This window comes from Temnothorax americanus, unplaced genomic scaffold (genome assembly GCF_048541705.1).
Source record: "Temnothorax americanus isolate GAGA-0224 unplaced genomic scaffold, ASM4854170v1 Scaffold21, whole genome shotgun sequence".
In the NCBI taxonomy this organism is placed as follows: Eukaryota; Metazoa; Arthropoda; class Insecta; order Hymenoptera; family Formicidae; genus Temnothorax; species Temnothorax americanus.
In genome coordinates, this window is record NW_027509349.1 from 3414223 (window position 1) to 3486311 (window position 72089).

A 72089-nucleotide genomic window follows, 5' to 3' on the forward strand; every position below is an offset into this window, starting at 1 on the left:
CTTTCACGAGTTTAATTATATTATTGTTTATTTCTTACTCCTACTCTTATTTTTACACTTAACGCTCGGCCAATCAGGACGCAACAGGCTATAAGCTACTCCTGCCTACTTTTACTCCTTACTCCACGCTTACTCCGTGTATTGTAGACGACGCTTTAATCATCGTTGACAGATGAGGAAAGTTACGACAAAATATCAGCACTTTCCTCTAAACCTACTACCGTTACCAAGGACGTCGCCCATTGCGTATCTCTTTACATATTTGTTATTCAACTCAACAGAATCTTTAAACGTATCGTCATGATCTATGACCGCAACAAAATGCGAAGATTCGTTTACGAAGTTCTTCGTAATATTGAAAAAGCATTTATTACTGTAAGGCGATTAGTACAATCAATGAGTTAATGATTAATTAATTGGCACATAATTAATAATAATTAATTGACCACTGAGTTTTTAAGAATTACTCTTTTGTAAACCTTGAGGAGGAAATTTTTGATGGTTTGTCGACTTATTTCTCAAAATAATGTGAAAATTTTAAGGTGGTATTTTTGTCTAAGAACGCTGTTTTTGGAGCTGATTTTTAAAATAGAATAAATTTAAAACTATTTAAGTTTTTTTCAGAAATTTTTTACACATACTTATTATGTTGCTTTAAAAACATATGTAAATTTTGTTGGAAAAAAAAGTTATTTATAATATGAGATTTTATACGCTTAGGCACAATGGTGTGCCCTTGATTGGCAACCAGTGTTGCGGATGTTGTATGTATCTGAAAAAAAAAACCAAACATATTCTTAATCTGTATGAGTGTTGTGAGGGTTAGTACCAGAATTGAGTTGAAATAAGTTTTTTTCTTATTTTTATAACTCGCTGAAGAGGAAAAACGTAAGAAAAATTGACAATTAACATTTAGCATGTCGTTATTTTGTAAAAAAAAAATTTTCTGGCCAAATCTGGTACCAATCCTTACAACACTGACATTATAGATGAAGAATATGTTCGATTTTTTTTTTAGATACATACAACGTCCGCAACTCTGGTTGCCAATCAAAAGTGCACTTGTGCCTGGGCGTACAAAACCATATGTCAAATTTCTTTTTTCTTTTCAACAAAATTTATACATGTTTTTGAAGCAACAATAAATACGTGTAAAAAATTTTAATAAAAAAACTCGAATAGTTTTAAATTGATTCTATTCTAAAAATTACCTCCAAAAACAGTACTCTAGACAAAAATAGAAATCTTCAATTCTTCCTCTTAAATTTTCTAGCACAGTCGTCTTTAAATCCGCTTTTTAAAGTTGCTTGACGTAGAGGCGTAGACCACTGTAACGTGCATGTGATGTGATACAACGGCGATGCACAGTGACCCTCGCGCGTTGATAACTCCGAGGGCAAATAAAGATGGCGAATATCGAACGACATATAATCATCGATCACATAATTTTGCAATCCGACAATTTGCGATTTTATGCTACGTTCCTTTTTCTAAAAAAAGGCATGTTAAATCGATACTCGCATTTCTCGAAGTCTTCTCGAAAATCTCGAATTGCTTTGTTGGCTTTTTTCCGCGATGCTGATTGATTCTGTTGCTGCGCTAACTTCGTGAGCGGCTGTCATAGCATATTTTGATAGTTGTGTGCATAGACCTAGGATAAGATAGACGGAGCGTAAACTGCTACTATGGACAAGGGGGGTAAGGATAGCGCGGGAGGGGAAATAGACCCAAGTCTCGACAAAGTTCGGTTAGACTCGGGGACGTTCGGACCACGTTACGCGCGCGTGAATTGAAGTTGTCGCATATGACGATCGCGAACGTCAAATTCTGCAAATAAAAAATAAATATGCAAATTCTGCATAAGTATTTACCGTAATTATAAAAATGAAAATTTGTGTTGTGGCCGGTTGCAAAAACCGGGACGACGCCGCGACCGACGAGCGACAAAATCTGTACACTAAATACCAATTAAGCACTTTTCATTTTCATGATACGCTTCTGTATTCTAGGGCTGCGTTCGGGGAGCGCGCTATTAGCGCTATTGCATCGTTCTATCTTTATCGCTCATCAGGTGTAAAACAAGGATAGAATAACCAAATAGCGCTGATAGCGCGCTCCCCGAACAAAGCCTAGGTTATGGTCCATCGTCCGGAAAAATGTGTCAATTTGACACTGTCAAATGTGTAATCGAACAAACAGCGCATGCCAGCGCATCCCCTCCACATGCTGCCAACGCACACCAAAGCGCGAAGGCACATCCGTGTGCTGTCGAGTCGGTCGAGCGTTCGAATGTTTCCGAGTCTAACCGAACTTTGCCAAAATTTGGGTCTATTTCCCCTCCCGCGCTATCACCTACCCCGCAGGGTTACGCTCCGTCTATCTTATCCTAGGTCTATGGTTGTGTGTAATATTAAAGCTAAATAGCGCGCGCAAAGCGCGCGTCTGTGATGTCTAGTATACTCAAAAGAGGGTGGAATTACCAGGAAATTCGTTTATTTCTTTTTATTAGATAGATAAAAAATGTGCATAAGAAGTATTGGAAATATAATATTTCAATTTATCGATAAATGACACGTACATTTCTATAGAAATATAAATTTTATGTGACAGGCATCAAGGATTTGATTGCATTGATAAAGATAATCGCATTATAAGAACAAGGATAATAATAAGAAAAATAACACATTATAACTATAAAAAAGATAACAAACCTGAAAAGCATTATTTCAAATATAAGGAAATTATTAAAATAATATTAAGGTAATAGAAGAGAAAATAAATGAGCAGAATAAAACGCCGAGAAAAAAAATTATTAATTTAATATATTTAAGAAAGAATTTTCATTTATTTTTATTAGTGTTATTAAAACTTAAAAAATATTTTTTTAAAAACTGTTGTTCTTACATGAATATTCTTTAAGATATTGACTTTTCAATGATCAACCAATATCGTGAATTTTATTTAAAATTTATTGCACTTTGATTAAAACTCGCTAAAAATATCTGTAAATATTACTATAAAAGTAGAACTTCCGGTTCCGGAGAGAACGAGAGTGACAGGTGTGAAAGCGAGTGAGAGCAAAAGGGTCTAGAAGAGAGTGACGAGGGAGGCTGAGGAAGGAGAGGGTGATAGAGCGAGGAGGTGTGGAGGTGAGAGAGTGAGGAGGTAAGAAGGGAAACAGAGGAGGGGCAGGTAAGAGGAGATAAAGGGAGGTAAAGCGGCTAGGCACTGAGAAGGTGTAAGCACGAACGTTAGCTGAGCTAGAGGGGCGCACGGCAGGTGAGCCGAGCCGAGAGCGGCAGCACGAGGCAGAGCGTGAACAATAGCGAAGAGAGAGGGGCGACTCAACACAGGATCCGGGACGCGGACAGCAGCGCGAGGCAGGGCATAGAGTAGGTGGTGGAGCTAGAGGGGGAAGTGAGCCGAGTTAGGAGGAGATGAGTGAAGGGAGAGAAAACGGGAGGGAGGGAAAGAGTGCGATAGGTAAGGTTAAGGAAAAGGAGAAAGTTAGGAGGGGGAGCACGGGAAATTTAGAAGAGTTATGGAAAAGGAAGAGGGAGGAAATGGACAGGAGCGGGGGTGAGGAAAAGGAGGAGATTTTTAAGAGAAGTAACATGACGGCAAGATCTCCTAAAAAAGACTCGGAGTTAGGTGTGAAGGAGTTGGGAAAAAGAATGGGAGAAATGATGGAGGAATTTAGGGCAGTGAGAGAAGAGCTAAGGGAGGGTTTCAGGGAGCAGGGTAGGGAGATGAGAAAGGAGATAGAGGACCTGAGAAGGGAGTTTAGGGAGCGAGAGAAGAGATGGAAAGAGGAGAGGGAAGAGACAAATAAGCAGAAGGAAAAAATGGAAGAAAGAATAAGAAAATTGGAGGAAAAAATGGAAGAGAGGAAGGAGGGGAAGAGGGAGGAGGAAGGAAACGGTAGAGGGGAGGCGGGGGAGAAAATAAGAGAACTGGAGAGAAGGCTGGAAAGGAAAGAAAAGGAGGAGAGAAGAAGAAACATTGTAATAAGAGGGCTGGAAGTAAAAGAAGGAGGGAGGAGAGAAAATGCAGAAAAGTTACTAGAAGGAATAGGAGCGAAAGTAAAGGCAATAGAGGTGAAGAGAATAGGAGGTGATGCAGAAAAAGGAAGGGAAATGGTGCTGTTGAAATTGGAGAACGAAGAACAGAAATGGGAGGTTATGGAAAAAAAGAGGAGCCTAGTGGGGAGAAAGGAAAGAATTACGGAGGACCTATCGTGGGAGGAAAGAAGAATGAATTGGAGGTTGAGAGAGATAGCAAAAGGGGAGGAAAGAGAAGGTAGGAGGGCATGGATTAAGGCAGGCAGAATAAGGCTGGAAAATACTTGGTGGAGATGGGATATGGAAGAGGAGGTGTTAAAGGACGAAAGGGGAAGGAGAAGAAAGGAGAGCAGAGGAGGGAAGGAAGGGAAAGAAGGTAAAGGAGGAGAGGGAGAGGTAGGAACGGAGACGGGGGAATAAGAAGAGAAGAGGATAGAGGGGGTGAGATAGAGAAGGACAACGCGAAAGTCAGAAGAGAAGAAGAGGGGGAAAGTAAGTTAGTTTGGAGGATAGTATTCTGGAACGTAGCGGGGTTGGAAAATAAAGATAAGGATTTTTGGGAAGGGCTGAAGAAAGAAGATGTGTTAGTCATGTCAGAGACCTGGATAGGAGAAAAGGGCTGGGAAAGAATAAGGGGGAGACTTCCAAAAGGGTACGAATGGGGGGTGCAAATGGCGAAGAAAAAGAATAAAAAAGGAAGAGCAATAGGAGGGATGATAATGGGAATAAGAAAAGGATTAAAAGAAAAGGGAACGACAATAGAAGTAGATAGAGAGGGTTGGATTGCGGGAAAGGTCAGAACAGGTGGTGAGAACTGGAGTATTATAGGGGTGTATGCAAAGAAAGAGGGGATGGAGGAAAACGTACAGGAGTTAGGAGATAGAATGGAAAAGAAAGAAGAAGGAAGGTATACGATAATTGGGGGGAGATTTTAATGCGAGGACTGGGCAAGAAGGTGGGAGGATAGAGGAAGAGGAGGGAGGAGGATTGGGAGAAGGAAGAAGGTCGAAGGACAAGAAAGTGGACAGAGAGGGGAGGCTGTTGGTAAATAGCTTAGAGGAGAGAGGATGGGAGATATTCAATGGAAATGTGAGAGGAGACGAAGAGGGGGAGTTTACGTTCACGGGGGGAAGAGATAGTACGGTGATTGATTACATAATAGGGGAAGGAGAAGTAAGAGAGAAGATAGTGAGCATGGTAGTGGGGGAGAGAGTAGACTCGGACCATCACCCATTGGAAGTAGTAGTAAGAAGGGGGGAAGAGGAGGAAGGCAGGAGAGGAGGGTGGAAGAAAAGAAGCAGGGGGGTGTGGAACGAGGAAGGAACAAAGAGGTTTATAGAAAAAATAGGAGAGGTGGAAGTAAAAGAAGTAGAGTTGAATAAGGAATGGGAAGAAATGGAAATAAGAATAACAGAGGCAATAAAAGGGGTAGAGGAGGAGCTCGGAAATAAGAAAGGGAAGGTGGGATGGTGGGATGAGGAATGTCGAGAAGCGAAGAAAGAGGCAAGGAGAAAATTAAGGGACTGGAGGAAGAAGAGAGAAGAGGCCAGTGCGTATAAGGAAAGGAGGAAAGAATTTAAGGAGATATGTAAGAGAAAGAAGGAAGAGGAGAACCAGAGATGGGAGAGAAAAGTGGAGGGAGCAAGGAGGGAAGAGGAGGTATGGGAGATAGTGAATAGGGAGAGAAGGAAAAGGAGGGGAATAGAGGAAGGAATAAAGGAGGAAGAATGGAAAGAGCACTTTATGAAGTTATTAGGAGGAGTAGAGGGGAGGGTGAGGATGGGGAAGGAAGGAGAGAGGGAAGAAAAGGAAGGAGAGGAGGAAGAGGAAATAAGTCTAGAGGAAATGAGGAGAGTTATAAAGAAGCTAAAGGACGGAAAGGCAATGGGAAAGGATGAGATTCCAGGAGAGGCCTGGAAGCGAGGGGGGAAGGGGTTGGAGGTTTGGACATGGAAATTTATCAATAAGATATGGAAGGGGGGAGGATGGCCGGAAATTTGGAAGGAAGGTATAATTGCGCCAATCATAAAGAAAGGGGAAGGAAAGAGGGCAGAGAAATATAGAGGGGTGACAATAATGCCCTCTTTGTATAAGGTGTACACGGCTATTCTGGCGGAGAGGATAAGGGAGGAGATAGAGGGAAAGAGAATGGTACCACACAACCAGACAGGATTTAGAAGAGGAATGGGAACGATAGACAACATTTACGTGTTGAACTACATGGTGAACAGAAGGTTAGAGAAGAAAGGGGGAAAACTGATAGCATGTTTTGTGGACCTTAAGGCGGCGTTCGATTCGGTGGATAGAGGAATACTAATAAAAGCTATGAGAGAAAGGGGAATAAGGGAAGGACTGGTGAGAAGGACGGAAGAGATGTTAAGAGAGACGAAGAGTAGGGTAAGAGGAGGAAACGAATTGGGAGAAGTATTCTGGACGGGGAGGGGAGTAAGGCAGGGATGCCCTTTGAGCCCGATTCTGTTCAATGTGTTGCTAGCAGACCTGGAGGAGGAAATGGATAGAGTTAAATGGGGAGGGATAATGCTAGGAGGCAAGAGGGTGTATACTCTGGCCTACGCGGATGATATCGTGCTAATTGCAGAGGATGAGGACCAAATGAGGAGTCTGATAGAAAAACTAGAGGGTTACCTGGGCAGGAAGAGATTGGAATTGAACGTGGGGAAAACAAAAATAATGAGGTTTAGGAAAGGAGGAGGGAGGGACAGTAAGAGAAAATGGAGATGGGAAGGAAAAGAGTTGGAAGAGGTGAGGGAATTTCGGTATTTGGGATACGTGTTTCAAAGAAATGGAGGGCAGGAAGCACAAATAAGGGAAAGGATAAAAAAGGCGGCCGCAGTGATGGGAAAAGTCTGGGGGATAGGGAAGAGGAGATTCGGGAAAGACTGGGGAAAAAGACTGTGGCTGTTCGATAGACTGGTGTGGACGGTGTTGAGTTATGGAGCGGAAATATGGGGATGGAGAGAAAGGGAAGGAATAGAAAGAATGGAAGAAAGATACATTAGATGGGTATTGGGAGCGGACGGGAGAACACCGTGGTATCTAGTGAGGGAGGAGTTGCAAAGGGAGAAATTAAGAGGGAGAGCAGGAATGAGGGCATGGAGATTTGAGAAAAAGTTAGAGGAAGGTGGAGGAAGTGAACTGGCGAGGTCTGCCTGGGAGGAGTTGAAGGAAAGAGAGATGGAAGGGAAAGCAGGTTCAGATTGGGAAAGAGAGAGAGGAAAGTTCTTCGAAGACAGAGGCGTGGGGTTAAAAGAGGTGGAAAAGATAAGAGGAGATGGAGACGAATGGTTTCTTAAATTGTTTGAGGGGGATAGGGAGACGCAGAGAAAAGAGAGATGGGAGAGGATCGAGAAAGCAGAATACAATAAGTGGTATAAGTGGATAAAGGGAGAGGGTATCCCGGGATATTTGAAGAAGGGATGGGGAGAAAGTAGATGGGGAAGGGTGGCTAGATTCAGGTTAGGGAACGAGATAGGAGAGAGCAGATACTGGGAAGCGGAGGAGAAAAAGAAGTGTAGGTTGTGTGGAAATAAGGAGGAAACGTGGGAGCATGTATGGGAAGAATGTAGAAGATGGAATTCAGGAAAGGGAAGCTGGCAGGAAGCGGTAGGATGGGTTTTGGACGAGGAAGGAGGAGGAGAGGAATGGATGCTGGAATTAGAAGGGGAGAGAATGGGTGGAAAGGGGGATTTGGAGGAGTTAAAGGAGGGTAGTGGGGAAGATGGAAGGGGAGATGGGGGAGAAGGATAAGTGGGAGGGGAAGAAGAGGAATGTAGAGAAAAGGAGAAGTGAGTAATTGGCCTGTTTTAGAGCTGGCAGGATGGAGCGGGAAGGGAGAATGATAGTGGAGGCAGTGGAAGGGATTGTAGAGGAGAAGCTAAGGAAGATGCTGAGGGAAAAGAAGGAGGAAGACAGAAAAAAGGAAGAGAGGATGGAGGAGCTGGAGGAGAAGGTAAGGAGGTTGGAGAGAAAGATAGAAAAGCTGGAGCAAAGTGGAGGCAAAAGGAAGAGGGAGGATAGCGAGGAGAGTATGGCGGGAAAAAAGAAATGGTGGGCAGGTGAGGGTAAAAGGAACGAGGACGATTTCAGAAAGAGGAATATAATTATAAGAGTGGAGAAAGAGAAATGGGAAGGTAAGGAGACCAACTGGGAGAAAGTGAAGGAGCTTTTCGCAGAAGGGCTGAAGGTGAAGGTGAAGGTAAGAGAGGTGATAGTGGTGGGGCAGAGAGGGATTTGGCTAACAATTTTGGTAAAGTTAGGAGACGAGGAGGAGAAGAGGCGGGTTTTGGAGGCGAGGAGAAGGGCAGGGAACTCCATAGGAGTCAAGATACACGAGGATAAGTCGGTGGAAAGGAGGGTTAGGGTGAGAGAAGAAGGGAGAAGGGAGGTGCACAAGTGCACAGGGAGATCGGCGGAGGAAGAAATCGCGAGAGGGATGGAGGAGAAGCTTCTCTTGAGCCCAGAGGAGGAGAAGGAGGAGGGACGAGAGAGGAAGCAGGCCAAATAGGGAGGAGTAGACAGGAAGGATGGAGGTAGAAGGAAGGAAGGAAGATTTGACGGCAGAAGCGGAGGAAGAAGAAGAGGGATGAAGAGGGGAGGGAAGGGGGGGTAAATAGTTTTGTAAGGTCGCATATGGCCAGGCACAGGGGAAAGAGAATGTACGAGGTTTGAGTACGTTCCTCATAATTAAAAACGCCTTGTAAACCCTACGGGGAAAGGCAATAAACTACATACATACATACATACATTACTATAAAAGTATAAAATATGTCATTATAAATGCAGATGAAACAAATGAGCAATTAATGTCACTTAACTATACATCTTTTTTTAGTATTCTAGACATTACAGACGCGCGCTTCGCGCGCGCTATTTAGCTTTAACATTATGCTATTATACTATTACACTATTAAACTATTAACCCTTGATACACACAACTGTCAAAATATACAATGACAGCTGCAAATGAAGTAAGCGCAGCAAGAAAACCAATCGGCATCGCGGAAAAGTGACAACAATACCTACGACATGCCCTTTTTAGAAGAGAGAGAAGGAGTCACTATAATTACCTATCTCCGATCCGCTGATATTTCGCGTGGCACTTCGATCCTTGCGTGACGCGACCGAAATTTAGAATTAAACGATTTTATATTTATAATAATGATGAGAGATCACATTAATAATAATATTAATCTCGCAACTCGCGACACGACGCGAGCTGTCACATCACGACACACACGACGCCACAGAACATCACGACGCACTACACGCACGAAACTCGCCACACTCCGCGATAACACAATGACAGTCCCTCACGGGATGAAGCAAGCTACGGCGCGGCAATCAATCGAGATAACCAATCGGCATCGCGGAAAAGAGGCTTCAATTTTTCGATACAAACGAATTCACTCAGTTAACACGCGTTTTTTAAAAGTGGACTAGAACAACACAAGGGCGCGCGCTACGAGCGCGCCATTTATTCTATTATTTTATTTATAATATATCACTTAAAAGTTTTTGGAAGTATTATAATTATTTAACACATAAAAATATAAAATCCATACTTTATTTAATAAAGCAAATCAATTTCTATGGCTTCCGCCAAGAAATCTGGAGATTCATCTTTGTAGCTGACATAGCACGCACGCACGCACGCACGCACGCACGCACGCACGCACGCACGCACGCACGCACGCACGCACGCACGCACGCACGCACGCACGCACGCACGCACGCACGCACGCACACACACACACAATTTTTGATTATATATATTAGGTGCTGCGTTAAAGCAAGTCTGGCCATGGCAATGTCCACATACTGCTGAACATTTTAAACCCAATAAAATACATAAAAAAAATAAAATACATAAATTTGGAATACTAAAATTTTTGTACGTGCAATGACCTTTAAAGCTCAGACACAATAAAAAAAACTTATTATAAGAATAAGATAAAGGCATAAAAGAATGCATCTCACTTCAGTACCCGTATACATTAAAGAGATCCAACATATGCCTTCTTCCTTATTTCTTTACTTTATTCTTTATTTTTCTTATTGTGTCTGAGTTCTGAAGGCCATTGCACGTACAAAAATTATAGTAGTAATCGCAAGGCCGTAAGAAAACTAACTAAACATAGTCAATAATTTTTCTTGCGGTCAAAGAATAATTGATTGTGATTGGTCAATTTTCTTACGGCCTTGCGATTACTACTAAAATTTTTGTACATGCAAAATGGCCTTTAGAATATTACATATATAATTTTGACATATGCATACTCGCCATGTATGGAATAATAAATATTTAAAAAACATACATGTGACGTTGTAGCACGTAATTAAAATAAAAGTAATAAAAATTTATACATATATATTACAAATATGTTTTGTAATTTTATTATTTTTGTACGAGTAACTACATTTAATGAGCAATAATAATTAATCATTATATATGTGTGTACATAATATAACTTTTAAGGTTTGTGCTGTTCATTATAATGTTGTTGTTCGTACAAAAATCATAAAATTACATAGTAACATATTTGTAATATACGTAATTCGTCACTCGTCAATTTATTACAGTACCAGTATAAATTTCTTATTATCTTATTATATAATTTATCCATACATTTATACATTTTTTTATTTATTTTTATAATACAAGTTTTCTCATTTTGTTACTGTATAATTGTATATTACTTTTATTTTAATTACATGTCACAATGTCATATGTATGTTTATAAAATATTTATTATTTCATATACGACGAGTACGCATATGTCAAAACACGCGCTTATGGAGTTTCGGTTAACCTAGAGATTCTAAAGCGGGGAGCACGCACACTTCTGCACAGCGCATAATGCGTAAGCATAAGAAAACTGATTGGTCTATTTCCTTATGCACATGTATATAAACAAATCAATTTTCATATGCTTATGTTTATGAACTATGCAAATTTGTCTGGATAGATCTTAAGTGCTGGTCTACAACCTTGCTTTAAAGAATATTTAAGCTCTAAGCCCGTAAGAAATTGACCAATCACAATCGAACTTTTGTCTACCGGTACTGCTACTGATTGGTGATCTGAATCTAGCTTACACCTCACCTCCAATCTTATCTCATTTTATCTTTCGATTTTCTTTCAACTCCCTCTTCTTCATTTTTTAGCGCTCCTTTCTCCCCTGTTCTCGCATTGAAATCGCTTCGCACTATCCACTTCTCCTCTCTCCTGACCTCCTTTTTTACCGATTTTATCTTACCCATTACCCTTGTCCAAGTTGCCGCTTACGTAAACTGTTGCTAATCTCCATTTTCCTTCTTTCATCTTACTTCTCTAATCATTAAACTCTCCTCCTCCACCCATTCTTCTTCCTCTTTTAACTCTTTTCTGACTCCCATCATTATTCCACCTATTGTTCTTCATTTTCTTCTAACTCTTTCTTTCTTTACACCCTGTATACTCCAGTTAAACTCCTTTGGCACCTTATTCTTCATCTTCTCCCATTTCTCCTGTTCCAGCCACGTCTCCACTAACCTCACGACATCCCACTCTTTTATCTGTTCCCAAAACCCTTCCTGTTTTCTCTTCATTCCCGCTACATTCCAAAAACCTATCTTTAGGATTTCTTCCTGTTTTTTCCTTCCTTCCTTCTTTATTCTCTTTTTCTCTCTTTTTTTCCTCTTTTTCACTCATTTTTACTTTCCCCACTTTACCCTCTTTGATTTCTTTTTCCCCTCCCACAACCCTCACCACACTCCCTTTTTTCCTACTCTCCCTCTCCTCCCTCTTTTCTCTACCCTCCTTTCCCATCGTATTTCCTCCCTCCTCACTACCTTTACATTTTATTTTTCCGTTTCCCTCTTTTCCACTCTTTCTCTTTTTCTCTGTTTTTATTTCTCCCCCTCCTTTTTTTTGTTCTTCTTTCTCATTTCTCTTTCCATCTGTGAGGACTTTTTTCCTCATCCCAACTCCACCACTTTCCCTCTATCCAAATTTATTCGTACTTTATCCAATCTTCTTCTATTCCTTCTATCCCACCTATTGCTCTTCCTCATCTTTCAAATCTTTCTTTCTTTGCACCCTGTATCCTTCCGTTGAACTCCTTTGGCACGTTATTCTTCATCTTCTCTTGTTCCTCCTGTTTCAGTCACGTTTCTACAAACCCCACGACATCCCACTTTTTTATCCTTTCCCAAACCCTTCCTGTTTTCCCTTCACTCCCGCTACATTCCAAAAGCCTATCTTTAAGCTTCCTTGCTGTCCCTTCCCCTCTCCCTCTCTCCCATATTTATTTCTTCCCCCTCCCCCTCTTTTTCCTCTTTTTCACTATTTTTTACTTTCCACACTTCACTCTGTCTGACACCTTTCCTCCTTCCCCTTAGCCTCACCACACTCTTTTTTTCCCTAACTCTCCCTCTCCTCCCTCTTCTCTCCGCCCTCCCCTCCCATCGTTTCTCCTCCCTCCTCAATACTTTTCTATTTCATTTTTCCGTCTCCCTCTCTTCTACTTTTTCCCTTCTCTTCTGTTTCTCTTTCTCTCCCCCCTTTTTTCTTGCTCCTCTCTCTCTCATTTCCTCTTCCATCTATCAGGACTTCTTTCTCCTCATTCCAACTCCACCACTTCCCCTCTATCCAAATCTTTCCGTACTTTACCCAATCTCTCCTATTCCTTCTCTCCTTCTCAGCTATCCTTTCTAGGCTTCATTGCATTTTTCTTTCCTTCAAGATCATGTCATTCTCTATTCTTTCCATCCTCCCTTTCAACACGTTCTTCTTCTGCATTACCTCTCTTTTCCTTACTTTATATTTTAACCTAACTAAAATTATCTTCTTTTTTTCTGTCTTTCTTCCTATCCCTTTTACCTCCTTTATTCCTCCCTCCTACCCCATCTCTAGCCATAGCTTCTCTACCGTTTACTTTCGCCTTCCCTCTTCTACCTCCACCCCTTTCACTACTACATTGTTCCTTTTTCCGTCTCTCTCTTCTAACTCTCTCCACCTTTCTAGCTCTCTTACCTACGCTTCCATTGCTTTATCTCTTTTTCGTATTTCCCACTTTCCTTCCTCTTTCACTTCTCCCTGCCCTTCGTTCCTTCCATCTGTCTCCCTCTCTATACTCTCCAGTCTTTCTCTCAACTCTCCTATCTCCTTCTTCTTCTTTTCCTCTTCTTTATTTTCTGTAACTTTCGTAACTTAAGCACGAGATATAAAACCCATGAATTTTTGAACGTATACACTACCGCTCATTAATTTCAATATACCCCTATAATTGTTAATTTCTCTGTAAAGGATGAACATGATACGTGTGTTTTTTACAGAAATGAATACATTTGCTGTTATAAACACTTTCAACACTTGCATTGCATTTTTACATATTATTTATATAAAAATGCAATGCATGCAAATGAAATGTTTATAACAGCAAGTGTATTAATTCTGTGCAAAACATGTATCATGATGTTCATCTTTTACAGAGAAATCAACGAATCTGTTATTCACTTAAAATGATACACCCTGTATATTGAAATTAATGTGTGTGAGGGGTAGTGTATATAAAGAAGTTAACTAATATATACATTTAAATATATTTGCAATATAATAAATATTTTTATAATATATTATACATTTCTCTATATAGTTCCTTCTCTTCTCTCCTTCTTTCTTCTTTTTCTATCTTTATATCTTTCTCTCGTCTTAAAATACTTTTTACTTTTTTATAAACAGCTTAAGGTATCGATACAATAAATGATACTATAAAAGCTACATTTGGATGGAACGATAACAATTTACACACTTTACCTATATAATTATGTTAAAATCATCAGATGTACTGTAATATAATCGTCATATTTTTTTACAAAGAAATACTAACGCAAATTATTCGGATATTGTCACTAAAAAATTAAATGAAGATAGTTTGTAATCATACAAAGATACTGTTTGGGCAATGTACACATCATTTTAATTCACATATCTCTCATTTACTACCGATCATAAATTCATAATGATGCATTTTGCAATAAAATAGATACGTTAGCAACATTCAAAACCATCGACTGGAAAAAGCATTCCTCTTGGTCTGTTCGTTGTGACGCATAAAATCGTATAATTTCTACATTCAGCAGTGGATTCACTTCAATTGATGCTATTTTAAGACAGAGTTCAATTCAAAGAATCCTCGTTGTTATTAAATATGCTTACAAAGCTTGTGAATAGCGCTAATTTCCCTGCCATGCGCATATCTTTCTTTTTCGTGGCTGTATCCTGATTAGGCATCATCTTGTCCGCAATATGCTTATAGATTTTTCCATTCAGCATTAACTTAAAAAATAAAATGCCGTCGTACCATCTGAAATCGTTATATGTAATTGTCTTGGTATTATAATCAATTTTATAATAAGTGTTTCCTCTCCGATAGCATAAGCACAATTAATTTTAGAAAATTTAAATTATTTTATCTTTTTAAAAATCTATTTAAAAATTCTAAAAATCAAGTTTTTTTCAAATAATAGACAACTTGAATTAATTATAATTAATGTTTATAAGAACAATTTTATATTACTATTAAACAGAATGTTTATAGCACTAATTACACTTACATTTCCTGATTAGAGCTTATTATGGCATGTTGTATTTTCCAAATTTTACTTCCAAAACATAGAAAATACCTTCCAGCCTGTAACACCACGTATACGCTAACAAACCTGCACGGTATCGTTTTCAGAATGCAGTGTGACCTTTAGGATGTCAAGCTTGACGTGTGCGAACTTCATATGACCAATGAAAATGAACAACGCAACGTAGTTGCTCAGCCACTGTACCGTTAACCAGAGCTTTTTTAGGCTTATATTGCTCTGCTGCATACGAGGAGACGAGACCGATGTTCTCTTTGGCCTTTAGGTCCCTGCGAACTGTTGTTAAACATGAATTCGTTACAGTAATAATGTAGATATTTACATTAATAAGAAAATATTCAATTTTTTAATGTTTTGTTCAATTGTATTATGTATGCACTTAATTATAGACATACGTTATACATCTTTGGTTCCAGCGGGAGAAACCAAACGTATGTTAAATAATTACGACAAAATAATGTAAATATCTATACATTATTACTGTAAGAAATTCATGTTTAACAACAGTTCGCAAGGACCTAAAAGCCAAAGAGAACATCGGTCTCGTCCTCTTCGTATGCAACAGAGCAATAAACCTAAAGAAGGTCTAGTTCACGGTACAGTGGCTGAGCAACTACGTTGCATTGTCGCCAATCGCAAATCGCTACTAACGTTGCTACATTACATCTGATGAAAGCTATTCACTCCCAGCACGTAACATGATACATACCGACAGAAAGTTTCTTCAACACCGCACCAATATTAATTTCTGCGTCCTTAGCGAACATCTTCGGTTTCTCGAAAGGAATAGCCACGTCACTTTTAATGGTTTCCCACTTTCCATTGCCATCATCTTCGTCACGTTTCTTTTCTCGTTCTTTTTCTTTGCGTTCTTTACGTTGCTCTTTCGTCTTCGCTTTATCCTTGTTCTCCTCCTAGGCTAAAGCCCTATGTAAAAAAAACATTATGGTGTTATATAATATATCATGCTTCATGTTATCGGCGTTTTAAATATAAAATATTTCGCGTCTTACCTGTTATCAGAGCGGCGAGACCTTTAGCGTAAAATCGACAATACATCGCCCCCAAGCATCCATACATGGAATTGGCTGTGAGGTTCAACGCCATTTGCTTGATATGATAATCCATTTTCTGTTCCGACAATAGATTCGGCGCTTTCATGACTTGCTTGATCTGCTGTCTATTTTTGACTAATTTGTGACTCTCCGTCGGGATCATACCTGACTCCAGATTTAACTCGAGAATATTTAATTGCTGCACTGTATAAATTATGTTTTAGTCCAGATATTTACACTTCATGAATAAAAAATAAATATATAAAAATATATTCAGATCTCACCTTTATCGAGGTTAATATTAATAATAATATTAACTTCGCGACACGACGCGGGTCGATTAACCTCGCGACACGACGCGAGCTGTCACATCATGACACACACGACGCACTACACGCACGAAACTCGCCACACTCCGCGATGACAGTCCCTCATACGGGATGAAGCAAGCTCGCGGCGCGGCAATCAATCGAGATAGCCAATCGGCATCGCGGAAAAGAGGCTTCAATTTTACGATACAAACGAAATTCACTCAGGTAACACGCCTTTTTTAAAAGTGGATGGATGGATTGAGTATGTTTATGTCTTTCGTATATATGTATAGGAAACACAGAGAAAAATATATTTATTATATAATGATGACAATTTCATCTTTTATCTCACATATCGCACTATTAGAAGAATATAGTCATAACTTAAAAAATTTTTGATTTTGAGTTAAACCCATAAAAATACAGTCTTTTTTGCAAAAAGTTACTATAGTGTCACAAGTCTATATGCGAAATCTGCCGCACGGGGCAAAAGTGTTGTTATTCTTTTAAATCGGTTATATTGCTGGATGAATAGTGTCATAAGTGAATAAATACAGTGAGTGTGGCAGTATTTCTACTGGAACAACATCACATTGAAAATATTTTGACTTGTGACAGTCTTTTTTTACAAAATAAGTAAATTTTTTCTAGCAAATTCATTAGCTGATTGTGAGACAACAATTTTTCAAAAATAACTGACAAGAATGAGATATAATGACAGACATTCAGATTATAGAAGTAGAAAAAAATAGTTCTTACATTATCTCTTTTAAAACATCTTTCTCTGAGCAAAATTACAAAAAAGTACTAGTAAATAATAGGAGAAAATCAAAATCTACTGCTGCCTATTTAGAACTACAACCCAGCGTACTTTAGAATAAAGTTATTTATATTAGGAAACAAAAAGAAATCTGATATTCGGGAATTTCTCAAAGACAATCATATTCCAAAATTTTATCGTACTTTTTACGAGTTTATTTTTCTATAATATAATTAATTCAATAAATTTAATTATTTTTTAAATAATTAACAGTCTTTTTTAATAATAATTATTATTGTTTTTTTCAGACGTTTAAGTTTTATAGTTTATTAATACTTCATTATTTTGTTACTTATTTTATAATACATGATCTCTTCAAAAATGTATTTTAATTTATACTTATTCTACTTTTAAAGCCAATACAAGTTTAGTAAAAACATAACTATATTGCTGCAAGAACAATGACACATCTAAAAAAAACCACCCTATCAAGGGTGCTGGAAGTCTTGAGTAAAAGACTTTTTCAGAATCATACCAGATTTCTGTGTTAGTTATCTCACAATTCAAAAAAATTGAATTAAATTTTTGTTTTGCCTCTCTCTTAAAAATTGTGAATTTTTGGTTTAAATGAATTCTTCTCGACTTGCGATATTATATAACTTCACATTTCATGCGTCGCCACAGCAATGATCAGGAGATGAAACTTTCTTCATAGATGCATGTTGTCTCTGTTTATGGCCTCAATTTGCTAAGAGTCCAGGGAACAAATTGTCTACTACTTTTGTGTATACGCCAGGCCATTCTTGCATGGCGCAAGACGATGGTCCAAAGGATATAACACCCATGACGGTCCACTTGCCGGTGGTTTCACCATTGGCGTTGCCCTCGGCAGCCATCAGGGGACCACCCGAATCGCCCCGGCACAAGTCTCTGTCTCTCTGGCTACCAGCACAGATTTGCTCATAACCGAGTTGGATACCGACTCTAGTGTAGATCTGCTTGCACAGATTCTTATCCATCAGGGGCAACGCCAACTTCACAGGATAATATTTGAGGCCGAGCTGGTCTTTGTCCTGCCGCTGCTCCAGCCGTCCACATAGGGTTTGCTATAATACAGCAAACTGGACGGCAGGCATGGGTCTAATGTAAGCGGTGAACATTACGTCGCGATTGAGACGCAACGCAGTGCAATGTCGTAACGTTGATCTCGCGACAGTGGTCGGTATTCCTCATGGACGATCTGTTCTTCTATCCCTACGGTTTCCGGATTATCAGTGCACTGCACAGTACCGAAATCATTTGTCACGCAATCCTTTTCAATGTCGGTATCATATTCGCCCAGGCGGACGCTGTTCAGACGCCAGTCATCTGGTATGAGCCTGCCCTTGATCCAATGCATGAGCGCCGGTGAAAACGTAGCGTTTATATATTAATCAAGACACCACCGCATACCGTTGATATTCCGTGTGTAGGCTGTAATAATATTGAAAAAATACATGAGTTATATGTAAATTTTTAAGAATATAATTTATTTTGATATTTGAAGTGTGTATGCACTGAATTTGGCTTTCTGATTGGAACCGCGTAAATTTTTTGTTTTTTACTTGATCCCTCAAATAATGAAAAATTCAGGCGGCTTCAATCCGGATGCCAAAAGCTCATAATATAATAATATAATTTTACGTTACATGAATTATCAAGAGACACGGTAGTGCCTCGCGCCAAGTACACGCGAAGCGAGACCGCACCGTGACTTTTTTACGCGAACGTACGAGTTGCGAGTACTTGAGATTTTGAGATCTCAATAACCACTCAACCGATCAAGTTCTAAGTAGATTCAATCGATAGCTTGGGTTTAAATTATATAATAGTGTTTTTATTTTTCCGCTACGTGCCCTACGAGCAGAGATATTACGATGCAAAGTCTGAAATGTTTTTTACAATTAGACAGATAGGTATAGTGACAATCGTGACCGTCGTGACCGATAGTTACTACGTTTACGCGAGTTTTACTTCTGTAGTAACTTACGATAATTCCTTCGCGTAAACGGGATTTTCCTTTGCGTAAACGGGATTTTGTAGTAACTTACGATAATTTACGCCGCGTAAACGGGTAAATTATCGTAAGTTACTACAGAAGTAACTGTGTGACAGGCACTATCGCGTGATAAAGATTTTTCCAAAGTATGTTTATTACTTTTTAGTATTAGTTAAGTATTACATTTTGTGTAGTACAAAAGATTCTGAGAAGGAAAATCGTCGCTCATGTTCCGTTTGTTTCTAATAATTAATACTTGAAATATTACGATGTCTGCAGTAAATAAGAAAATGATAATTACAACAATAATTTATGGATATTATATTTCGCTTCTTACTTATATTCAATTAGATCATATTATACTACGTTATTTACAACTTCAATATAGTATCTGATTTATATTTTATATTTAGTAAAACAAATTAATAATTGTCCTTGATTGCAGTTCAAGATGCAATTGGTAATGTGAATACACGGCCCAAAATTTATTCGAAAAATGTTTTGGGATAAAAATTTAAAGGATCACAGTTAAAGCAGACAACAGTTGCTTTTGGTTAAAACAGGAGAATACTTTGTATGCTCTAACATTCTCTGCTTTAACAAAGGTTATAATTCTAAAATATATAATTGAATGAAGTTGTAAATAACATATGATTTAATAGTAAGAAACGAAATATATATCCATAAATTATTATTTCTTTACTTATAGACAACATCGTGATATTTTAAGTATTAATTATAAACAAATGGGGGCGGCGGTGTGGTCTAGTGGTAGAGCGCCAGACTCGTAATCTGAGGAACCAGGTTTCAGTCCACTGGAGCCATGTAATATATGGAAAAGTTTTTTTCCGAAAAACCGCGCCCCTCCGTGCAAGATACGGAGAAAACTGGGCTCCGTCTTTCGAAAGAGGCGTTAAACTATTGGTCAAAAGGAGGAAACAGTAAGGTAGTGGATGAATTGGAGGTTAGGGTTGGGTACGTCCCTTCAAAACGCCCTTTAAGGTCCCTTGGGGTTTGCTTGGGGTATATAAAGTAAAATTCTTTATCCCACTTATCTTTTTTATAAACAAATTATAAAAAAACATCCCATTTTGTGATTAAAAAATCTTCAGGCGGTTGGAGATTTATATTAAATTTAAAGCCACTTAACACAAATTCGTTGTAGCTCCACACTTTAAAATGGAGAATTGGAAGACGGTGGTAGGACTTATTTCTCCAGGAGATTTTCTAGCCACGTTAGATTTGGAAGACGCCTATTTACTGCTTCCGGTCCATCAGGATGACAGAAAATTCCTCCGGTTCCACTTTCGAAATAAACTCTTCAATTTAAGGTTCTGCCTTTTAGATTAGCATCGGCGTCATTTATTTTTACAAAAATTTTAAAACCGGTAATTTCCACTCTTAGGGAAAAAGGATATTTGTCAGTGAATTATTTGGACGATTTTCTCCTTATTGCAGAATTATACGACCAGTGCCTGGATAATGTCTTGACTACAATAAACTTATTATTATCATCTTTAGATTTTGTCATCAATAAGGGAAAGTCGTTTTTTAGGTTTTATCTTTGACACAGACTACTTCTCAATCTCAATCCCAGCTGACAAGAGGGAAAAGCTCCTTAGAATTACGCTTAATATTTTAAACAGAAAGAGTTGTAAAATTCGAGTTTTGGCTAGTTATATTGGGTCATTAGTTTCGGTTTACCCACAGGAGTGCAATACGGTATACTACACACAAAGGTAGTATACTAGAAAAAGAAAAGTTTTTGGCACTTACAGAAGCAAATAACAATTTTGAAGCAAATATGTCACTACCCTCTATAATTAGAGAGGACCTCCTACGGTGGAGATCGATATTTTCTGATGCAGGTCAACGGAACGTGATTAGATCGGGGGCTTTCAAACTCAAAATATTTACGGACGCCTCGTTGTCAGGTTGGGGGGCGATCTGTGCTAATAATCGAACTTATGGGTTTTGGTCGCCAGAAGAGAGAAACGCAATCATATTAACTATTTGGAATTGCTAGCGGTTTTTCACGCTCTGAGATGTTTTGCAACACATTTGTAGAAGTGCGACATTCTCCTAAGAGTAGATAATTCTACAACTCTCGCATATATCAACCGCATGGGTTCGATTAAATTTCCACACTTGTCAAATCTGGCAAGAGAAATCTGGTCTTAGTGCGCGGATCGAGACATCTTTATTTATGCCTCTTATATTCCCTCAGCCCAGAACGTAGAGGCCGACGCTGAATCTCGCGTCGTATCTATTGAGACAGAATGGTCTCTAGATCAAGCATATTTCGAGATAATTAATACTGGACTCGGCCCCTTTGACATCGATTTATTCGCCTCGCCAATTAATACAAAGTGCCCCTGTTTCGTTTCGTGGCTTCCGGATCCTTTAGCTGCTTTCGTAGATGCATTTTCTCTAGATTTGAGAAAATATTATTTTTATGCATTTCCACCGTTGGCACTGATCCTCAGAGTACTGCGTAAGATGATCTCAGACAGGGCAGAGGGAGTAGTTGTCGTTCCGTGGTGGCCAACTCAGCCTTGGTTCCCGTTATTTAATTCCCTCGTGGTCCAGGGACTCATCCACTTTGAACCAAATATTAAGATGTTATCATCTCCTTTTAGAGGTACATCCTGCATGGAGCAGAATTTCTCTGGCAGCCGCGCGCTTATCGCATTCTTAAGCAAGGGGACGCCACCAGTGGCGTTGGACGCAACGATTGCATCAATTTCGGAGGCTACAATCACGCAATACAGCAAGCCGTTACGGCTGTGGTGGAGTTTTTGCAAGCAGAAGAACATATTGTTTCTCGCCACCAGTCACATCATTCTTGGAGTTCTTATCGTCCCTGATAGAACAGGTGGGCTCCTACTTCACCCTAAATACGTATTGGTCGGCGATTTCTCTTCTCTCTCTCGATGAAGTTGGCTCGTACGCACTAGTCAAGAGATTCTTTGGAGGGGTAACGGCACTAAAACCCCAACGTCCGAAATACGATTTTATTTAGGACCCATCGCCCGTACTCGCTCATCTAGCCTCTCTGTATCCTCATGAAAACCTTAAGTTAGAGGCTGTTTCATGTAAGTTAGTGACGCTTTTAGCTCTGACAACTATTCAGAGAATCCAAACGTTGACCGCCATACAGCTCTCAAATATGGTCGTTGCCGACACTTTATTTCTTAAGATTACAGCTAAACTTAAGACTTCGGGTATTGGAAGACCTCAGCCTCTGCTCTCATTCCGACCCTTTGCAAACAAACCGGAGCTCTGCGTTTATTCTTTGATAAAATTGTATCTCAAAATCACGCGTGAACTATGACAAGAAAACTGCGATGCCTTGTTTATTTCGTTTCGTTCTCCACACAAACCCGTGTCAGCTCAAACGTTAGGACGTTGGGTCAAGCCTAAGCGCTGCGGAGATTGATATATCTGTTTTTTCGGCTCACTCGAGTCGCCACGCTTCTACCTCTCTCGCCGCGAGTAGAGGCGTTAACGTTGACGAGATTCGGCGTACAGCGGGCTGGAGCCTGAGGTCTTCGCCCGATTTTACAACCGTCCGATAGTGCAGAGCAACTCATTTCAATCCGTTATTTTAAACGACGTTTAATGATATAAAGAATATAGAGAGAATTTATTTTGTCTAATTTATATTATATATATAGATATATATAATAGACAAACGTGTGATATTTTATATTATATCTAGAGATTAAGTTCCGTATGCGGAAGAAACCTTTTGTTTGAGTTGAGCTACTGATAATATTGCTATGTGTCTTATATTGTACTAGGCGTTTCCTGATTTATGCTAATACAAGTATCACAGTTGCACAAATCTGTGCGTTAAAAATCTACATTTTATCCAGCCGGACGAGAGGAGCATAATTAACAAATTGAACGAACTTATCTTAAGTGAAGTTTGATTATAATTATGCGTACTCGTCCGGATGGATCATCCCTCCCTCCCTTCTCGTTGAGGACAGATTTGTGTCTTTAAAGAAAAATGAGAATCCTCAGTGCGCAGGCGCGGCAGAGGGATACAGCTCGCGGCGCGGGGGCCGCTAAAGCGCTTGATTTTCAGCTTTAAAGTAACCTGTTGTGGATAACGCATAGGAATGCTACTACATTTTATCCATCCGGACGAGTACGCATAATTATAATCGAACTTCACTTAAGGTAAGTTCGTTCAATTTGTTAAGTTTACCTGCATTAATTGTTTTTCAGACATGAGTTTAGATGAAGATAATTGAAAGTTCAACAATTTTTGTTCTCATTGTGTCGATCAGACAAAGTGTTGAGTTTGCCCCGGCGGAGTGTCGAGTTTGCCCCGGCATTTTTTAATTCGAAAATTTGTCTTTGGGTCACCTTTCCTGACGACAAAACAAAGCGACGTACAGCAAAACTTTCTGAATCAATTTTGTACCTGAAGAAACACTCTTTAAATATATACCATTAAAAAAATTTGCCTAAAAATTTTAATTAAATATTAAAAATTGCCTTTGAAAAAATAGTGTCGAGTCAGCCCCGGCCTCCCCTACATTATTTATATTCAATCAATTAATAATTTTTAAAATAAGTAATTTACATAAGACTAATTATTTATTATTGAAAAAATTAATAATTATTTTTCACTAATTATTAATTTTCAAATAAGTAGTAATTTATTTTTTACAAACTATCAATTATTTTAATAATAAAGAATTTATTTCTACTAATTACCAATTTGCAAAAAAAATTAATTCATTTCCACCTAAGTACTAACTTTCACGAACTAGAAATTTTTCTCTGACAATTTACGAATCTTTAAGTAATCTGTAATTCACTTTTACTTAAGGAGGTTCGATCGTTACTTGTGAGTCAAAAATGCGATTAAAATAAATGTCATTACAGGGATCCCGAATTATATGCAATATTAGTATAATGAATTATGGATGCTACTTACGTGCTATATTCTTCGTCAATTATTAATGTATAGAATATTAACAAACATATACTGGGGTATGAGAGTGTCAACGACTCGGGAATTGCTTATTTGAGTAGTTAAACTAGGCGGGTTCTAACTCGGGAGCTCCGAAGGGGGGGTGAGGGAGGGGGGGTATCGGATTACGCGGGGGCGAGGGGGTGAGGGAGGGGGGATCGGATTACGCGGGGGGGGGGGGGAGGGGGGGGGGGGGTCGGAGTTCGCAGGGGCGCGGGGGAGGGGGGGTATCGGGTTACACAGGGGTATTAGGTTACATGGTGATAACGCGGGGGTGAGGGGTAGGGGGACGGGCGGGGTATCGGGTTACACAAGAATATTGGATTTCGTGGGGGTGAGGGGGAGGGGGGTATCGGGTTACACAAAAATATCGGATTTTTCGCGGGGTGGGGGGAAGGGAGGGTTGACCTTGGCATACCACCGGGATGACTCACCGGGATGAGTCACCGGGATGACTCACCCGCGCCGCTGGTCCGCGCCGCTGGTCCGCGCCGCTGGTCCGCGCGGGGGGGAGGAGGGGGTCCGCGTTCGCGTTCGCGGTCGCGCCGCGGGTCCGCGTGGGGGTTCGCGGGGGTCCGCGGGGGTCGCGTGGAGGTCCGCGGTTGCGCCGCAAGGTCCGTCGGGTCGCGGGGGCCTCGTTCGCAACAACGCCGTTAGGCGGCGTACAATGGGTAAGACTAACTCGATAGCGCACTGCGTAGGAGCGTGTATTTTTGTCGATGACGCATCGAACCTGTCGGGACACGTTCGTCGTAAACAACATTTTTCTAGGAAAAAAGGGGGTGTTATCTCGTAGACTAAATAATTTCCCGCTATTTTTTTACGACGCAGTACGTAAAAAAAACAAAGGAAGAAATGACGTCATCGGGACGATGATGGACCCGATGACGCATCGAACCTGTCGGGACACGTTCGTCGTAAACAACATTTTTCTAGGAAAAAAGGGGGTGTTATCTCGTAAACTAAACAATTTCGCGCTATTTTTTACGACGCAGTACGTAAAAGACAAAGGAAGAAATAATTTTTCAAGATTCAATTGGAGCGAGAGAGAGGGCAAAGGGTATATAACGAGGGATGAAGCGCGTCGAGCCGCATTAGTATACGATTTGAGAGCGATACATCGGTCAAAGAGTATCGAGATTTTTTGTGTGGTTAAACACGTTATCACGTACAAGTGCTGTGAAGTGATATAATAAAAGAACTGGTGCGAAAGTGATGAAACATGGATCAATTCGAGCAAACCGAACGCGATCTATTGGAGCTATCCGACCAAGTAGCTACCGTGGGTGAATATTTCACATGGACACTGCAATGCGCGGAATTCGTCGAGCAGCTCGAGACACGCTGTAGTGCCAAACGTCAGCGGCTCTCCGACAATCTAACGATCGGGCAAAGGCAATCGTTGGTTGCCCGAATCGCGCGACTCGAGGGTGTGAAGTCGCGATTGGAAAGACAATTTATCCATAGCGGTGGTAATTATGCGAATGCAGGCACCAGTGGCGACACGCGCGCGGCAGAACTCGTATGGCGAGAAATCGACGCCGGGTTCGAAACGCGAATAATGACCGGTGCGGTAATTAATACAGACCATATAGAACCGCGACAGTTTTTGAAAGACGCCTGCAGCGTAGTGTGCAAGCGAGTACGAGACATTATAAAAACACATAACTGTGTCAAAGTGAACACCGCGTTCAACGGGGAGTTTGTGGCGGGTGATAAACGTGCCAATAAGAGTATATGTACAAATAACATAGAACTCTGTGATACATCGCACTTGCATGATTGGTACGAGCTGCACGTTATTGAGCCCACATTAGCGAAACTCGAGGAGTTTCAGGAACGCGACAGTGGGTGGGCGTTGACTCGAATCCTCAATTTGACGGTGAGCGTCAACAAGTACAATCCTTTGCGCGCGGGGTGTCACTTGGAATTGTCTAAAGACATTAAAGTGAAGCGAGCTGTGATCAATGTGCTGTCTATGGACAATGCATGTTTTGCATGGTCAGTGGTCGCCGCCTTACATCCAGCCGAAAGAAATTCAGAACGGGAATCTTCATACCCGCATTATTCAAGGGTACTGGATTTACGAGACATTGAGTTCCCAATGACGTTGAGTCAAATTAAACAGTTCGAACGACTCAACGATATATCCGTCAACGTCTATATCATCGAGGGACAAAAGACGTCAAACGTGCTTCCAATACGGCTTACCGACCGCACGAGTGTTAAAAAACATGTTAATCTGCTGTACATGCAAGATCCGCGAGACAACAATGTTGGACATTTCGCGTGGATTAAAAATCTATCCCGTCTCGTGAGCTCACAATTGAGCAAGAAGAAGAACAAAAAATACTTTTGCGATCGGTAAGTACTTATATTTTTTATTAAAATATATATCATTTTTATATTTTGTGTATAAAAAAAATTTATATTTTATGATTCTTTTTTTGCAGATGTCTTCACTACTTTAGTTCGAGCGACAAATTACAGTCTCACACTGTGGACTGTCGAAAGATAAACGACTGCGCTATCAAACTACCGAGTGAAGACAACAAGTGGCTGTGCTTCAAGAACCATAGCAGGAAAGAGCGTCTTCCCTTCGTGGTGTACGCCGATCTGGAGTGTGTGCTGCAGAAGACACAACCGGAGACGGAACACGCGTCATACGCCTATCAACATCATCGAGTATGTAGTATAGCATACTACGTACAGTGCTCGTATGATGAAACATTATCAGCGTATCGATTTCGTCGCGATAACGACTGCGTCGCGTGGTTTGTCGAGGAACTCAAAGGATTGGCGCATCTCGTAAAGAACGTCTTGTTCGACATTGTATGCATGGTAGACCTAACGCGAGACGAGTGGGAGACATTTCACAGCGCGGCGCAATGTCACATATGTGAAAAACCGTTTGCGCCAAATGATAATCGTGTACGCGATCATTGCCACTTGACCGGGCGTTACAGAGGTCCAGCACACTCGACGTGCAATCTGAATTATAAGGATTCTCACTTCATCCCAGTAATATTCCACAATCTGTCAGGCTATGACGCGCACTTTATTATCAAGGAGATAGCTGTCGCGTTTGAAGGCTCAATCGATGTACTGCCTATAACAAAGGAAAAGTACATCTCATTTACTAAACACGTGAAAGACACCGCGAAAAGATCTGATTTGCGAAGCGATATAAAATTAAGATTTATCGACTCATACAAATTTCTGAGCGCGAGTCTCGCAAAATTGGCATCCTTCCTCGATAAGGATAAATTGAAAATTATACATTCCAAATTTTCCGCGTTATCCGACGACGATTTCGAATTATTGACGCGAAAAGGTGTCTTTCCATACGAATACGTGGACAGCGTCGAAAAGCTGGAGGATACATGTTTACCGCCGCGCGATTCGTTTTACAGTTTCTTGACCGGTGACACCGTATCCGAGAGCGATTACGCGCACGCCGCGAACATATGGCAGCGATTCTCCGTTCGAACTCTGGGCGAATACAGCGATCTATACCTGAAAACCGATGTCTTGCTGTTGGCCGACGTGTTTGAAAATTTCCGCGACAACTGCGTCGCGAGTTACGGGCTTGATCCCGCGTACTACTACACTTTACCAGGCTTTACGTGGGACGCGATGTTGAAACATACATGTATCAATTTTGAACTACTGACCGACGTTGACATGGTCATGTTTATCGAACGTGGTATACGCGGCGGCCTGAGTCAATGTTCCGGCAGATACGCGAAGGCCAACAACAAGTATATGGAGTCATACGATTCATCGAAACCGTCATCGTACCTAATGTACTTCGATGTCAACAACTTATACGGCTGGGCGATGTGTAAGCCACTGCCCTACGCGGAGTTTCGATGGGTCGAAGACGCGTCAAATTTCGACGTTAACGCGATCGCTTTGGATTCGCCAACGGGCTATATTCTCGAGGTCGATCTTGAGTATCCGCAAGATAATCACGACGCGCACGCTGACCTACCGTTCTGTCCGATGCGCGATAAACCGCCCGGCAAACGGCAGGACAAACTTCTCGCCACGCTGCACGATAAGAAGCGTTATGTCATCCATTATCGCAATCTGCAACAGTGCACGCGCCACGGTCTTCGCATCACTAAAATACATCGCGTATTACAATTCGCTCAATCTGAGTGGCTCCGCTCTTACATCGAACTCAATACAAAATTCAGAACACAAGCCAAAAATGAGTTCGAAAAAACGTTATATAAATTAATGAATAACGCTGTTTTTGGGAAAACAATGGAGAATGTACGAAATCATGTCGATGTAAAATTAGTGACGAAGTGGAAGGGTAGATACGGTGCAGAGGCAATGATCGCGCGACCGAATTTTCACAGCAGTAGCGTATTTTCAGAAAATCTGGTAGCCATCGAACTGCGCAAACTCGAGGTGAAATTCGACAAACCGATCTACGTCGGCATGTGCATCCTCGACTTGTCGAAGGTGTGCCTATACGAATTTCACCACGAATACATGTCTCCCTTGTACCGCGACTCGTGTAGAATCATGTATACCGACACGGACAGTTTGATTTATCATATCAAGTGCGACGACGCGTACGAGAACATGAAACATGATATAGTCAGGTTCGACACAAGTGACTATGCGGTAGATAACGCTTATGATATGCCTCTCGTCAATAAAAAAGTGCCAGGCCTGATGAAGGACGAAAACAACGGGGCCATTATGACCGAATTCGTTGGACTTAGGGCGAAAATGTACGCCTTGCGAGTCGATGGCAAAAAAGACTGTAAAAAAGCAAAAGGTGTAAAAAGCAACGTCATCGCGCGCACCATCACATTCGACGACTACACGCGGTGTTTGAACGATGAGATTGAAATGACTCGACCGCAGTCGTGTATAAGATCGAAAATGCACGAAATGTACACTATTAGCGAGACGAAAATCGCTCTGAGTCCGTACGACGATAAGCGATATATCGTGCCGGATTCGACCGATACGTTGCCGTGGGGACATTATCGCATACCTTTATCATAGTAGTTATCATAATAAGGAACAGTGAAGATTCATGTATGTATGTATGTATGGAATATAATGTATGTATGCATGTATGTATGTAATGTATGCAATACATGTAATAAAATGTATGTATGTATGTATGTACATATAAATGTATGTACGTAATGTATATATATATATGTAATATAATGTATATATGTAATGTATGTAGGAAATAGTCCTCAAGTAAATATCGTATTATATATGAGAAGGGATATTAATAAGGATATCGCGCACATGTATTTAGTATTTAATATTTTTTATTATATACTGTATATATGTATCACATATTTCAAACATTTTACATGTATCATTTTTTATATTAAGAATAAAATACAGTTTGCACGAATTAAATAACATTGTTCTTGTGTATCCAAGAGTTGTGCGATCCATCGAATCCCAGCCATTTAACGTAAACCTCGTCGCCCCTCCTGCGCAGTACTTTCTCCACGAGATACACGTCTGGATAAGTCGCGCAATGCAACTCGTGCTCGTAGAACCCTCCAGAGACGGATTTTCCACGATAGTCCTCGAGTAGATAGGTTACGGGATTGGTACGCTGCACTTTAACGATCTTAAACACCTCGGTGGTCCAATTCGGCGTGTAACCCTTCTCAAAAATTGTCTTGTATTTGCTGACGCGTACCGAGTCGCCCACTTTGAATTTTGCCGGGCCCGCGATCTTTATCGCGCTGTACACCGTAGCCAAGAGTCTTTCGGCGATCGCGGGGGTAACGTCGACGAGTCGCATGCCGATGGTTCGATGCTTGCGCGCGTTGTAATCCGACACGAGTCGCGGCAACGCGTCGACCCACTTGTAATTTCCGTTGAGCGTAAACATCTTCCACATGTTGTTCTTTAACGTACGATTGAATCGCTCGACGACCGACGCTTTCAACACCGAATACGTGGAATAATGATTGATGTCGTGTTTTCTGACGAGACGTTGCACGTCGGTGTTGTAAAATTCCTTCCCCATGTCGGTTTGTAGATTACTAGGGCACCTCTCGCTATCTCGAATTATCTCAGCGATAGCGTCAGCCGTCTCGCTGCCACCTTTACCCTTAAGCGGCACGGCCCACGCGTACTTGCTCAACACATCGATGACGGTGAGTATGTAGTGGTAGCCTCCATTGAAACGCGAGTACGGACGCATCTCGACGATGTCAGCCTGCCACAGGTCGTCGTACCCTCGCACTATGACATGTCTTCGGGGAAAATTTCTTCTCGCCGGAGCGTGCAATTCGTCCACCAACCGTCGCTTTTCGATATTTTTATCCACATCGGTCGATTTTAACGGTCTCATGTTTCGTTGTCGCCGTTTCTGCTTCTAGTGCATCGTTCGTAGCAGTTTCTGAACAGTTCGTAACCGCTTCTGAAGAGTTCGTAACCGCTTCTGAACCATTCGTAACCGCTTTTTAACCATTCGTGAATCGTTCGTCGTCGTTCGTCGTCGTCGTCAGTTAACTGCTTCTTACCACTCATCGTCGTCGTCGTCGACGTTCTTTAACCGTTTGTAGCCTTTTCTGTCTCTGCATAGTTCGCAGCTGTTTCTAAACCGCTTGTAATCGTTTTTAAGCTGTTTTTGAACCGTTTGACAAACGTCCGACAAGCGTTCTCGAACCGCTAGACAGCTGTCCGACAACCGTTCTCGAGTCGTTCGTTGCCGTTCCTCGCCGTCGTTAATGAACCGTTGCTTCTCTTCACTCGACGCCTTTCGATAGTCGTTTTTGCTGAACCGTTTGTCCATTGTTGTTGTTGTTGTTGTTGTTATTGTTCGTTGTCGCGTCCGATTCAACGGTACTCGAATGGCGAAGCTTGTTTATCGCAGTCCGTAACGCTTGCAGATCCTTCTCGAACGCAGTCAGCTTCTCGTCTGATTCTTTTCGTTGATTATTCAACATTTTAAAGAATTGATCAACGTACAGTTTGTTAACCGCGTCACCGTCAGTCTCAGGTTGCGCTAAGCGACAAATCTTGCGCGACTTTGAGTCAAAGTCCGTGGCGGCGCGACACAGAGCGTTATTGCGCACGAAATTTCTCATTAATCCGCTCCATCGATGGTACGAAATGGCGTTCGTCGCGTCTCCGCTGTGCTCGAACAATCCAAATTTGTTGATCGGCATTTCAACGCTGATTGAACGGATCGCCGTCGCATGGTTTAATTTATAATAAGCCCGGCTTCGCGAAGTTCCTCGATGATCGACATGATCTCGTTGTCGTGGGCATTGTTGCCAGCTTGACGCGAAGCGTCGAGCAATTGCAGACGATCCACCAGCTCGTTGGGGTCGTCCCAGTGCACGTAGTCGATCTTAATGTCGGTTAGCGTCATCGCGCGAGGCATGGATAATCCCTTTCCGGATTTTTTCTTCTTGGATTCGGTAGACATCAACGGTGAGATTACAAATCGATACTTGAATCCTACGTTGCCCTTTAGTCGCCCGAGAGGATCATGCTTGTATTTATGAGCACTCGTTGCCAACAATATACTCCTGTACTTGATCTTATCGTCCTCCGTGTAGATCGCGTCATCGGGTATTTTTTTGAAGATCAACTCGTAAATACCAGGTGTGCCGGTGTATCGTACGCCGTCGATATAAATGTTATCCGCTTTGTCCACGTCAAAACTTTTATTACCGAGCATCAATTTATTATTGCCGAGATAAACGCCGTACGCTATGTCCATCGATGGACAGGATCGCCCAAAACATCTGCGATGTAAATTCGACTCAGTGGACCCAAGTGATCTTCCAACGATTCTATAAACCATTTTCGACCCTCCGACGTTTGCAACCAAATATGAACGGTCGTCCTAATCGAGTCGTCCGTGGTTTCGAAAACATTCGCGGTTTCAAGAAATTCGGGACTTGTACGTTGCACGGTTCGCGTCGGTGTAGAGGTTATCGGTGTAGAGGTTATCGGTCGTTTCGATTGATCAGATTTACACGGTGTCGATGACAGATCCGGCCAGGAGTCTGATCGTTTCTTCTTTTTTTTCGGTGTAACATCCTCCTCCTCCTCCCCGCGCTGTTGAACGGATAGCGGTTCGATTTTCGCGTCAGCGTCGCTCTCCGTCGGCTCCTCTTATTTCACCGCAATCAAGCTCGAGTTGTCAACGATCTTTTTCAACGGCCCGATGAGAGGTTTAAAGTGCGTGTCCAACTCAATGTCCTTCTCGATCTTACCGGTCTTCAAAGCGCAAAGTTTCTTGCGAATCGAATTACTCGTCTTTGCAATCTCTTTCACGACCTTCTCGCGTTCGCGAATCGTCTCGCTTTCGTCGATCGCAGCCATCGCGGAAAAAAAAGCAGAGTGTCGATCTTTCTCTCTGTAATAACGCTAATGTTTCACCTCCGACGAGGTATCGGCAACGACTGATCGCTTTTACGGTATCGCGAACACGTTAAATCCTTTTCTGTATCGGCCGTTCGAAAGCGCGCTGTCCTTGTCTATCACTACGAATCCGTACTTTTGTTGCCAACAATCGTGGCACAACGAGCAAAATTTATCGTACGATATGTCGGTATTCACGTGATCGTTGTACACGTGTTTCAAAATGGTACCATCCTGTTTGAACAGGATCAGCAGATTCGCGTTGTCCCGTATCAGATGTTTAGGTATTCTCGCGTACGTCTGACAGAGATAGAAGGAGTCGACGCTCGAGTGCCTGCCCATTGAGAAATACTCTCTCACAGCGTCTTGCTTATCGCACGCCACGTCATCGAAGACGAAGATCGAGTTTGGACGTGCGTCGCTCGGTGGAATGACGTCACTGTTATTGGAGAACGTAAAATAGCCAATTTCGTCGATCGATGTCAACAAATTCTCCAAATATCGATATTTCGGCTGTTGCAGCGATTTCGAGTACACGTACACGTTTTCGAAACGTACACCGTGCGGACTTTCCAGCAAGCTGATCAGAACGTTGGTTTTACCGCAATTCGAAGGGCCGCAAATGATCGCGCGTATAGTAGTCGGTAACATCGTACCGTGCTTGCGTTTCTCCACGTTGCCCCCCATCGACCGTGATCTGTGGTCGCAATTCGTCACGCGAATCGCCAACGGTTGTCGCACGAATATCATTTCTTTCCACACTGCCGACTTTCTGGCTGACTCGAACGCCTATTTATAGGCGAGCGGAACCGCGAATCGCTCAGTAGCAAAAATGTTCGTCCTACTGTCGAGATCTTCCGATATTCGCGACTTGAGCGCCGAACAGCTGCAATTTGTGCCGAAAGCCGTTCTGCTGCAAACGTGCGGCGATCACGTCCACTACGTGTGGGACAAGCTTCCGGAACATTTAAAGGCGGATTTGGAGGTTCAGACATATCGTCGCTGTTACGAACATTACAATCGACCGTGTCAGCGAACGCACATCGACGGTCCCGCGCCAATGATAAAGGATTGCGGCGAATGTCAACGAAAAAAAATGGTGGAGGCCTGTTAAATCGCGCGATAAACGCACTTCCGTTTGAATTACACATTCCCCAGCTATCAATTTTGCGGTCCGGGAACTCGTTTACAAGAACAATTGGCGAGAGGCGATCAAGGTATTAATCCATTGGACGCGGCGTGTCGCGAGCACGACATAGCCTATTCGCGTAACCGCGATCTCACCGAGAGACACGCGGCGGACGAGATACTCGCTGCGAAAGCGCGAAAACGCATTACCGCGAGAGATTCGACTCTCGGAGAGAGAGCTGCCGCTACAGCCGTCTGGGCGACCATGAAGGCTAAGACGAAGCTTGGAATGGGTTTGAAAACGAAAAAATCGAAAACTGCGAAGAAAAAAAATCTAATGAAAAAACGGATACTTTCGACAGCGAAACGAGGCGGCGTATTGCCGATTCTACCGTTGTTGGGAGTTCTCGGTTTTCTGGCCGGCGGAGCGGCGGCAATCGTAAAGGCCGTGAACGATAACAAAGCCGCGCGGCGTCAGCTGGAAGAGATGCAACGTCACAATCGCGCCGCGGAAGGTCGCGGACTTTATCTCGCTCCGTACAAATACGGACAAGGGCTGTATCTCGGCCCGCACAAACGCGGGCGAGGAGTAGCGTCAAAAAATAAAAAAAAAACGTCAAAAAGACGTAAAATATGCCCGCGGGTATTACGACTAACGTACAATTGAATCGACTGGCAAGGCGTTTTCGCGTACCGTTTTTCAGAGGTGTCTTCATGCGTGATTCGTTAACGATCGGCGGTGTACGTCGAAACGAGAGCGGTATCGTGAATTTGGACGACGCAGCGGGTCCCGGTACTCATTGGGTAGCGTACGCGAAGAGGGAAGATCGAGTCGTATATTTCGACAGTTTCGGCAATCTTCGACCACCGAAAGAACTGGTGCGATATTTCGGGCCGAGCGTGACGAAGATCGAGTACAATTGCACGTCTTATCAGCGATACGATCAGAACATCTGTGGACAATTGTGCCTGCAATTTCTCCAGACGATCGACGCTAATTTAAAGCCTGACGGTGCGCCGTGGTGACTCAGTATTCGTTAACGGTTTCCACCGACATGTCTATAACGTTCACGCTGACGGGGAAGAGCAGCATCCTCGCGGAGCACTATTTTCCCGCAGTGGATCTGAGCGACGGTGACTACGAACTCGGTCTAACGTGCTTTGAGACTTATCACACGATTCCGAACGTGAATTCTTCGAACAATAAATTTTATTTCGACGAGGATGACACGGAAATTACGATTCCCGAGGGATCGTACGAGATACGAGCCATAAATGAGTTTTTGAAACGCGAAATTTCATGAAAACGCCCGCGACGCGTAAATCGTTCCAACGATGATCGTACGTCGGTCGCGAATATCGCGCGAGAGGCGACCATTCGCGCAAACAGCTACGAAGACGAGGCCGCGGAATACCCAATAGTGCTCCGCGCAAATTACAATACGATGAAGAGCGAGATCAAGTGCGCTTTCAGAGTGAACTTTAACAAACCGAACAACGTCGGATCGCTGCTGGGATTCTCGTCGAAGCGTATATTGCAGCCGAGACAGTGGCACGAGTCGGACGCGTCGATTAATATTATCAACGTAAACATTATCCGCGTGGAGTGTAACGTAACCGCGGGTGCGTACAGCAACGGCAAACGCGTTCACACAATACACGAATTTTCACCGAGCATACCACCGGGATATAAGATATCGGAAACGCCGGCGCAGATCATTTATCTGCCGATCATCGCGCGAAGCGTTACGGATCTAACGATACGCGTCACGGATCAAGACGGACGATTGCTCGATTTTCGAGGAGAAGAGATCACCGTCAGATTGCACGTACGACGACTACAGCGATAACGCGCGACGTGTGACATGTTCGTGTTGAACGACTCGGAGCACGCGACAAATAAGAATATCTTTACGACTGCGACGATCGACGATATCATCAAATCGACATTCGGTAGCGTTAAAACAGAGACGAAAACAGAGACGAGAAAGAAGCTCAACGCATTGAACGTTAAATTTTTACAATCTCTGGGATTCGCGGTACGAAACATCTGAACGATGACTGAAATTCTTAACATCGGAGGCGAGCCGGTCTTTGACGATCGCATCGTCAAGATCGAGACTCACACGTACAACCCGTACGCCAACACAACGTTCGAGTATAGCGACGAGATACGAATACCCATACAACAGCAGGATCTGTATACGTTGCCGTGCGAAAGTTTTTTCTACGTCGAAGGAACATTGACGGTGACCAGAGCAGCTGGTCAAGCCGATAACGTGGTATTGGGTACTAATTGCGTCGCGTTAATGTTTGACGAGATTCGATACGAGCTCGACGGTATGGAGATTGATCGTTGCAGAAACGTAGGAATAACCAGCACGCTCAAGAACTACGTTACGGTATCGTCCGACAGAAGCGTGATCCTGCGAAACGCGGGCTGGGAACAACATAATAACCCGAATGGATATTTCAATTTTTGCGTACCGCTCAACTTGTTACTGGGATTTTGCGAGGATTACAAACGTGTGGTGATCAACGCTCGTCACGAATTGATCTTGATACGAGCGCGCAACGACAACAATTCCCTGGTGGGAAGTCTCGCGTTGGAGCCTACTATCAAAATACTCAAGATACAATGGCGAATGCCTCACGTGGTATTGAACGAGATCAACAAGCTGTCGATGCTGCGCACCTTGGAAGACGGACGATATTTAAGTATGGGTTTCCGTTCGTGGGATCTGTACGAGTATCCCCTGTTGCAGAACACGACCAAGCATTCGTGGGCCATTAAGACCGCGACCCAGCTCGAGAAACCGCGATACGTCGTCTTCGCTCTGCAGACGGGTCGGAAGAACGTCATGTCCGCCAACACAAGCCGATTCGACGACTGCAACTTGACCAACGTAAAACTCTATCTGAACTTGGAAGTTTATCCGTACGACGATCTGAATTTGGACTTTGGTAAACACAGATGGGCGATTCTGTACGATATGTACGCTCGTTTCTGCAAGGGATACTACGGATACGAATATCTCGAGCCGAGTCTCACCGTTTCGACTTTTCTACGTAACGGTCCGTTTGTAATCATCGATTGCTCTCGCCAAAACGAATCCGTCAAAAACGCTACCGTGGATGTTAGACTAGAATTCGACTGCATGGAGAACGTACCGCCGAATACTTCCGCGTACTGTCTCATCATACACGACCGCGTGATTGAGTACAACCCGTTGACGAACGTGGTGCGCAAAATAGTCTGAATGTTCGCGGCAACGTCGACGTAAATATTTTCTCTCTCTTTCCATCAATCTCCGATACAATTATTGAAAGGGGTAAGGGAGGGAGAAGTATAAATCAGAGTGTCGCGAGACGGTTTGCAGAGTTGCGCGTCATTCCTCTCGAATGACGCATCGACGAGCGAGAGAAAGATAAAGAAATCTCGTCATGTCCGTACCAACGTTCGTGGACCTGCAAGGATTCCTCGTCGGGATGAAATTTGTCGTGAAGGAGGTGGCGGTGCTGAGAAAAGGCTGCGTTCTGACGCATCACATCTTTAATTACCCCATGCCGTGGAATCTCCTCACAAAATCCGACAAATCGTGCGCTACCTGGTTGATTCGCAATCACCATGGATTACGATGGGAAGACGGAAACGTGCCGTACAGTATGGTAAAACACCTGATTACATCGGCCGTGCTTGGTATAGAAGAAGACAAAAAAAGAAGACAAAGAAGACGATGACGACGAGATGCCGACTCTTGTGTATGTCAAAGGATGCCAAAAACGAGAATGGCTGGTCGATCTGCTGGAGAATTATGCGCGAAAAAACCTAATTGTCGAGACTCTGGATGCGCATTACGAAGATATCGAATCTTTGAATAAACTAGATGACACCAATACCATGCGATGCGGAAAACATAAAAAGAATTGCGCGTTACAAAATGTAATAAAACTATTTAACTGGTGGTCGCGCGCGACGCCATAACGATTTGCGATCTTTTTTTAATAAATAAATTATATATAACTTTTTATAATGTTTTATTTCTTACTCCCCTTCCCCTCTCCAATCATCATCGTTAGAGTAGGCTTTACTTCCCCCTCTCCTAAAAAAAAATTCATTGCGCAGTTCTATAAACATTATTTCCCCCTCTCCCTTTCCCCCACCACATCATTACTTTGGGAATTGTCGCGTATACTCGATCAATTTTATATGATCAGTCTTGTCGCGATCGTTTGTACTGACGGTCAACTTCTCAGAGTCTAGAGAGCGAAAATGTTCTCCTTTGAAGGATGCAATAGCAGCAGCAGCAACAGCAGCAACAACGGTACAAAACGCATGAATACCATGAATTATTACGTGCCGATTCACGACGTTGAAACTCATGAAATGTAATAGGTAAGTTTCGTTTAGGATAAAAAAACAAAACCTACCCCAGTTTTTATATCTTAGCAAATTGTAATACTTACTATAAATAAAACTAATTTCATTTATTTTATACAGCATTTTGTTGGATCGTCGCGCGGTTCGTATACTCAGCAGACGATACGCGCTGACAGCTATGGAATACAAATTCCTCGAAATTGGTATCAACGTGGGTCCACCGAGCTACGTGGTGATCGCCGTTGGAGATCCTCGCCGAGGAAAGGAACTGCTGTTGTCTCTCGAAACATGGAAGGCACTATACGAGCAACGGCAAAATATTCAGAATTTCTTTCGCAATGACTTCAAAGATATTCATAGTTTTATAAACGTTGGACCACTAACGGTGAGAGTTTGTACAGTTAATAACATCAAACTCATACGTCTCGAATCTGCAAACGTATGCTTGAGAATGACCGAATCGACGATGCATCGTATGTTCGATCTCGATCGGTGCATCGATGCGAGATTCGATCGTTTGATCAGAATACTTGCAACGGTCGATGCAAAGTTTGCGCAGTTCTCCGATATCGCGTCCACTGTGAAGGATCCCAAGGAAGCGTCGAATGTAATATACGCTAGCGATGCGTTCAATATGAATCAGATCGTCGATTGTGAGCTCGCAGCTTTAGTTTTTTAGTATGTAATATAAATATTATGTAAAAAAAAGAAGTTAAATAAACATGCTTTTTTTACAACTAAATGAACGATGTAATTTCTTTGCGTGCATGTCCATCCCTACCTATATTTTATCAAATGTTGTTTACGACGAACGTGTCCCGACAGGTTCGATGCGTCATCGACAAAAATACACGCTCCTACGCAGTGCGCTATCGAGTTAGTCTTACCCATTGTACGCCGCCTAGCGGCGTCGTTGCGAACGAGGCCCCCGTGACCCGACGGACCCCGCGGCGCAACCGCGGACCTCCACGCGGCCCCCGCGGACCCCCGCGAACCCCCACGCGGACCCGCGGCGCGACCGCGAACGTGAACGCGGACCCCCTCCTCCCCCCCGCGCGGACCAGCGGCGCGGACCAGCGGCGCGGGTGAGTCATCCCGGTGACTCATCCCGGTGAGTCATCCCGGTGGTATGTCAAGGTCAACTCCCCCCTTCCCCCCACCCCGCAAAAAATCCGATATTTTTGTGTAACCCGATACCCCCCCTCCCCCTCACCCCCCACGAAATCCAATATCCTTGTGTAACCCGATACCCCGCCCCTCCCCCCACCCCTCACCCCCGCGTTATCACCATGTAACCTAATACCCCTGCGAAATCCGATACCCCCCTCCCTCACCCCTTCCCCCGCGTAATCCGATACCCCCCCCCTCCCTCACCCCCTCACCCCCCGCGTAATCCGATACCCCCCTCCCTCACCCCCCCTCGGAGCTCCCGAGTTAGAACCCGCCTAGTTTAACTACTTATTTGGCCAACATTATAGATTAGAACCGGTCACTTTGTGACAATAAGCTTTTTATACTCAAAAGTTAACTTAGAACCTTAATTTTTAAACACTTTACACAAAGAATCACAAAACTTAAGCAATATTGACCGTATAGTTTTTTTGTAATATTATTCAGAAGTTGAACACTTTTAGCCTAACCCTTATGGAGAAAGTCGCACCGAGGTAGATTATCAGTGGTTTAGTACACACTTAGTTTTCCTAGGACTTTGAAAACTAGCATTTTATAAATGAAACATCAAGGATTGTGTAAATACTTTAAAAATCGGACTTTACCGTGTGGATTGAAGGCTTTATCGTCACAAAGTTCAGGTCCCAGCGTAGAATAAGCGATTCCCGAGTCGTTGATGACGCTCTCATACCTCAGTATATGCTTGTTAATATTCTATACACTAATAATTGACAAAGAATATAGCACGTAAGTAGCATCTACAATTCATTATACTAATATTGCATATAATTCGGGATCGCTGTAATGACATTTATTTCAATCGCATTTTTGATTCACAAGTAATGATCAAACCTCCTTAAATATATTAATAATTTTTATGCAATTAATAATGTTTTGTGACTAATTACTAATTTGCTAATTCAATAAAAATTTAATTTGTTGTTATTGCTAATTTTGTGAATAATTAAATAATAAAAAATAAAAATTTTTGTCAATCTCTGCTTAACACTATAAAATGCGTGATATTGGTACAAAATTACCTTTTCAAAAAAGGTGAAAAAAAGCGCCAAGTACACGCAATGTATTTTGTAAATTCAAAAATCTAACCTAAGTGCATGGTAGGCTTTATTTCTCTTTAACAATATTAATTAAAATTTTCAAGCAAATTTAATGGTACACATTTAAAGAGTGTTCCTTCAGGTACAAAATTGCTTAAGAAAATTTTGCTGTATGTCGCTTAATTTTGCCCCCAGGGAAGAAAAGTGATGCAAAGACAAATTTTCAAATTGAAAAATGTCGCGGCAAACTCGACACTTTGCCTGATCAACACAATTTGATCTGGAACTTATTTTTTATTGTCTGAAACTGAAAATTCATTGTTTATCGTGTATTTGGAAAGTACAAAAATTCGGAATTAAGTAAAACAATCATTGAAAATAATGAGAACAAAACTTGTTGACCTTTCAATTATTTTCATCTAAACTTATGTCTGAAAAACGAATTTATGTAAGTAAATTCGCGATCGGATGTGCACACATATTTGTCATGAGCCACATGGCTGCATGACAAGCATCGTTTGTTATTAGGAGCCGATGAAACGGCGTGGTGTCGACTTTGCCCCGAACCTCGTTTTTCACTTCTTTTTTACTCCAGAAACATAAAAATTTTGAAAATATGCAAAAACTATTATCGGATTCGTATAGAGCATCAAATTTCCCATAAAAATTATAGGTTCTCAAGATTAAAGCTCGATGAAAGAATATAAATTTTTGAGAGATCAGAAAATTACTTTTTACTATCAAAAACACTTATATAAAAATTACACCATAACTCAGAATGTCACCAAATTCCGTTTATAATACTGGCACATAAAAACGCATTTACAGTAGGAAAAGCAAGTTTCTACGATAAATTTAAATTGGCAAAAAGTCTTAAGTTTGCCCCGGTGTCGAGTTTGCCGGTCTCCCCTACACGAAATAATGAGCTGAATCAATTGGTGTAAAAAAAAACATTTCTGTTAAAAACACAGTTGTTAAAAAAGAATATGTAATTATAATAAATACATATTGCATTTTAAAGATAGTACACCTGATTTCTTCTATTGCTTGAAGATAGCCAAAACGCTGATTTTTTTAAATCTATGCTCAACTTACATAATTTGAGCGATATAAGAGTTATATCTAACACAGAAGATTGATTAATTTTTCAGAACATTATTTATGAGAGACGAGGAGGCTTACGATAAATAAGCATCACCCTGATTCGTGACAAATAAGAGGATGATTCACAACAAATTCCTTGATTCGTGAGAAGCAAGAAGACTCATTACACAAAAAAGCACCGCAAATTAAATATAAAATTGTAATGTAACCTCCACGTGGTAAATTCTGGAAATTACAATTTTGTAGGCCAATAACAGACATATACAGGGTGTCCGGTAATAATCGCCGAAACTTTTGTATGCAAGTAAAGTCAGTTAAACCAAGTAGAAAAGTCTTCTTTGTCACTTGAGTTGACTTAAGTAACGTAATTTTGTGATGATATAATTTTATTAAGGAGAAATAAAGCTACTACTTAGGTTAGATTTTTGAATTTACAAAATACATTGCGTGTACTTGGTGCCTTTTTTTACCTTTTTTTAAAAAGGTGAATTTGTACTGATATCACGCATTTTTGTAGTGTTAAGGTGATGCTGGAGCCGTCTGTATAACCGACAAAATTACCATTTTCTATGTTATCGACCTATATCTATCCTTGTATAGACAAGGATATTGACAAAGATAGCACCTACATTGCACGCACACATACGCACTAATTGTCATATACACTATACTCTTATATTAGACTTTTAATCTCGATTTGGAGGGTTCATCAATGTTTTTCTTGTTGTGCAATTCAGGAAAACTCGTTTTCACATTTGTATCAATGGTATATCTTTTATATGAAGCACATCTTGTGATAAGCTGACAGCGATCGCTGTAACTTGAGACGCCATACTAGGATAAAAGTAGGTAAGGAAATCTGTAATTCCGTAATTTTTTTTCGTTTTCTATATCAAATCGGAATTTCCCTGAATCATTGATGTATGTTCTGCAATTTTGGAAAAGAATTTTTAATACTGTCAAATTAATAAGACGCTACGTGACGACAAAGAAATGTCGGTAAAACAGTCAACTCCAGCATTACCTTAAGGGGATCCTGCAGCCGTATGATTTACCGACATTATCGTTTTTTGATGAATCTATTAATTGGCTTTACAGAATTGCAAGTTTTTGGTTTAGAATTAAAGTACGCACAAAAATCTAAGGTAAAAAACGCGATTTTATATCAAAAACACCAAAAAATTAAAAATATTACTTATTTGGGCACATACGCAGCTGTCACCTGACGACTATATTTGCTTAAAACAAAAATTCTGCAGTTTATACATACATAATTTTTATCATCTGCCCTTGGGAAAACATGTAAGAATAATATCGTGCAAGTAGAAGTAAGATTCAATGCGTACAAAAAAAGATCCATCGAAAAATTATTTTAGTAATGCAAATACGGATGCAAATGACAAGAAGAGCAGCAAAAGTAGTTGCCGGATCTTGCGAGAGATGGCGAGCAATCGAAAAAAGGACAGATGTCATTTTGTTAGACAAAGACAGATATAGGAAAAACAAAATTAGAAAGATTGACATTATCGACATCGAGGAAGTTTGCCAGTCACTGCAGGATCCCCTTACGGGGCGTTATTCTTTGACAGATGTACCGCCCCAGTCAAACTCCCCGCCTGGTAGTGTCCTCGAATCGGATCACGCGGGAGTATTAACGGCGATCGGCCGCGAGGCCTCACGCTACTCTGACACGCTTGGCTCTAGAACACCGTGACCGCCGGGGCACGAAGCCCTCGGGGCACGCGCTCCGCCTAACCGAGTAAGTAAGGAAACGATGAAAGTAGTGGTATTTCACCGTCGATGTTGCCATCTCGCACTTATGCTACACCTCTCATGTCTCCTTACAGCCGTATGATTTACCGACATTATTGTTTTTAGATAATTCGCTTTATAAAATTGCAAAAATCTTTTACAGAATTAAAGTACGCACAAAAATCTAGGTACATAAGCGCGATTTTATATAAGAAACACCAAAAAATTAAAAATATTACTTATTTGGGCACATACAGCTGTCACCTGACGACAATATTTGCTTAAAACAAAAGTTCTGCAGTTTATACATACATAATGTTTATCATCTTCCCTTGGGAAAACATGTAGGAATTATCGTATAAATAGAAGTGCTCGGAGGGAGGGGTGAGGCGCTTCCCGGATTCGCGAAAGTTCTATCGAAACTTGAAGGACCAGAGGGACCGTTTCCTCACGAGGTTTAAACGCAATGTAAACGAGCAAAGCAACAATTAAGCGACTCACTGGATCGTTGCTCGTCACCCTTCCTATGGTGGTGCTTCTCCTTCGACCCGTCCTTCAGGTGGTTGGCGAGTTCTTGAGCGTACAAGCGTGCAAGCAAACGGGAGGAGCAGTGCAGGCAAGGGTTGAGGCAGGCAAGCAGGCAGGATGCAACACGCGGCGATCTCCCACTGATTGTGAGATCCGGTCGTTTTGTCGACACCCGAGTGGTAATATACGTACACGAATTTAATGTTAGCTTGCTCGTGCCCGAAACTTGGGAGCGTTGACTCGACGATGTTCGAAAGATGTGTGTGTTACTTCGATTACGTCCGAACAATGAGTGATTTTTTTTCCGGCACTTTCTAGCTCGCGCACCTGCAAAGTACGGCGCAATTTTTCCCATTAATTACGGATGCTACCCGCGGGCGGGCAGCACAAGTCGGGTGAGTCGCGCGAATATTAACAAACTAACGATCGCGATCCGCCAACGTTCGCGCGAGTCACTAAGCACGAAATTGAAGTTACCGACGGCAACGCTTCAACAAATGCACGCCAATGATACGAGAAACAACTTATCGACTAATATGTAACGCGAACATCAAACAATTAACTTAGCAACTAATATATACACGTGAGCTCCAAACATACCGCCCACCAAAATACAATGCTTGTATTTTATTACACGGGATCCGTCGCCGGTGATGGCGTGCTCATCGGCAAGGGGCACAATTTTACCAAGGGACGCAAAATCGAGCCGTCTGTCACCCGAACCGTGGCAACCCGCGGGACGCCGTCGCTACCCGGATGTAGCTCTTTCACACGTTTCCGTTTCCAACGTAGCGGGGACGCGTTGTCGTCCTTGATGAGAACTAACGAACCTACGTTAAGCTGATTGGCTGTGGTCCACCATTTGGGACGCTGTTGCAGAGTATTAAGATACTCATTATGCCAGCGTCTCCAGAAATCTTGGTGGATCCGCTGTACTAGCTGCCATCGACCCAAACGATTTACTGGCAGCGGAGTTACGTCGGGAGAGAGAACGGCCACAAGGGGCTCCATGGTGAGAAGGTGGCCCGGGGATATAGGACCTCGAGATCCAAAGGATTGGTGCTCATAGGGCAGAGGGGTCTGGAATTTAGGACGGACTGAGCGAGGACCATCGTGAATTTCTCTATCGACAGAATTTGATCCCCTACCACCCGCCGAAGGTGTGTCTTAAACGACCTAACTCCCGATTCCCAGAGGCCCCCGAAGTGGGGCGCGGAGAGAAGATTGAACGACTATCTAATCTTCTCTCGCTCCGCCGCGAGGCGCATATGATTTTCGAGTTTACGCGCTGCTCCCACGAAGCTAGTGCCGCAGTCGCTATACAAGAGCGAACAGCGCCCGCGGCAGGTCACAAAGCGTCGCAACGCAGTAAGGAAGGAGTCAGTAGACAACGAAAGGGCTATTTCTAGGTGAATAGCCTTAACCGCGAAGCAAACGAAGAGTCATATATAAGCCTTGAAAGAGAAGACTCCCCGAGCTTGATGAGTAACCATGGAGAAGGGTCCCGCAAAATTTACGCCGCTTATCGAAAACGGCTTGGCTTTACTAACTCTTTCGACCGGTAGATTCACCATAGAGGGCTGGATAGACCGCGGATTTGCTCTGAAACATTTAAAACAACTCGAGAGTACGCGTTGAATCGCGCGGTGTACCCCCATGATCCAAAATTGCTGAGCGAGTAAATACTGCAGCGTGCGTCTACCCGGGTGTAGATGTGCACGGTGCACTTGCTCTGTAACGAGCTCGGTTAGCCTATGCTTATTGGGCAGTAACACAGGGTGTTTGGTCTCAAAGGTCAACCCCGAGTGGATGAGCCCGCCGCCCACCCTGAGAACGCCCGCAGGGTCCAGAAAGGGAGCGAGTTTGAGAAGAAGCTTAGGGATCCTTTTCGCGTTTCTAAGACAATCAATTTCGTCGCGAAAGATTTCCGATTGTACGACTTTTACTAAGACTAGTAACGCGGAATGCGGTTCGAGTTGATCCACGGCCAAGGTCGCGGGAACCGGCTTGGCCTTACGACGATTTGCAAATCTCAAAGCATAAGCTAATATTCTACAAATTTTATCCAACGACGAAAATCTACATATAACCGAATAAATGGAGCCAGGTGCATCGAGCGCAACGAGAGATACGATTTATTCTTCCTCGCCCGGGACAGATTCCTCAGAAAGAACAGGCTCGGCGCGGGACTCGGAATCTACTAGTCACTCAGGGCCTCTCTACCACATCGAATTAGCCACGAGTTCGCGAGGAAAAAGTTCACGTGAGCAGTGATCGGCTGGATTGAATTCAGTGGCAACATGACCCCAAGCCGATACTGAGATCTTCTCCTGTATCCGGGCAACGCGATTACGAACGAAGGTCTTTTATCGGTGCGGGGAAGAACGGATCCAATATAGAGCAACCATATGGCATCGGACCAGGCATACTCAACATCAATTTCTATATGTCCTTGTAGGACCTGACGGACGTAAGCAATCAAGTTAGCGAGGAGCAATGCAGCGCAGAGTTCTAAGCGGGGTAGAGAAATAGCGCGTAACGGAGCCACCTTAGATTTGGCACACAGAATCACGATTTTAGTCTCCGAAGAAGTGACAATACGCAAGTACACTACGGTCCCATATTTCTGTTTGCTCGCGTCGCAAAAACCGTGTAACTCGCGACGAACGTTATCGTCTGCGGGGAATGTACGAGGCATACGAAGGGAGACCAGCGCATCGAACTCCGATTGATAGCGTTCCTATTGGCGACGAACATCTAACGGAGGTTCGTCGTCCCATTCGAGCTTTAAGGTTCACAAGCGTTGGATCAATCGCTTCGCGGTGAAAGTCAGCGGAGCTAAGAATCCCAACGGGTCGAATATGCGCACCACTTCCGATAAAATGGTGCGTTTAGTGCATTTCCGCGTCAAAGGGTTAATTTGAAAACCGAAGCTATCTAACTGCGCGTGCCAGCGAAGGCCCAGAACTTTAAGCGCTTGATCCTTGGTCGGTTCAAAGAAAAGCATCATTTAGCTACATATATTTCTGTGTCGAGCCCTTCCAGCGCGGCGGGATGGCTGCTCGCCCATTTTCGTAATTTGAACCCGGCGCTCCGAAACAATTTAAGTAACTGGTCGCGAAGCGCGATAGCTTGTTCGACTATGCGGACACTGGCCACAACGTCGTCCACGTATAGAACCTCGAGCAGTATAGCGTAAATTAACGGATACTTTTCGCGATTTTCGTAAGCTAATCGAAGCAAACAGTAAATCGCTAGAAACGGGGAAGCAGTATTGCCGAAAGTAACCGTTTTGAGTAGATAGTCGAGGATAGGATTCAACTCCGAAAAGCGTTAGACAATGCGTTGATAATTGCGATGTTCCGGGTTTATCCAGATCTGCCGGAACATTTGTTTCACGTCCGCAATAATGGCCACGGGCTCAGCACGAAAAAGGAGCAGGACCGCGACAATGTCAGGCTGCAATTTCGGGCCACTAAGCAACAAATCGTTTAACGACAGCCCATTCAGGCATTTCGACGAAGCATCAAAAACGACTCAAAGTTTCGTAGTAGTGCTGTCTAGTTTGTAGACACCATGGTATGGCAAATAATAGATGCGACCGTCCGCGAGGAAGGGGTCGCTCGCTAACTCTATATAGCCACTGTCAAGATAATCTTGCATGAAGGCGTTATAACCGTCTCGAAACTCTGTGTTTGATCTAAATCGACGCTTGAGCGCGCGCAATCTATTAACGGCTATCGACTGAGAATCCACGAAAGTAGGGGGGTCTGATGCGAATGGATACGAAACAACGAAACGACCTGAAGGGTTGCGATAAGTAGTTTTATCGAATATTTCCTTACAACGCCGATCCTTCTCTGAACACGAACCATGCTCCGAGACTTCCTCCAACTTCCAAAATTGTCCCACCGTGGCATCGATTGACTCGATTGTGGTGGCGAAGGAGTGCAAGAATTGCACATGTAACGACAGAGAAACTGTGCCCATCAAAACCCATCCGAATACCGTGTTAAAGGCGTCTGGTGCAACCGCACGCTCCCCAGTCGCGGCCCCTTCGTAAAAGGGCACACCCAGGAGTCCTCCGTAGGGTGTCTTAGGCAGCAGCCAAGACCGGAATGAGCCCAATCCTGGCAGGAGGACAAGCAGGCAAGCAGAGTTGACGATCCGGTGGCTGATGGAGACCAGGGGACAGGAGTCCCGGAATAGATCTAAGTTCAGGCGCTCCGAGGATAAGGAACTTTTCTAAATTGATTGAGATTAAATAACATTTCCCATCCGGCGCAAGCTTATAGTAGATTTAAGTGCGTTTGCGGCTAAGTCCGCTGAGGTAACTCGCTTAGGATAAGTCCCCGAAAGGCGTCGGGCAAGTATCATGTTAGATTGATTGTTCGAGCCGGATTAAAAGGGGTTGTTTATGATTGCCGAGCGCGAGGCCAAAGTTAGTCAGGGATAATCGATTGAGCGATCCGAAGTCGCGTTCGCGAAATACTTTACCAATGGCCAAAACAGCGAAATAACCACCCATGATTGACGAGCGCGAGGCCGAAGTTAGTCAGGGATGGTCGATCGAGCGATCCAAAGTCACGTTCGCAAAATACTTTACCAAGGGCCAAAACAGCGAAATAACCGCCCATGATTGACGAGTGCGAGGTCGAAGATAGTCAGGGATAGGCGATCGAGCGATCCGAAGTCGCGTTCGTGAAATACTTTACCAAGGGCCAAAACATCGAAATAACTGCCCATGACTGACGAGCACGAGGCCGAAGAAAGTCAGGGATATGCGATCGAGCAATCCGAACTAACGTTCGCGAAATAATTTACCAAGGGCCAAAACATTGAGATAATAGCCCATGATCGACGTGCGCGAACAAGAAGTTAGTCAGGGAAAGTCATTCGAGCGATCCGAGACCGCGTTCGCGAAATAATTTGCCAAAGGCTAAAACATTGAGATAATAGCCCATGATCGACATGCGCGAACAAGAAGTTAGTCAGGGATAGTTGTCCGAGCGATCCGAGATCGCGTTTGCGAGATAATTTACCAAGGGCTAGAACATTGAAATAACAGCCGATGACTGACGAGCGCGAGACAAGAGTTAGTCAAGGAACGGCGTTTGAACGATCCGGTACCGCGTTCACGAAATAGTTTACCAATCTCTAAAATGTTAAAGTAACGGCCCATGACGGACGAGCGCAAAGCGAAAGTTAGTCAGGGAACGGCGATTGAGCGATCCGATATCGCGTTCACGAAATAATTTACCAATCGCTAAAATAGTAAAGTAACGGCACATGACCGGCGCGCAAAAGAAAGAAGTTTGCCAGGGTGAAAACCTGGTGCGTCGTTAGTGCGAACGCAAACCCGACGGAAATTTCCGCGGTGACGTCATAGGGTACCCGCACGCGTAAACAGCGTGAGTGGGGAAAGAGAAAGTCGGAACATCTGGCGAACATCTGGCACTGCGGCGCAATAGTCGGCGGAGTGGGGGCCGAGACCGATAGTGGGGAGCCCAATAACGGCCCGTAGCCCTGAGACTGCAGCGCAATAGGCGGCGGAGTGGGGGTCGAAACCGATAGTGGGGAGCCCGAAAGCGGCCCGTTGCTCGAGCACAGTATATACAGTATATACTGTATATACTGTGTATACTGTATATACTGTGGCTCGAGGCATTCCGTCGGGGATTCTCGAAGAGGTAACACGATATCGCGCGCTAACGTTTCTCGTGTAAGACTAAGCCCCGCGAGTCGAGCCCGGACGCGTTGATGGTTCGCCCCGAGATCCGTAACAACCGGCAGGACGCCCGCGGAAACGCGTTACATACCCGCGATACTAAAGCGGAAGACGCTGAGTCGTCAAATTGATTGTGAAGAGCGAAGCGAAGGGCGAGTCAGCCCCTGACACGCGTGTCAGCCATTTTGTGAACAACGAAGATCTGTGAACAACTTCCTGCGGGAAAACATTCAATTGAATAAATTGTTAAATCATGATATAAAATAATTCGAGAATTATCATCATTTACTTACCTTTATACTTACCTGGTCCATCGGCGGTGATCCCACGACGTCCCTCGGATAGGTGAAGCGGAGCTCCTTCAGTAGTAGCGGTGATGATCCAGCGTTGGCAGGAACCTGAAAATAAAAGAGAAGAATTAGATTGATAATTTGCGAAGTCATGACTACTTACCTTCTTGGTTGGTAAAGGTTAAATCGAGTGGCGACCGTGTTAAGGAATAAAACATCGGGAATCGGACACCCAAATCATAACGTCCGGTCACACCGATTCCTTATTTTTACCGGTGCGACGACCGTCACGCAGTACGAACACGAAGGATTCCGCCCCCAAGAGAATATCGAAAATTGTATTCCGGATCCGCTAGCGGCAGTCCCCGTAGATGACTCCACGATTTAGTGTCAACCCGGTTGTTGGGCAACGGCGAGGTTATGCGAGGAAGCACCATGGCTTCAACCGGGAATCGAACATCGTCTCAATCTCTCACTCGGATAACAAAAGATGTAAGGCCCCGCGTGGTGGCGGCTTTGGTTTCGTTGACGCCTAACACCGTCACGCGGTGCTTTGTCCGAGCGAAACCGCCTCTTCGAAGCTTAAGGTAACGAAGTTGGCCTGACTCGCGCTATCCAGCAATATGCGGACCGGGAACGCGTTACCGTAAACGTCGAGTGCCTCCGCACGAACGGTCGACAGTAAGACTACGCTATTTGAAACACTAGCCATCGAGACAATCGGTTTATCTTCTGAATTCCCCGGTTTCGTGGTATCGTTACTGGTAGGAGTGACCGCTGGGGCGGTCGCAAGAGATGGGGCGCTGATCTGCTCGAAATGTAGGAGGGAGTGATGCTTCGCCTGACAAGACCGGCAGGTCCACAAACTAGGGCAATTCTTCAAACTATGGCCTGCGCGGAGACAATTCAGACCCTTTTCGCAAGCAAAGCTATGCCGTTCTTTGGCCGAGAATTGTAGGAAACCGGGACATTTAGCCAACTGATGCTGCTTCTTGCATTTGAGACACGCGACATTTTGTGCGACGAGGGAAGTAGTCGACACGGCCTTCTTTGACGGTTGATTCTGCGATTTCGGTTTGTTTGGTTTTGTCGACGAGTCTGACACCGACGCGAGAACCGTACAGTATCCCGTTAGATACTTTGTCAGATGTTCATATCGTGGCGATTCTACCAACATGTGGGTTGATTCGAATTTTTCCCGTAGCGTGGAAGTGAGTTTTTCCAACAGATGATTGAGCAATACAAAATCCCATGATTCTACCGGGTAGCCCAGCATCTTCAAGGCGCGCGTGTTCTCATTAAACACATCCAATAAGGCGCGTAGAGATTCCACGGAATCCGCGAGCAAGGGCTTGACGTGTACAAACGAGCGCACTGCGTGGCTAATTTTCGTTTATTCTGATACCGCGCAAGCAGCGCATGATACGCTATCACATAATTCTCCGCGGTCAAAGGCAGATTTTTAACGACGCCGAGAGCCTCCTCCGATAATGAAGCCAACAGATACTGAAACTTCTCGATGGCGGAGACGCTATCGTTTTCGTGGATTGCCGTGTTAAATAACACAATAAAGGACAGCCATAGGGCGAGATCACCCGCAAACTGAGGAAGAGCGATCTTTGGTAATCGAATAGCCGAGCCAGGCGCGGGTTGCAAAACCTGCGAAGCAGTCGCCCGCTCAGCGGCAACTAAACTTTCGTACCGTTCTATTACGGCGAAGCGCATCGTATCAAATTCATCACGAATCGCATCTTCGATAGCGAATTTGTCATTCGTGGCCTCTTGAAATATTCTGAGGTGTGTCCCTTCAAATTCCTCGACCAATTTGAGTACCGTCGGATAACGAACTAGAAAATCCGGTCTCTGCGCTACATTGTCTACCGCGAGCAGGGAATAGTGGTGTATCTCCCTCATACGACGAAGGCACAATTCGCGTCGCGATTTATATCCTTTCGACATGTCGAAGGGCAATAAAAGTCAGGGGATGGCAGCAAGTAATAATATAGGAATGTGTATATATATACACGCGCGCAAATATGCGAGCTAACAACAATTTTAATTGCCTCACTTTAAAACGCCGAGCCAAACAACAACAAAAAAAGGGTGAAACACCGCGCCGCTCGCCAAGGTCGGGAGGGGCGGACAGCTCGAGCTCGAAGGTGAAGCTAAAGCGCTGGAATATTTCACTGAATATTTGATCGCCTATAGCAATACTATTTGTTAATAAGCTGCCTGCAACGAATATGCAGTTACTTACGAAAGAAATCGAGACAATGAAACGCGTGAACTACGATTACACAAATATCTTCGCCGCGAATGTGCCCATGCGACGAGCGGACGAGAGATATCACGCGGGCGAAGGGCGCACGCCGATTATTCCTCAATGTAATGTCCAGACGGACAAGGCGATTATCTTCGATTATTATTGAGACGAGCCAAAGTTTGGCGGTATTATCTAAACGCGAAAAGAAAAGAAATTATCCGGCTTGAAGGACCAATGCTCGGGGGGGTGTGAGGCGCTCTTCGGATTTGCGAAAGTTCTATCGAAACTCGAAGGACCAGAGGGACAGTTTCCTCACAAGGTTTAAACGTAATGCAAACGAGCAAAGCAACAATTAAGCGACTCACCGGATCGTTGCCCGTCACCCTTTTATGGTGGTGCTTCTCTCCTTCGACCTTGTCCTTCAGGTGGTTGGCGAGTTCTTGAGCGTACAAGCGTGCAAGCAAACGGGAGGAGCAGTGCAAACAAAGGTTGAGGCAAGCAAGCAGGCAGGATGCAACATTCTGCGGCGATCTCCCACTGAGACCCGGCCGTTTTGTCGACACCCGAGTAGTGATATATGAACACGACTTTAATGTTAGCTCGATCGTACCCGAAACTTGAGAACATTGACTCGACGGTGTTCGAAAGATGTATGTGTTACTTCGATCACGTCCGAACGATGAGTGATTTTTTTTCGGCACTCTTTAGCTCGCGCACCTGCGAAGTACGGCGCAATTTTTCCCATTAATTGGGGATGCCACCCGCGGGCGGGCAGCACAAGTCGGATGAGTCGCACGAATATTGACAAACCAACGATCGCGATCCGCCAACGTTCCGCGCGAGTCACTAAGCACGAAATTGAAGTTACCGACGGCAACGCTTCAACAAATGCACGCCAATGATACGAGAAGCAACTTATCGACTAATATGTAACGCAAACATCAAACAAATTAATTTAGCAACTAATATATTGAGCTCCAAACAAGAAGTAAGATTTAATGCGTACAAAAAAAGATCCATTGAAAGTTTATTTTAGTAATGCAAATATGGATGCAAAATGACAAGAAGAGCAGCAACAGTAGTTGCCGGATCTTGCGAGAGATGGCGAGCAATCGAACAAGGACAGATGTTATTTTGTTAGATAAAGACAGATATAGGGGCAACAAAATTAGAAAGGTTGACATTATCGACAACGAGGAAGTTTGCCCGTCACTGCAGGATCCCTTTAAGGGGATCCTAAACTGATCCAAATTACCGACAATTACAGGGAAAGTTCCAACTTTGAGTAGACTGCACAGAACTTAAAAATTTTTGCACACAATTAAAATATGCACGAAAACAAATAATGCGACTCTTGATTTCAAGACAAAAAAAATTTTTTAAATACATTTTTGAGCTGTTACCTACCGTAAAGGTTTGCTTATATAGGAGTTGTACAGTTTGTATGTACAAAATGATATACACGCACCATTCGTATAATGTGAACAAAGAATACCGTACATGAAAAATTAAAATTAAAAACGTAACAAAAAAGTTTGAACTTTTACTACTATTTTGTGCAAAAGCACATGCAGGTTGATAGGGTAAGCAGTATTGCGTGTAGCGAGAGATGGCGCAGCGATCGAACAAGGACAGATTACTATAGTAAAACAAGAACAGATATAGAAAAAACAGGATTAGAAATGTTGACATTATCGACATCGAGGAAGTTTGGCCTTTACTATAGGATTCCTTTAAACAGGGATATTTAGGTAAAAGTAAATTACAGATTACTTAAAAAATTGGTAATTTGGCAGAGAAAAATATCTAGTTCGTGAAAGTTAGTATTTAGGTAAAAATGAATTAATTTTTTTTGCAAATTATAATAAAAATAAATTTTTTATTATTAAAATAAAATTAATAGTTTGTCAAAAATAAATTACCGTTTATTTAAAAATTAATAATTAATGGAAAATAATTATTAATCTTTTTAGTAATAAATAATTAGTCTCATATACTACGTTTACGCAAGCGTTATTTCTGTAGTAACTTACGATAATTCCTTCGCGTAAACGGGATTTTGTAGTAACTTACGATAATTTACTCCACGTAAACGACTGAATTATCGTAAGTTACTACAGATGTAACGCACTATCTGCACTGAGCGCAAAACGCACATGTACTACGTTACATATGCTGTCACGCACTGCGACAGTGCGCCATTAACAAGGAATTATGCGAACGATCGAGAGAGATAGCCTCCTCACTCTCGTACTTCGGGATGTGCTTTGTCTCACTCCCACTATAACTTCTCCCCTGTTAATGGCGGACGGTGTCCTAACTCTTACTAGAGGAACTCTAGGTCTGCACGAGTATCACTACCCTCAAAAAAAAGGTACAGACGCCATTTTTGTCCGACTACGACGACGACGTTTCTTACAAAACTAGCGAAACTATAGCGATACTAACACCGCTAGCGTCGGAAAAGTGAAAAGAACACGTAACTAGCGCTGTGGTGCAAAAGTGGAAGTGACGTTCTGACGACGATGACATATCTTAACCCTTACTTGCCACCATTAAACTATAACTAGTTCAATGCTTGCCACACTTCTGAAAAAGGTCACGTACTTGCCACATTGGGGTGGAATCTACCCCAGCGACAAAAATTGTTATAACAAATAAGCTATTCAATATTTTAACTTGCCAAATTTTTTAGAACTTCTTAAAAGCTTACTTTTAAAAGTTATATAGGTTATATAGCCAAAAATTATGTATAATAAAAAAATTAAAATAGCAAAAAAAATGGAAAAATGGCTGTTTTTACAAAAAAATTCATTATTTTTTTATTTTTTTATAAAAATGGCTAATTTAGGTGTCTTCTACTAATGTAGTACTACAAGAAAAAAATAGTAACCCTTTAAAAAAAATATTTATTTTGAAAAATGAAGGAAAAAATTTCGTGAAAAAATGAATTTTGTGTTATAATCAAAATATGCTATAATATTTATTGTTTAAATCAAACTTTCATAAGATTTTTATTTGAACATAAGTAAAACATGTTATAAACAATAAAAACAAGCATTACAATCAATTTTAGTTCCTTTTTGCTTTCTCATAGAGGAAGTCGTTCAAAGTGTAGTGGGATCACCTGCACCCCAGTGTGGCAAGTAAGGCTGAATTTGTGAAATTTTAGTTGGTACATAATATAATGTACCAACCTTATTTTTTACTCTGATGTCAAAATACAGTGCAAAAAAAACTCACCAAAATTTCACGAATTCAGCCTTACTTGCCACATTGGCACAGTTTAACCATAACCAGTTACGACAGTCACCGAAATTTTCCGCATAATTTTTCAAGACGCATGCGTCAATTTTACTATCCAAAGTATGGCGGCGCCCAGAAACAGAGTAACTGCGTGTAAAGAGGTTATATTTTTGTGTGATTAATTTTTCAGTAATATTAAGCAATTTGGAAATATTATTAAGTAGTAAAGATTATTTTTAGTGCGTTTTCTCTAATATCATTTATTTTCTAGTCAGTAATAATGAGTAAAAAAGATGGATTTTCCTGCGTCATGTGCAAAAACATATCTGGACGAAATGCAGGAATAAAGTTTTTTCGTTTTCCAAAAGATCCAGAAATGTAAGTTAAAATTTGTTGTAAATAATAATGCAGATTAATTTAGTAGTTTATATAATGATATTAAAATTGTGTAATTACTTTTTTGCATAGGTCTAGACTATGGCTCAAAGCTTGCAATCGTACGATAAATAGAACAACAGAAGAACTGTATAAAAATTATCGAATTTGTAGTGTTCATTTCAACGAGAACATGTATCTCAATGACTTAAAAACTATAATAGACTCTTACCTCGAGCTATACCTATACAGACTGCAATACAGACCTCAAACATAACAAATCCAAACTGCGACAATTATTTCACAAGGTAATATTCTTTACTTTTTACTCAATTATAAGTGACACTAATAATTTTTTATCACAAAAAGTACAGAATCTCGACAGCAATTTCATCAGGATGAATCAGAGATAGAAACAAATCAATTATATGGACAAATGGAATTAACTGAAAGCAATAATTCCAGTAAGTTTTAAATATCAGAGATGAATACAATAATTTGAAATGAATTAATGATTAGCAATAAAAAATATAGGATTGTTAATAAACTACAAAATATATTAATTACTTTTAGTTGGTACAGTGAAACACATAATTAATAAAAATTACTATGTATTAATTGTTATTTGTAGCTGATGGAATGCTAATATTATCAGAGGAGCGTAATATTTCAAGAGAAGAAATTAAGGAACTTGATTTTTCAAAAGTACTCAGCAAACAAATACAAACGCCTCAGAAGTTGTCTCACGATACACCAAGAAAGAATAAATTAAAAGCAAGAATTATATCATTACAGCGAGAAAAGAGAAAGTTGAAAGAACAGTTAAAAAGTGCACTTGAAAAAACAAAAATTAAGGAGAATTTAGAATACTACTGTCAGCTAACCGATAAATTTTTATCTCCTTCTATAGCAGCTTTGGTGAAGGAATAAGCTAAATTAAACCAACAATCAATAAAAGGCAGGAAATATTCTATATGCAATTTAAACAATTTTGTTTTAGTATATATTTTGCTGGTCCAAAGAGTTATAAAGTATTGCGTAAGGAACTATTATTACCAAGTCCGAGAACTCTTCAGCGATCAATTGAGTCATTACAAATATCTCCCGGACTTAATGATTTAGTCTTTGATATGATTAGGAGAAGGATTGTCAATTTTACATCGCTAGATAGGTTATGCGTAATTTGTATTGATGAAATTGCTTTAATGGCTAATCTTTATTATAATATTAGTCAAGACGAGGTTATAGGATTTGAGAATCTTGGACATGAAAAGAAATTTTTGCCAGCATGTAACGCGGCCGTAATTATGATAAGAGGAATCTGGTACATCTTGGAAACAACCAATTGCTTATTATCTATTGAATTCAACTTTTAATGAAGTAGACGTACAAAATGCTGTACAAGAAACAATCAGAAGATTATAGATTATCGGTTTAAAAGTTCTTGTACTTGTCACAGACATGGGTAAAAACTATCAAAATATGACAAAGCGGCTTGGTATAAGTTCTGAAAAACCATATTTTGACATTGATGGTGAACGTATTCATTATTTAGCCGATCCACCACATTTGATCAAAGCTACAAAAAATAATGCTTATATTAACAATATTAAATATAATAATGGTCACCAAATTTCTTGGAATTATATTGTAACTCTTTACAATTACGACAAAAACCAACCAAATCAATTAGCTTATAAACTAACAGATACTCATGTTCAACCATCAGGGTTTGATCGAATGAAAGTGAAATATGCTGTTCAGATCTTAAGTGCTACGGTGGCAGCTGCCCTGAAAACATTATACGTTCTAAAAATCCTATCAGTAAATGCATTGGCAATCATCGAATTTATTGAAAAATTTGATAGTTTGTTTGATATGTTCAATTCCTCCACGGTAACAGATAAGAAAAGTCATAAGCAAGCTTTTACTGGAGCACAACATCAATTACAATTTTTACAGAAAATGTTACATTATTTGTCAGGCTTAAAAGTTTTTTCGAAAAAAGGAAAAATCTCGAATCAGGTGCAGGTTTTTAAGTTTTGGGTACTTAACATAAAATCTTTGCAGTCACTGTGGACTTATATACAAAGCACTCTGCCAGATATTAAATTCTTGCTCACGAGACGATTAAATCAAGATGCATTGGAGAATTTTTTCGGAAAAATTCGAACTTTGAACGGCGCGGCGTATACCGTTACGCCTTCACAGTTTCATTTCGGTTTTAAAAAATTATTCTCTACAATTTATTTAACGACGGGAACTGGAAACTGTGCTGAAGATCGCGACTTAATGATTATGGACGTTGCTAATTATAGAGCTCAAAATGTACATGCTAATGTGAATCAGCAAGATAAAGGGAAAGCAATTTTAATTGATGATCATGATTACCGAGAAATAAGTCTACCGGAGCAAAATGCTTTCCGTTATGTTTGTGGATATTTGATGCGAAAGTGCATCGTAAAACATTCCTGTGATATTTGCCTTAAGTATGCGAGAGAATATGTAGACGTAAATAATAATTCATATTATTGTTTTTTTCGAGCTTACGAATCAACAGAAAATAATTTGTTTGGCAGTTTGTTCATGCCAACTGATGATTTTGTTACATATATAAAATCTTTGGAAGACATCTTCTTCCAAAATATAGAAACCTTAATATTAAGAAAAGGTGTTGTAGCTAATTTGATTGAAACATTTGCTCATGTACCATTTGAACATCCATGTTCAAATTTTCCAAAAGAATATTTGATAAGACTGTTTGCACGAGTCCGTCTTTTTTTTACTTTAAGAAATATTAATACTACATTTAAAACTCAACGAGGACACAGGAAACTAATAATTTTGAAACATTAATTACTATTTCATATTATTTCTAGGAAACTTTCAATTCAATACATATTAAAAATTTTATTTATATATTGTAAACTAATTCAGCTTTATATGTGATATTATTTATTACTATTTTCATTTTTCTAGAAAGATATATATGCGATATAGTTTCTTTTATGTTAAATATATTATTTTTTGTTGAATGCATATATACATATATGTGATATAATATGGTATGTGATATAGCTTTTATGTTAAATACATTATTATTATTTTCTGTATGGTATAATTCAATATGCTGTTTCAGACATTAGAAATGGTTAACATGTGCATTCATAAATAATAAATATTGTTGCGTGCGCGCCGCCCGGTATACTTCCCTGACTCCGAGCTGAAGCGTGCAACGGGCCGACTTTCGTCAAGATGCGAATCGCCCTTAGTAACGCCTGTTTAGAAATGTTGATTGCCCGATGTTCAATTAAATATTGATTTTCTACCAGATGTTGTTTATACCTGATGTTCAGATTTAGCTGGGATACCGTCACGTTCGGACGTGTTATCCCGAGCCCCCTGTATTATCGAGCCATTTATTAAAGAAGTTCCTTTCGGAAATAACAACGAGTCTTTCTTTATTTCTGTGAGAGTGACGGAGTGCGCGCCGCGAGTGTTTGTGAAAGAGTGAGAGACCCGGCGAGCGCAACAATATGAATTAAATACATTAAAATATAAAATTAAGTCTAAGGCCGGTATTCATAGTCCGATCTGATGATAAAGAATTTTATAGAAAAATTCAAGGCTGTATCATTCCTCACCGTCACAATGATAAAGATCATTACAAATTTGTTTTAAGATGCTATGTAGGAAATGAGATATTTTATTATCATCACAGATAAATTTAAAACAATTTTCAATGTTAATCCATCTATAAATGCCGACTTTAGTATTATATTTGAATTAATTTTTCTCCTCTTTTTACAGCAGAATAAACATGAGAATTGCTTTACCAATGCAATCGAGAGAAAACATCATTTCATTGGAACAATCAAAGGAACAATAATCATTTAAAAATTGTAAATATTTTTTAGCACATTGTCCATCAACTGTTAACTAATCATTGAAAATTTAAAATAATATTTTTTTATTACATCCTGAAATGTGTGTTTAATTATATTATTATTTATTTAACCTCATTTTATAATTCTCTCTCTCTCTCTCTCAATTTTTCCTAACTTTTTCCGTAATTTTTTTCACCTATTTACCTATTTCATCAATTAGAAGTCTGCGAATATACAGAAGAAATTTTCAAGTCAACTTTTTTTATTTTACTTCTTCGAATAACGCACTTTTTTACTATCGAAAACATGGCGGATGGTCACGTGACTGGGTAACACAAATATCAAAGGTTCCGACTTTACTGTCGTAACTGGTTATAGTTAAACTGTGACATTGGGGTGCAGGTGATCCCACTAAACTTTGGACGACTGCCACAGACAGATTAAAGGCCATTGCACATAACAAAGTTTTAGTCATAATCGTAAAGCCGTAAGAAAATAGATCAATCAATTGTCCAAAAAAGCTTGGAGTTAGTGTAATTTTGCTTTGAAAAATTTTTGGGATCAAGCTGACCCCTAGTGCTTAAGATAAAAATAGGAAAATGACAAAATAAGTTTTTTTTTTCTAAGAAAGAAATTAATGTCAATTTTATAAATAAAATTAAAATAAAGACGAAGTGAAGTTGCAAGAATTTTTCATAAGAATGAGAAGAGGGATCAAATAAAAGGGAAAGAGAGAGAGAGAAAAAGCCGGTTGGATATTGGAATAATTAAAACTTATTTTGGTTCGGAAAATGATAACTTCAAGAAATCTCGCAAGAAAAAATTGATCGAAAACAGACCTCATGACTTTTGTAATCACCGGGGGTTTCCCAAGATAACATTATTGCATGATCGAGCTCACGCAGGATTCGAGTGTTGTCCTGTTGAAACATATACAACCATTAGTCATCATTGAGGAAAGTTACAATGTAATATCAGCATTTTTCCTCCAAATATACCATTATCAAAGAAGTTGCCCGTTGCGTATCTCTTTACACATATTTATTATTCAAAGTAAAATTCTTAAACGTCCCACACAGCATATAATATTGCAGAATATTGCAGCAATATTATTTTTCCATTGCAATATTACAATGAAATGTATCAGAAATATTGCAGTAATATTACTGAGATATCTCAGTAATATTAAAATGTCCGCGAAAAGGAATATCAGTAATATTACTGATATTTATTTCAGAAATATTGCGGTAATATTACTACAATATATCAGTAATATTACGGTAAAATTACTGTAATATTTGCGTGATACTTGTATAATATTGCTAGGAATTAAAAAACCATTTTGATAATTCTTATTAAATTTTATTAAATTATTTTTAATAGTATTGTTACATACAATTTTAAAATAATATTGATATTGTAACCACATTAATATTATTTATGTAATATTAGATAATATTTATTTAATATTGCTAAAAATATTAAAACATTTTAATAAATATTATTAAATTTTATCAAATTGTTATTTTTAATAATATAGTATTACATACAATATTAAGAAAATAATATTGATATATTATCTTTCTATCTCTTTCTTCTTCAAAACTGCTTCATGCTACTCTGCACTGTATGAATTCCACTGATAAAGAATGACGTAACACTATAACATAATACAAAAACTGTAATTATTATTTATATCTAATTATACAAGGTGAGTTTTATTTTGTATGCCAATTATCTTCATTAATTATCTCAGAAAGTATTGGTTTATTGGAAAAATGTTTCAGATAAAAGTTGGAGGGTTTATAGAGGAATAATGGATGATCTTATTAGATTTTGAGTCTGGAAACCATGTTGAGCCCAGTAGGGGGTCCAAGTCAAATTTTTTAAATAAAAACTTTTTTTATTACATTATCTTTTTCTACTAATTAATATAAGCAACTTTTGTCTGAAACATTTTTTATTTGCCTTATACTTTTTGAAATATTCAAGAAAAATTTGGTAATTTTTTTAATATTTAGCTTATGATATATATCTTGATAAATGCTTGTCGGAGGGAAAAATGATACAAGACTGCACGGGGGGGTATGAGGCGCTCCCCGGATTTGCGATTGGTCAACAAAATTTCTCGAAGGACCAGAGGGCCCGTGCCCTCGCGAAAGCGAATAAAGCGAAGCAAACAAACGAATATTAAAAATGCGAGGCGACTCACCGTGTCGTTGCCCGGCGCCTCCTGGGTGTCGACGTCGTCCTCCCGTTGGCGAGATCTCTGGCGTGCAAGGCGAAAGCATGCAACCGTCCGGTATAGCAGGCGGGCACGGACAGGCAGGTATAGCAAGCAGGCACAGATAGGCAGGATAGCAAGCAGTCACAGATAGGCAGGATATCAAGCGATTAGGCCTTCGTGGTCTGCGATAGGCGACCGAGCACTCCGAGTTTGCACACGCAAAAAACGGTAACGTATGAGCTTCACGACGTTCGACTGGTGAGTGCCTCTCTTCGGCGTTCTCCGGCTCGCGCACCTGCGAAGTACGGCGCGAGCGAGTACCGAATTCTTCTCATAATTGGGGATGCCACCCGTGGGCGGGCAGCACGAGTCGGGTGAGTCGCGCGAATATCGACAAGTGTATTAATCGCGATCCACCGACGTTTCGCTAATAGGCGCGATAATTTAACCCGGTATAATTAGTCAATACGAAAACCGTACCATTAACAATGTGAGACGACAACACAAAATCAATCTTATAATTAACTACTATTTACACTATGATACATGGCGGTGCACCAAACAAAGACTTTTTGACTTGATATGGTCTCAAGAATATGCTATTGCAATAATACCCCAATTTCTTTAAATTTTTGTGTATAGATTTTCTTAGCTTTTATTTTTGTACACAATTATTTAAAGAAATTAGAATACTATTGCAACAGTATATTCTTGAAACAAAATCAAGTCAAAAAGTCCTGTACCACTTTTCACTCAGACGAACATTTATTGACAAACATCTATTGTAAGCTAAATATTGAAAAAAATACCAAGTTTTCCTTGAATATCTCAAAAAGTATAAGGAAAATAAAAAAATGTTTCAGACAAAAGTTGTTCATATTAATTAGTAGAAAAAGATGATACCATAAAAATGAGGTTTCTATTTAAATAATTTGACTTGGATCTTATTAGGCTTAACACAGGTCCCGGACTCCAAATCTAATAACATTGTCTATTGGTCCTCCTTGAACTCTCCAACTTTTATCCGAAACATTTTTTCAATAAATCAATACTTTCTGAGATAATTATAGCGGAGATGATTGGCACACGAAATAAAAATCACCCTGTTTATTTCATACATAATTACATATTAAAACATAAGAGTGCGGGGTTAAGTATGACGTGTTCCGATATTCACTGTCTATACTAAAAATCGGTGGTTAATGTTATGGGAGCGTCCCAGTTGCGCACAGAATAAATCGGACACAGCAGGTTGAATGAATCGGACACAGTGTCGATCGGACACAGTAGGAAACGGACAAACGGTGGTTGCAATTGGACACAGTGCGGATCGGACACAGTGCGGATCGGACACAGTAGAAAACGGACACAGTGCGGATCGGACACTGTGCGGATCGGACACAGTGTCGATCGGACACAGTAGAAAACGGACACACGGTGGTTGCAATCGGACACAGTGCAGATCGGACATAGTGCGGATCGGACACAGTGTCGATCGGACACGCGGTGGTTGCAATCGGACACAGTGCAGATCGGACACAGTGCGGATCGGAAACACAGTGTCAATCGGACACAGTAGGAAACGGACACAGTGCAGATTGGACACAGTGCGAATCGGACACAGTGTCGATCGGACACAGTAAAAAACTGACACACGGTGGTTGCAATCGGACACAGTGCAGATCGGACACAGTGCGGATCGGACACAGTGTCGATCGGACACAGTAGGAAACGGGCACAGTGCGGATCGGACACAGTGCGGATCGGACACAGTGCGGATCGGACACAGTGTCGATCGGACACAGTAGGAAACGGACACAGTGCGGATCGGACACAGTGCAAATCGGACACAGTGTTAATCAGACACAGTAGGAAACGGACACACGGTGGTTGCAATCAGACACAGTGCAGATAGGACACAGTGCGGATCGGACACAGTGCCGATTGGACACAGTGGCGATAAGAAGTAATCTAATATATGCAAAATCCTTTATTCAAGTAATCTATGTAACCCTTTATTCAACTATCAAGAGACACCGTAGTGTCTCGCGCCAAGTACACGCGGAGCGAGACCGACCGTGACTTTTTTACGCGACGCGACGGGTTGCGAGTACCCGAGATGTTGAGATCTCGATAACGAGTAAACGGATCAAGTTCTAAGTAGGCTTGATCGATAGCTTGGGGTCCAATTAGGGGGGAGTTTCTCTCATAATATTCCGCTACGTGCCCTACGAGCGAAGATATTGCGACGCAAAGTCCAAATGTGAAAATTTATTTTTAAGATACGAATACTTCTACGTCGACCGTCTCTCATCTCAATATTATTATGATTATCAGACAAACGTCACTTTCACTTTTTCGACGCTGGCGGCGCAGGTATCGCCAGTTTCGATATCGCGCGCGTATTTCGAAATTAGGTCGATAGACTTATCGGTCAGAAAAAAGATTTCTATTTAGGTAAATTAGGTAATAATATATATTTTGAGTCAACGGAAAAGAAGGTTCTCTACGCTTGGCAGAAAGTGCCGCTAGGGAATTTTTAAGTCGATTCTTATGAATCAAGCTTGAATTCGATGTCTAGGTATCCCAGGTTGCCGATGACGAGGTCCAGATAGTGCGCTTCATAGTTTTCGGTGTCCAGGTGTAATAATACGTTGAATTCGATGTCTTCGGTGTCTACGTGTATTAATACCTTGAATTCGATGTCCACGTGTCCCAGGTTGCCGATGACAAGATCCAAATAATGCGCTTCATAGTTTCCAGTGTCTAGGTGTAATCGTTCGTTGAATTCGATGTCTAGGTGTCCCAGGTTGCCGATGACGAAGTCCACATAGTGCGCTTCGTAGTTTTCGGTGTCCAAGTGTAATAATACGTTGAATGCGATGTCTAAGTGTCTCAGGTTGCCGATGACGATGTCTAGATAGTGCGCTCTGTAGTTTTCGGTGTTTATGTGTATTAATACCTTGAAATTGATGTCTAGGTGTCCCAGGTTGCTGATGACGAGGTCCAGATAGCGCGCTCCGTAGTTTTCGGTGTCTAGGTGTAATAATACCTCGAATTCGACGTCTACGTGTTCCAGGTTGCCAATGACGAAATCCACATAGTGCGCTTCATAGTTTTTGGTGTCTAGGTGTATTAATAACTTTAAATTTGAATGGATGCGTTTAGCCGATGCTCCGCTAGCCTAGCAATCGTGAGCAGTCGCTCGTTTTCGCTCGTTTTCTGTCCTTTTAATCCATTTATTTGCGTGTCTTACTGAATGTTGTTCGCAACTGTATATGTACCGATATCTTCAGGTATCAATATATTTAATAATTATTTTTACGTCAGACATAATTTTAATTCATCCAATTTTTATTATGTTTAGACATAATTTTCGTCCAATTTTTATTATGTTTAGACATAATTTTAATTCAGCGATTTTTATTATGTCATGACATAATTTTAATTCTGCCGCTAGGGAAATTTTAAGTCAATTCTTATGAATCAAGCTTGAATTTAATGTTTAGGTGTCCCAGGTTGCCGATGACGAGATCCACATAGTGCGTTCTATAGTTTTCGGTGTCCAGGTGTATTAATACCTTGAATTCGATGGCCACGTGTTCCAAGTTGCCGATGACGAGGTCCACATAGTGCGCTTCGTAGTTTTCGGTGTCTACATGTATTAATACCTCGAATTCGATATCTACGTGTCTTACATTGGGTGCGTTCAGCTGATACTCCGCTAGCCTAGCAATCGTGAGCAGTCGCTCGTTTTCGCTCGTTTCCACTCTTTTGACCTAATGGATTAAAAGGAGAGAATGCGCAAAAACGAGCGACTGCTCACGATTGCTAGGCTAGCGGAGTATCGGCTAAACGCACCCATTCAAATTTAAAATTATTAATACAAATAGACACCAAAAACTATGAAGCGCACTATGTGGGCTTCGTCATCGGCAACCTGGGACACTTAAACATCGAATTCAAGGTATTAATACACGTAGACACCGAAAACTACGGAGCTCATTATCTAGACATCGTCATCGGCAACCTGGAACACTTAGACATCGCATTCAACGTATTATTACACCTGGACACCGAAAACTACGAAGCGCACTATGTGGACCTCGTCATCGGCAACCTGGGACACCTAGACATCGAATTCAACGTACGATTACACCTGGACACCGAAAACTATGAAGCGCACTATCTGGATCCCGTCATCGGCAACCTGGAACACGTGGACATCAAATTCAAGATATTAATACACGTAGATACCGAAAACTACGGAGCGCACTATGTGGATTTCGTCATCGGCAACCTGGGACACCTAGACATCGAATTCAACGTACGATTACACAAGGACACCGAAAACTATGAAGCGCACTATCTGGATCCCGTCATCGACAACCTGGAATACCTAGACATCGAATTCAAGCTTGATTCATAAGAATCGACTTAAAAGTTCCCTAGCGGCATTTTCTGCCAAGCGTAGAGAACCTTCTTTTCCGTTGACTCAATATATATTATATCATTATATCAAGCTTGATTCATAAAAATCGAGTTAAAAATTCCTTAGCGGCTTTTTCTGCCAAGCGTAGAGAACTTTCTTTTCCGTTGAATCAAAATATATATTATTACCTAATTTACCTAAATAGAAATCTTCTTCCTGACCGATAAGTCTATCGACCTAATTTCGAAATACGCGCGCGATATCAAAACTGGCGATACCTGCGCCGCCAGCGTCGAAAAAGTGAAAGTGACGTTTCTCTGATAATCATAATAATATTGAGATGAGAGACGGTCGACGTAGAAGTATTCGTATCTTAAAAATAAATTTTCACATTTGGAATTTGCGTCGCAATATCTCCGCTCGTAGGGCACGTAGCGGGATATTATGAGAGAAACCCCCCCCCCCCCTAATTGGATCCCAAGCTATCGATCAAGCCTACTTTTAGAACTTGATCCGTTTACTCGTTATCGAGATCTCAACATCTCGGGTACTCGCAACCCGTCGCGTCGCGTAAAAAAGTCACGGTCGGTCTCGCTCCGCGTGTACTTGGCGCGAGACACTACCGTGTCTCTTGATAGTTGAATAAAGGATTACATAGATTACTTGAATAAAGGATTTACATATATTAGATTACTTCTTATCGCCACTGTGTCCGATCGGCACTGTGTCCGATCGGCACTGTGTTCGATCCGCACTGTGTCCGATCCGCACTGTGTCCGATCCGCACTGTGTCCGATCGACACTGTGTCCGATCCGCACTGTGTCCAATCTGCACTGTGTCCGATTTCAACCACCGTGTGTCCGATCGACACTGTGTCCGATCCGCCTTGTGTCCGATCTGCACTGTGTCCGATTGCAACCACCGTGTGTCCGATCGACACTGTGTCCGATTTATTCTGTGCGCAACTGGGACTCACTCAATGTTATACATACACTTTAAATTTTCAGTACTGGATATTAAAATATTGGAACGCAATTTATACCAAGTTTAAATTTTTCTTACTTATGTATCTAATAAATAAAGCTGTCGCTCAGAAGAATTTGATAGAAATCAAACTGCTTGGTGCTGCTCTGCGTGAACTTCCACTGATGAAAAGCAACGTAACACTGCAACATAATACAAAAACACAGTAATGGTTTATATTAAATTTAACTTTTTTTTACTTACGTATCTAATAAATAAATCTTTTGCTCTTCTATTAAACTAGCTACTTGGTTCTGCTCTGGACTGCATAAACATCCACTGATGGAAAGCAATACTGTAACATATATAGCATATAAGAACAATAATTATTATAAAATCACGTAAATGGTTAAATAATCATGGTTAAATTACTTAATTAATGATTAAACTGCTTTTTAGAAGATTTGGGATCGGCATATTTCTATCACGTATCTCTAACTAAGAGCTCCAGTTCGATTAAACTGTTAAAAATTTTGAGGTTAAGTTAGCATGAAGAATTATATATAAAGCCGTTAATAAATAATTTCATTAGAGACTCGTTCAATAAGGTTATAAAGGCAAATATATGTATTTTAAGATGGTCATTGAAATGATTTTTATGATATTATCGTGGTTTTTGCAGACTATTATGCCACGTAATCTCTATTTTTGGATTTAAAGACAAATCGCCAAATATATATGTACAATGTACATATTAGTAATAATTATACAAAAATAATTTTAAAAATATTTGTGTGAACAATATTTATTAAATGAAGAAAAATTACTTGAAATTAAAACGATTGTTAATTTCTGTGCAGTGTCGTACACGTGATTGCGTGGTCCCACGGAGCCATGCAAGAGACAGCGAAAGAAGACTGGGAATGGTGGGGGTCGATGCTGCAACCAAGCGCATAGTCACACACACTAGCGTTCTTCCTTCCACTTACGCACTCAGAAACGTTCTGTTTATCCGTGTGACAAACTCGTAATTTGAAAAATTTAATATTGATTATATAAGAAATATAAATTTTAAATTTTATCCATTTATTTTATTATCAACTAGCATGCCCCGCCGGGCTTCGCCCCGGAGAACATGTGTATTAAGACACGCAAATAGTCTCTCTCTCTCTCTCTCTCTCTCTCTCTCTCTCTCTCTCTCTCTCTCTCTCTCTCTCTCTCTCTCTCTCTCTCTCTCTTTCTCAGCAGAAGCAGACGTGTGAAACATCGCTCCGTAAAAGTGTTAATTTATGAGTGGTTTAGAAGTGAGGGAGAGTGTTAAAAAGTTGTATAACGAATATCTTCATAGACCGGGGGTGTAGCCATGAGTGTTATCTAGCCGGAATATGTTGATACATAGACACGAGAACTGCATTTCGTACAGAGGTCATCGAAGCCTCGTACGACAGGTAGACATCGGCGACGAACACAAAACGCTGACGTGTGAAAGTGACGTGTTAAAGTGACGAGTCAATTAACTGTCTCTGCCGATATTAGCAGAATGAACGAGGAATACGCCGAGTATCGATGCTCGGCATGTAAGAAGGCGATAAAAACGGAGGTGATAGCATGCAAGTCCTGTACTAAGCTTTTTTACCATCCAGGTTGTATATCTAAGCACAAAATTTATGATAGAAACCGCGATTTGGTGTCGTGTCCTGGCCCATTCGAGAAGTTAATTATTAGTGATGGTGATAAAGTAGTTGATATAAATAAAGCAGTGGCAGCAGCAGGAAGAGCAACGGCACTTGCAAAAATGAGTCCGGCGCCAAGCAACGGGAATAAAGTAGCAGCCGCGAGTGGAACAGAAGATATTGATAGAAAAATAGATTGGCTTGTAAAAACAGTGAAAGAATTAAAAGATGAGGCAGCATGTAAAAAGGACATCAAGTCAATGATAAAAGAAATAGTCCGTGAGGAGATGGAAGGCATTAAACAGGCATTAATAGAAGAATTGAGAAAAATGTTGACGCAAGGGGCATATGGACCGTCAAGTGGAGCGACAAGAAAATATAGCGATGTGATTAAAGAAAGGATGGAAAAAAATATCTTGATTATAAAACCAAAAGTACAACAAGAGAGTGAAATTACGAAGAAAACAATTAAAGATAAAATTGATATAACCAAAATAGGAATTACCAAATTAAGAAAGGGAAGTAAAGGGACAGTGATCTTAGGATGTGAGACGGAAGAAAAGAAGGATAAGCTAAAGATGACGGTACAAGCGGCAATGGGCGAGGAGGTCAAGGTCTCTGAGCCACAGAAGAGGAAACCGAAGATTAAAATAATTAATGTTGGTGGAGAAGAAATGATAGCAGTAGTGTATCATTCGCCGAGTGCGTCTAATGGCGATTTTGTGAGATTTTTGGAAGATACGGTTGAAGATCTAATAATAAAGTATGACTGTATAGTGATAGGGGACTTTAATATACATATAATGGTACATTCATTTTACACAAAAAAATTATTAACGGTAATGCAAAACCTAGGGATGAGGCAATACGTTGATTGTCCAACGAGAGTTACAAAAGATAGTCGTACAATGATAGATTTAATTTTTTCGAATAAAGAAATAAAGGTACAAGTGAATGAGAAACCGAAAATAACGGACCATGCATGGCTAAAAGTAGAATCTAATATGAATAAAAAGAGAAATAAATATAAAGAATTCAGAGGCAGGGACTATAATAAATTTAATGTTGATGAATTTCTTAGAATAATGGAAGAAAGAACTGAGCAAGGTCAAGGGCTAGATATAAGTATATAAGGGCGGAGAGATTTGTTAATAGTATAGTAAGTGTAATAAATACTGTAGCACCTAAGAAAAAGTTTAAGATTCCGAAAATATGGGAAGGGAAAATGTGGTATTCAGATGAAATTAGAATGGCAACAGATAGAAGGGATGAGGCTCACAGTAGAGCAATAAGCTCAGGCAAAGAACAGGACTGGGGATTTTTCAAGAATGAAAGAAATGCAGTAGTTAAACTTATTAGGGCAAAAAAGAAAGAATATTATGAGAATATGATAGATAATAATAGGAGTGATCCTACAAAAATGTGGAAAACTTTGAAAGAGTTAATTAAAGGTGAGCAAAGGGGTTCAGAGAACATCGATAATGTAAATTTTGAAATATTAGAAGACATAGAAGAATGCAATATAGCTGATAAATTTAATATATATTATGTAAAAAGTATTAGCAACATTGTGCAATCTATTAGTAATAAGGGGATAGAAGGCACAGGTAAGAGACCTATTTATGTAATCGAGAATAAGGGAATTATGGAAAATTTTTAGCCAATTAGTGCAAGTGATCTGGAACAAATTGTTAGGGAACTACCACGAAAGAACGGAACAGAGAAAGGGATAAATAGTGATATACTGAAAATAGTGCTACCTGTGATAAAAGATGAGTTTGTAGGGGTAATAAATGATTCGCTTAGGACAGGTAAATTTCCAGAAGGATGGAAAACATCCACGATAATACCGATACCAAAGGTAAACAAACCAAAAAAAGCGAGCAATTATAGACCGATCAATATGTTACCGATATATGAAAAAATATTAGAGTTAGTTGTAAAAAAACAATTGGAAAAATTTCTAGAAGACAATGAAATAATAACCGAATACCAATCGGGATTTAGGAAACAGCAGTCGTGTGAGACAGCAATTCAAAGTTTTATCGAGGAATGGAAGTTGATAATTGAGGAGAAAAAAATGGTGGGGGTGTTATTCCTGGATCTTAGAAGAGCGTTTGAGACAATAGATAGGGTAAGATTAGTGGAAAAATTATATCAGTATGGAATAAGAGGAGTGGTACTGGAATGGATAATATCGTATTTAAGTAATAGAAAGCAACAAGTTAGATTCAATGATATATGTTCTAAAATAATTGAGACAGTATATGGCGTGCCACAGGGATCAGTATTAGGACCTCTATTGTTTATTTTATATCTAAATGATATAGTTAAAGTCTGTCCGGAGAGAAGTATATTTAGATTATTTGCAGATGACACGACCGCAAGTGTAACAGGAGAAAGTTGTGAGGAATTAGAAATAAAACTAAATATGGTGCTCGGTATACTTGAAGAATGGATGAATGTGAATATGTTAAAAATGAATGCAGATAAGACCAAATATATGATAGTTAAAAGTATAAGGAAAGAAATAAAAACAGACATAATAGTAAAAAGTTTGGATGGAACTATAATTGAGCGTGTCGAGATAGCGAAACATCTGGGTGTAATGATCGATCCCTGGTAACCAGTTTGCTAGTTCAGATGCGTCCCGAAGAAGTGCGCAAGAAATCAGTCCAGAATTGCGACAAAAGTGCATAATATCTGTGATTGAACGAGTACTTACTGTACTATTGCAGTAGTCTGCTGTAAGAAGCTACTGTGAAATTTTATACTATTTGTTAAAAGTAAACATGTAGCAGAAATGTGAAAACAATATGGAAGTATCTTTTGAGTACAGATCCAACCGGCAGAAACGTGAAAAGAACGTGCAAGCATCTGCCCGTGAGAAAAAGAGCAGTCGAGTGTGCTAGACGCTTGAAACATATTTGCAGCAAAATTTCACAAGTGTATGTCGCTTAAATTGTTGTTTTTGCCGTACAGATTCGACCGGCAGAAACGTGAAAAGAACGTGCAAGCATCTGCCCGTGAGTAAAAGAGCAGTCGAGTGTGTTAGACTCTTGAAACATATGGGTATATGCTTACAAACCACTTGAAAAGGATAAGCGAGATCAATACAAGGCTAGATTAGTAGTAAGAGGTTTTGCACAAAAGGAAACATTCAATTTTGATGAATTATATTCACCTGTTGCAAGAATGTCTACTATAAGAACGTTACTGGCTATAGGGAATCAAAGGAAATATCATTTTATACAACTGGATATTAAGACTGCTTTCTTGAATGGGGAATTAAAGGAAAATATTTATATTTATCCACCCAAAGGCATTAAATGTAAGCATGGTAATGTACTCAAGTTAATTAAATCACTATATGGGTTAAAACAGTCGTCTAAATGTTGGAATGATAAAATTAATGATTATTTAGAAGGTCTGGGTTTTGAAAGATCAAGTAATGATTATTGCTTATATATAAATAAGCATCACAAGGTCTACTTATTACTATATGTTGACGATATAATATTAGCTGGTCCAAGTTTAGAGTATATAGAATTTTATAAAAGAAAACTAACTGAAGAATTTAGTGTGAAAGATAAAGGTGAACTTAAAAATTTCCTTGGGTTGGAAATAGAA

General features: G+C 41.0%; 7 protein-coding genes and 1 pseudogene across 7 annotated transcripts in view; 5 read left to right on the plus strand and 3 right to left on the minus strand.

The window, feature by feature from the left end:
* Positions 1 to 5175: 5175 nt before the first annotated feature.
* LOC143897739 (uncharacterized) lies at positions 5176 to 7844 on the plus strand. Its single transcript, XM_077406603.1, has one exon. It carries the CDS (start codon positions 5256 to 5258, stop codon positions 7827 to 7829), a length of 2574 nt encoding a protein of 857 aa, XP_077262729.1. The 5' UTR covers positions 5176 to 5255; the 3' UTR covers positions 7830 to 7844.
* Positions 7845 to 14208: 6364 nt separating this feature from the next.
* LOC143897797 (DNA polymerase alpha catalytic subunit-like) lies at positions 14209 to 16334 on the minus strand. The gene is made up of 5 exons (XM_077406708.1): positions 16054 to 16334; positions 15728 to 15973; positions 15424 to 15641; positions 14679 to 14755; positions 14209 to 14428 (listed from the first exon to the last, which is right to left on the minus strand). The coding sequence occupies exons 2-3, from the start codon at positions 15930 to 15932 to the stop codon at positions 15634 to 15636; spliced, it is 213 nt and encodes a 70-aa protein (XP_077262834.1). The 5' UTR covers positions 15933 to 15973; positions 16054 to 16334; the 3' UTR covers positions 14209 to 14428; positions 14679 to 14755; positions 15424 to 15633.
* A 1054-nt stretch (positions 16335 to 17388) lies between these two features.
* LOC143897659 (CLIP domain-containing serine protease HP8 pseudogene) lies at positions 17389 to 23118 on the minus strand (annotated as a pseudogene).
* A 4264-nt stretch (positions 23119 to 27382) lies between these two features.
* Positions 27383 to 28998, plus strand: LOC143897775 (uncharacterized). Its single transcript, XM_077406665.1, has one exon. The coding sequence runs from the start codon at positions 27505 to 27507 to the stop codon at positions 28897 to 28899; it is 1395 nt and encodes a 464-aa protein (XP_077262791.1). The 5' UTR covers positions 27383 to 27504; the 3' UTR covers positions 28900 to 28998.
* A 6440-nt stretch (positions 28999 to 35438) lies between these two features.
* On the plus strand, positions 35439 to 36641 carry LOC143897660 (uncharacterized). The gene has a single exon (XM_077406465.1). It carries the CDS (start codon positions 35439 to 35441, stop codon positions 36639 to 36641), a length of 1203 nt encoding a protein of 400 aa, XP_077262591.1.
* A 184-nt stretch (positions 36642 to 36825) lies between these two features.
* LOC143897661 (uncharacterized) lies at positions 36826 to 38442 on the plus strand. Its single transcript, XM_077406466.1, has 3 exons — positions 36826 to 37081; positions 37671 to 37770; positions 37877 to 38442. The coding sequence occupies exons 1-3, from the start codon at positions 36826 to 36828 to the stop codon at positions 38439 to 38441; spliced, it is 921 nt and encodes a 306-aa protein (XP_077262592.1). The 3' UTR covers position 38442.
* A 12228-nt stretch (positions 38443 to 50670) lies between these two features.
* Positions 50671 to 51351, minus strand: LOC143897662 (uncharacterized). Its single transcript, XM_077406467.1, has one exon. The coding sequence runs from the start codon at positions 51349 to 51351 to the stop codon at positions 50671 to 50673; it is 681 nt and encodes a 226-aa protein (XP_077262593.1).
* An 18813-nt stretch (positions 51352 to 70164) lies between these two features.
* LOC143897789 (uncharacterized) overlaps positions 70165 to 72089 on the plus strand; it is a 7695-nt gene continuing 5770 nt past the window's right edge. Inside the window, exon 1 of the mRNA XM_077406701.1 lies at positions 70165 to 72089. This exon is cut by the window's right edge and continues 5770 nt beyond it. The gene's annotated coding sequence lies outside the window, so the exon portion shown is untranslated.

Excerpts from the sequence above, each read along its gene's own strand:
- LOC143897739 (XM_077406603.1), top strand. The coding sequence starts at position 5,256 with ATGGTAGTGGGGGAGAGAGTAGACTCGGACCATCACCCATTGGAAGTA.
- LOC143897797 (XM_077406708.1), bottom strand. The coding sequence starts at position 15,932 with ATGATCCCGACGGAGAGTCACAAATTAGTCAAAAATAGACAGCAGATC.
- LOC143897775 (XM_077406665.1), top strand. The coding sequence starts at position 27,505 with ATGTTGAAACATACATGTATCAATTTTGAACTACTGACCGACGTTGAC.
- LOC143897660 (XM_077406465.1), top strand. The coding sequence starts at position 35,439 with ATGACTGAAATTCTTAACATCGGAGGCGAGCCGGTCTTTGACGATCGC.
- LOC143897661 (XM_077406466.1), top strand. The coding sequence starts at position 36,826 with ATGTCCGTACCAACGTTCGTGGACCTGCAAGGATTCCTCGTCGGGATG. Across the intron at positions 37,082-37,670 it reads GATTACATCGGCCGTGCTTG|GATGCAATAGCAGCAGCAGC; the intron begins GTATAGAAGAAG and ends TCTCCTTTGAAG. Across the intron at positions 37,771-37,876 it reads GACGTTGAAACTCATGAAAT|ATACAGCATTTTGTTGGATC; the intron begins GTAATAGGTAAG and ends TTCATTTATTTT.
- LOC143897662 (XM_077406467.1), bottom strand. The coding sequence starts at position 51,351 with ATGTCGAAAGGATATAAATCGCGACGCGAATTGTGCCTTCGTCGTATG.